Source organism: Meles meles, chromosome 3 (genome assembly GCF_922984935.1).
Source record: "Meles meles chromosome 3, mMelMel3.1 paternal haplotype, whole genome shotgun sequence".
Lineage (NCBI taxonomy): Eukaryota > Metazoa > Chordata > Mammalia > Carnivora > Mustelidae > Meles > Meles meles.
Genome location: NC_060068.1, coordinates 179605932 through 179677011, shown reverse-complemented (window position 1 = coordinate 179677011; position 71080 = coordinate 179605932). Strand labels below are relative to the sequence as shown.

Sequence of the window (71080 nt, the reverse complement as noted above, 5' to 3'; positions counted from 1 at the left end):
GGAGCGGCCTCCCCAGGGAGCAGCGCTGCCAGGAGTGTGTCGTTGGGTAGGGGAGCCATGGGGTAGTGGCCGTTGCCGGGTAGCGGGAGTCATCGGGTAGCGGGAGTTATGGGGGGAATCGTTGGGTAGGGGGAGTTGTCAGATACGGGAAGTAGTCGGGGTGGCCTCTTTGTAAGACACGGTGGGACTGGTCGGTTTGATTTCTGATGCTTGGCGCGAAATAAAGCTTTGCTTGACTTTCACTTTGTGTCCGTCTTGTTCCTTTGATCACAGACCCTAACAGTCCCACTGTGATACAGGCGATCTCAGAGCATGACCACATCAGCTCAATGTAATGATCAAAGCTTCTTGTGATAACAGATCTTTTTATGGATTTATTTCTGCCCACCACTCGTAGGAAGTAGCTGGATATTGACAAACTGTAAGAGAGCAATTTCCAGGCCTGAGAAAAGGATCTTTGAGAATAACAGGGTTTGGGAGTGGAGGTGGGGGTCCAAACCATCCAGATGTCATTCCTGAGGCCAGCAGAGGAATGCATCTCCCTGTACCAATGCTGACCCCATTGCCATGCCTTCTTCACCCTCATTAGTGGTGGCCTCTGTGAGTCACCTCCCCTCCTTTGGGCTTCGGGTCATGCACTCACGAAATGAGGCGTTGAGGGGAACCCTCCCAGGGATTGTTGCAGCCCAAACGTTCCATGTTTCTATGTCACAAATTAAAAAAAAAAAAAAAGTTTCTGGAATGTAGTTCAAGAACAAGCCATTTAAACTCTCTCTGGCTCTGGCTGCAGAGCATTTAAACAGAAGCCTACAAAATTCATTACCAACGTCACACGGAAGTTGAAAACCCAACACGTCTTGGTGAAGAGTGCCTTAGAGATCTTTTAAACACATTCACATCCACTGCAGTGTTTCTTCAGCCCAGGGTCATTTTTTATCTTGAGTTACGGTGTTGACATTGAATTATAAACACTGCAAGTGCAAATACGCAAGTTCAGTTGCATAATACAGTCGGACGATATTGTTTAAATAAGTAAGTTCAATTAAAAAAAAACCCTCATGCATGACCCTTAGACCTTGTTCTCAGCATTTGAAGCTGACCCGTGACTTTTGTTCGTGGCACAGGCCCCGAGAACGGTGAAGTAAACCCAATTCCTTGGCCATCTGCACAGTTGACCGTGACTGCTGACTTGCCCAGAGACTCAGACACACCTCCTGCCCAGCTCCCTGGGGGCTGGGGCCCGCCCCTGGAGGTCATATAGCTGTGGTTGCCTCGCTCCACCGCAGCAAGGACACTCCAAAGGAGGCAATCTGGTCCCAGCCTCCTGCCCCCCCATGGCTGCAGGAATGTCTGTTCTAAGCCAGAGCTTCCTTGGAAAAACACAGGTTCAGCCAAAGCAAGCTGCTGTTTGGGCAGTGACCTGGTTCCACGGGATGACAGGCAGCAAAGGCAGGCAGGAGCCATGTCACCAGAAGACGGCCTTTCTGCTTTCTCTGCCTCCTAGAACCCTCCCTGACCTTCTTTTCGACCTGTGTCCACAGGATTCTGTTTTAAAGAAGAACGTGGGTCTAGAAAGAAAAGAGTGTTTACTTTGATGTCAGTCCAGAAAACTCTGAGGAATGAGCTGGTGGTCACACAGAAGAAGGGCGTGAGTTTTCAGGTGGTGGAATGAGGAAAATCCAGGCCCCGGATCTCAGATGCCGCACGCCCAGCCCCGCACTCTCCCGCCCGAGTGACTGCGGCCTTTCTGCCCCCTCTCCCCAGACAAAGCGGGCAGGGCAGGGGGAAGGATTCAGGGAAGTCACTGGCTCCCAGTAAAACAGAAAAGACAGTAATGACATCCGCGAGATGAAACCGGTCAACCCCTCCAAGTCTGGACTCTGTAACTTGAGACATGTGGCAGACCTCATGGACAGCTGTGTCTCTTGTCTCCATCAGGGTCCCTTGGCGGACCACACAGCACCCTGCCTCAGAGGGATTCCTCCCAATACTCAAACTCCAGAGCCTGCTGATCTGGAGGACTAACAAGCCCAGAATGACAGGACTGATCAAGCAGGGGTGAACAGAGACACCTCGTAGGTTTCTTTACAGTTATGATACAAGGACAGACTGTCCAAATGTTGGGATGCTTGCAGGGCATGGTGAGTTGAATGTCCGACTCCTGGTTTCAGCTCAGGTCATGGATCTCGGGCTCCTGGGATGGAACCCCCCATCGGGCTCCACGGTCAGCATGGAGTCTGCTTGAGATTCTCTCTCTCCCTCTCCCTCTCTTCCACTCATGCTCTCTCTCTCTCTCTCTCTCTCTTTCAAATAAATAAATAAAATCTTAAAAATAATAATGTCCAAATTTTGCCAGCCCCTGAGTACCATCTAGCACAAACCCTGCCTCCTGCCCTCGAGGAATCACAATCTTGCAACAAAGAAGAACAAAAGCAGATTGCAGGTCAGTGCTGGGCCAACCCTCCCAAGTAAGTACTGACCTTACTTTCCTTCCCCCTTCAAGAGAGCATGGGGACACACATGTCTATGTGGACCCCATGGACGTAAAAAGTCCTGCATCAAGAGATCTTAACTCAGAGTAACAAAGTCCAGAGTAACAAAGGTTCCCTGGGAAGAGCTCAATTAACAAATTCCAGACCCCTGCCCAGGTTGTGATCGCACTGTGGATATTCCCATTTAAAATCCTAATAGGAAAAAAAATGCACTTGACAGTGCTCAGTTTCCTTGAGATTATTCCCAACACACATAACTAAAACAACTGATGAAGATGTCAAAGTGAATTTGAAGAGTCAACCCTACACACCCAGGACCTGGTCAGCCCTTTAAAGATGTAAGACTCTGTTGGGAAGAGCACTCAAGAGTTAAGACATAATAAATGATCTGTGCAAGCAGGCATTTGAAAGTGACAACCAAGACCTAGAGTTTAACAATGTGTTTGTGACAGATTAGTTTGAATATGTGGATTGGAAAGATAATGTTTCTCAGCTGCTTCTTTAATTACAGCTTTGAAAGAGAAGGTTGTCAGTTCCACCTTCAAGGAGGAAGCTGTCTGGCGATGTCTCCGTTAATTATGGCTGTCTGTATATCGTTGAAAAGATTCTCGATTCCCCAGCCTTGTGACAGGCCCTGGACTGGAGCACCTTACCCATGGTGGTCAGTGGAGTTCTCCAGAAAGGGGGGAGGTCAACAGGCCATCCACTTGGCTCACCCCTCTAGCCTGAACAAGAAGCCACATCAACCACAGTGACACGTCACCTCCACAGCACTGGCTCCCTGGGCGCCAACCCCAACACCCGTCATCGTCATTAACATTATTGATGGAGAGCTGCATGAGTCACCGATGTCTCTGTCATCTGTTCTTTGCAAAGGGGTAAGTTCAGGGAACAGTTGGACCCACCTGTTGGAAAAGCTCTGGCTAGGAAGAATTCCAAATGATATGCAAAAATACTTCCCCCTCCAGCTGGTGAGCCGAACACCATCTCTGTTCCCCTTGGATATGGTTTTGACCTTGTGACTCACTTCCAAAGGACAGAATATAGAAAGGAGAGAGTAACTTCATGTTGGAGAAACCTGGCAGAATCCACCCGAACCAGATGATCAAGATGATGGTGCATGATGTCACGTCCATATCATGTGCCCCAATATGATGCCATCCAAGGGAATCTCACCTTCCTGGTCCCTGAGTCCCAGGGTTAACATGAGAAAAACCTCAGAGAAGCCAAACTGAGGAGCATTCTATAAAACAGACCAACACTCCTCAAAACTGTCAAAAACAGCAAAGAAAGAATGAGAAGCCATCGCAGACCAGAGGAACCCGAGGAGACAGGATAAATAAATACCATGTGCTTCCCCCTGGTTGGGATCCTGGACCAAGAAAGGTCATGAGTGGGGAGACAAGAGAAACCCAAAGTCTGATGTCTGGTCAGTAGCAATGCGGTTGCACGAATCTCTTGGTCCTAACAGATGCACACGGTGATGCAGGACGGTGAGATCAGGGCAGACTGGGTAAGGAGGGCATGGGATCGGCTCGGACCGGGGACAGGAGAGAGAGGCCTCTGGATCCAGGTTCAGGGAGGACTCATCCTCAGGGTCTGGCTCATGCTGGCCCAGCATGACCCTGGGTAGGAACTCTCTGTGCTACATTTGCAATTTTTCTGTAAATCTAGAGTTATTCTAAAATAAAACCTTTATGAAAGAAAAAGGTTCTTGTTGGAAATCTTGTGATATCCTCTTTAGAATAGGGAACGGTGGTTTTCCTGGCAAAGGACGGGGAGAATCTGTCACAACAACCAGCCGGCACAACCACCAGGCGGGGTCAGAGGAGGGTAAGGGTCAGCCTGTTACACCTGCTGTCCAGGTGTGCATGGACCTGTAGCACAGACCATGGAAGTAGGCAGTCTTAGCAAGCCAACCTGGGTGTGATATTCAAGCAGGAGCAACCCAGGTAAGATACCCTTGTTGAACAAAACCCAAAGGGACTCCTCAACTTGGGGCCTTAGGAACCCAATCAAGGTACCTGTTGAGGATGTTGGCCCAGGTGTCATTGCAAGGGTATTGACGGAACACACTCATTGCTTACAGTCGAATGGGGAGGATACGGTACGGATTCTGATAAGAATCCCTGAAGAAGTGTCAAAAGCCCCAAATCAGGGTGAACAGCATCTCGTGGGCTCTTGACCCGGGTGAGACCCTTGTTACTCTGGCCACATCCACCCGGACCATTGAGAGGGCGCTCCTGCCTAGCAGCCCCATGCCTGTTGGCCACTGAGGCTCTCAGCCTTCACCAAGGGCTTCAGTGAGGAGCCACATAGCATCATAAGCCTCTCTCCCTCTCCAGGCATCTGTGTCTGCGTCTTCTTAGAAGATGAACGTTCTCACTGGCTGTGTCCTTGACAGACTGCAGCCAGGCACAGGGCAGGGTGGAGGGAGGGAGGGAGGGAGGGAGGGAGGGAGGAGATTTCATTCTTTGAAGGAGAAGAGTCACCTCCTACTTGAATTGAGAGCTAAAATAAGTTCTCCCATTCGTGCAGGGCTACGTCATTTCCGGTGTAATGGCACGGAACGCCCACGCGCAGAGCGCTCACACGCCGAGCGTTTACACGCCACACGCCGGCCAGCTCTTCCTCCTCCTCTGCCCAGCTCCCAGGAGCCGATCCGAGCCAGCTACCCAGGAAGCAGCCGGTGCTCATGACGGTGTGGACAGAACAACGAACAAACAAGAACTTTCTTTTTTTTAAATTGGCAGGTGAAAAAGTTCTAAGGTTGGGGAATCTTTCCTGAGGAGAGCTGAATGTCAATGATGGAAAAGAACACTGAGTAAACCCAAAATATGCTTTAAGGAAACCCCAAAATGCCTTCTGCATAAAATTATCTCCCTCTGCAAGAACTGCCAATTTTGAGTTTCTCACTATTTTTATTTGCTTGAGAAATAATCATTTTTATAAATAGCTTTTTAAATGTCAAACTAACCAGCTGAGTAATTTCTCTCTACTTATCCTGAGTAACTAATTAACCCTTGCTTAACTCTGGGGGGCATGTCTAAAGGGTCGAGGGAAGGCATCACCAACAACAAGCATGCAGAGGCAATCATTCTAGCTTCAAAGTCTTGACTTTGGGGGCACCTGGGTGGCTCAGTCAGAGGGGCCTCTGACTCTTGATTTTGGCTCAGATCATGCTCTCAGGGTGATGGGATGAGCCCTAAGTTGAAAATCCCAGCTGCATGGGGAGTTTGCTTGGGATTCTCTCCCTATCCCTCTGCCCCTCCCCCTGCATGCAAGCTCTCTCACTAAAATAAAATAAAATAAAATAAATCTTTAAAAAAAAGAAAGGAAGGAGGGAAGGAAGGAAGGGAAGGAGGAAGAGAGAAAGGAAGAAAGGAAGGCTTGACCTTCTCCCACCCTGGCAGTGCCAATTCCAATGTCTGGAAGGTCGTTGTCTCTTCCATATCCTGTTGGCTCTGGCCACTCATCCGTCACAGCCCACAACCAAGATCAGATAAGGCAGACTGAAACCACTGAAGAGCCACTAACTGGGGGCCCTGGGACAGTTTCCTCTGCAGCCACAGAAAGACCTTGACCCATTCCTTAAGTGGCAGGAGGCCACCGCCTGTACATCCCCCCAGTCTGGGCTAAGTGGACAACTGCCCACTTGGGTGGTTCTGGGCTTCTTTGTGGGGCCGGTCAGAACAAGCTTGCAGCTGGGCACCAGGGAGCAGGTGGTCAACCATGGCCCAGGACATAGTTCTCTAAGGGCAGGCTGCAGCATCAGGATTCCCTGAGACACACTAGAAATACACATTCTCACCCTTCCCCCAGACCCACACAACAGGAACTCATAGCTGGAGCAGGGACAGTGACCTGGGAGGGAACACGCCTTCTGGGTCACTCTGATGCATGATCATGTGCCAGAAACCCTGGTCTATAACCGTGGTCCTCAAATGGACTGTAGATTAAAACAAAACAAAAAACACATTTTAATCACCAGAGTTTATGATCTGTTAATATGGGCTATGGCGTGGACACTGAGGTTTTCAAAACTCCTCCAGGTGATTCTGATGGGCAGCAACGGCCCAGAAGCCCTGAGCCTCAGTCCTTCTTTGACTCCCTGCCCTGGGAGAATGCTGTGTCATCCAGCCCCCAAATATCCATTTGTCTCTGAAGGTCGGTCTAGAGCAGGGTTCCCTGTTCTGACTGGACATTAAGTCATTTAGTGAGGTCTCCAAGACTCTCGTTAAATCGCTTTATTATCATTATTATTATCATTATCATTATTATTATTATTATTATTATTATTATTATTATTATTTCTCAGGTAATTCGTGCATGCAGCCCGTGTTAAGAATCAAGGGATAAGAAGTCACACTCCATTCTCTAATGGGTAGAGCTGCTCTCCCAACCAGGCCTTGAATGATCTCACAGATGGGATTGGGGTGGTGTGATATTATAATTTATAACAGGAAATAAATATTTGGTCTTTCTCTCTTCCTGGCATAGAGCTCAGACAACCCTTGGAATTCCCTGAAATGCTGACAACAGTTAAGGTATCTTTTTTTATGTCAATGACATGACTTTTGGAAAGCACCTAAGGCCGGGGCTGGTTGTCCACAAAGTCAATCCTGGGAATCTAGGGTTGGTTCAGTCCCATCCCCCGACTTCTGGGAAGCGGAGAGGGGCTGGAGACTGAGTTCAATCACCAATGGCCAATGATTTAACCAATTGTGCCTACACAGTGAAGCATTCATAAAACCCCAAAAGGACAGGTTTCAGAGAGTTTCTGGTGGGTCAACACGTGGAGCTTTGGGGGGAGGGACGCACCCGGAGAGGACAGGGAAGATCCACACCTTCTCCTCGCACCTGGTCTTCTGCATCTCTTCAGCATACCTGACTTTTCTAGAGTCAGGTCTTTCCATAAAAAGCCAGGAATCTAGTAAATAAAATATTCTTTTGAGTTCTGGGAGCTGCGCTAACAAGGGAACTGGGGAAGCAGTCAGGGGACCCCCCCAAACCGCAGTGGGTTGGTCGGAAGCGCAGGCGATAACCTGCACTGTGATTGGAGTCTGCAGGCAGACAGTGTCCGAATGGACAGCGGGTGTCCCAGAGGGCTTGGTGGTGGGGAGCCCTTGCATGTTGGAACTGGTGACCACAACTTCCGGTGGGCACTCAGGCAGGGGTAGAGGTGAGTTCACTCTGCCAGTAGTTTGGGATGGCTGGGCCTTTGCTGTTCACGAACCACCCTCTTGAGTGACACTTAAGATGAGCCTTGGGTTCTCCCACCTGTCCTGGGACTGTGGGTCATAGCAAACCCATGACCCCTGGTGAGAAATGCCTTCCCAATGTCAGCCCCCTGGCCCGGCCTGTCTTCGGAGCTCATTCATTGGTGATATCCGCACTTCTACAGAAAGGAGGAGGAAGGTCGTCTTTTCCCTCTTGATGTTCCCTCTTTGTATTCAAGGGCATTCATAATTAGAGCAATTTTATTAAATCTTTAAAATAAATAATCCCAAATTACATTTTAACGTAGCCTGTTTCATTGTAATTAAAGTGCCCTGGTAAATGTGAATCACCCAGAGGAAATCAAGGCCTCCATTTACATTTCTAAAACAAGTGTGCAAATTCTTACTTAAAAGCACCTCGACTCAGCCGTCCCTTCTTCCAGGAAGCCCTCTGTGACCCCCCTCAAAGTAGATGAAACCCCTGGTTAAGGGCCTTCTGGCTCTGTAGATCTTTTCTCCCTGTCACTCAGGAGTCTGCAGCTCTTGATTCTTGGCTGATCTTCTGATTCCTCTCTGTCCAGGGAGGACTCGGCCAGCGAGGTGGCTCCCTCTCATATCCCCAGGGCATGGCCCAGCGGCTGAGACACGCGGTGGATGCGCGGTGCTGTTCCTCCTACTCCAGAGAGCAGAGCATGTGTGTCTGCATCCACTTTAGCAGCCTCCTCTGAAAAGGTGGGACACGCTGTCCTCGCACCCATGGGGCTATTTGATTTTGGCTTGTTCCATTTGGGATGGTTTTGGCTCAAGATGATCAAACCCAGAGCAGGGGACGTGCCACCGTTGAAGGGGTCAGAAAGCACCCCGCAAGATATGAATCAATGCTGCCATGGTGGGCAGGGGCTGGAAAGAGCAGGCCTTATTCACAGAGCGTGGGGCTCTTTTTCCTGATTCCCTATGACTGATTGTATCTTGGAAATTTCCGGACAGAATTACAATCTTAGCACTTGTTTTGGACTGAATTGTGTCCCTGAAATTCATAGACTGATGCCCTAATCCTCAACGTGACTATATTTGGGGACGGGGCTTTTAAGGAGCTCATTAAGGCTAAATGGGTACAGGAGTGGGTTCTCATCCGACAGGACTGGCGTCCTTAGAGGAAGAGAAAGAGACATCGGAGCTCTCTCTCCCCACACAGAGGAAAGGCCACTGCAGGACAGCGGCCATCAGCAAGCTGAAGAAGGAGGTCTCTGCAGAAACCTACCTGCCCTCAGACATCCAGCCTCCAGCCCCATGAGAACATAAACCTCTATTGTTTGCACTGCGCTGTCTGTGAAACGTGGTTCCTGCAGCCCGAGCAGACTAATTCAGCGCCCGTCTCTGCTTTTTCAATAACTGTGTGTTTGATTTTATCAAATAAACCTGGGAAAATAAGTGAGATGATTGACTTCTGAAAGTGGGACTGTTCGGACACAATGTGTGGAGTTGATGTCCCTTACGCTGTAGCCCCGGGTAGCGGGGGAGCAGCTAAGACTTCACTGACATTGGACTTCAGCTCCCCTGACCTCATGTGGTCCTTTGCACCCTCCCTAAAACTTAGGTGTTCTCAACGGGGAGCACTGTTGTCCCCTACAAAGCTAGGGTCATTTGGCAACATCTGGAGACACTTTTGGTTGTCACAGCTGAGGGCACATTACTGCTGGCTTCTGGCCGGTGGGGACAGGGATGCCACTAAATGCACAGGACCACCCTCCCACCCCACTTCCACACAGACTGACCTTGCTCCAAAGTGTGGGCTGAGAAACCTGTTTTAATTCCAAAGATTCAAGTTCTAAGTCGTTACCCTGTTTTCAAACCCCAGTTTCCTTCAGCTAAACCAATCATTTGCTGAGGTGTGTGAAAATTCTACTGTAGAGACCAGAAGAAAGTCACGGAAGAAAATAGGAAGGAAGTAATGGAGGGAGGGAGGGAGGGAGGAAGGAAGGAAGGAATCATTAGCGTTCAGTGGGGTTTATCAAAATCAAACAATTCGTCTTATCACATCATAGTGCGAATAAAACATCAGCTACCAAATAAGATGAAAGTTCTCTTTGACGCTGACTTTTTCACCTTGGCATGTTTTCGGACGGTCTCACACTACAACAACGGCGAGGGAGAGCCCGCACGCCATGCTCCCTGTAAATACAATGTCACCCAGCAGAGGGGCTGTGATTACAGCCGCAGGAGACCAAGCTTCCCAACACATGCTTCTCCTGCTCCACATTTTACAATTTAATAATATCTCGTATAATTATACACTGTTACAGGCTGTGATGTCAGAGGCGCGCTCTGAACTCTTCTTTGGGGGGGGGGGGTTCGGTGGCTGCGCTGCTCCCAAATGCTTTCCCGATTTTCAAGACGTGCTGGTCTTTTTATAGATCCAACTGATAGAAACAGAGAAAGCAACAGCAAGACAGCTGCTACCAAGGACCTCTTTGTGTTGAATGCCCGTGCCCTCCGTGGTGCTCGGGCACTGTGTCATTCAGGGAGGTGAGGCTCGGCTTCATAGCGTGAAGGGGGGCACCAGAGGGCTCCAACCATGCAAACAGCCTGAACCTGTGGAAGGCATGCCCGGCCAGGGCTCAGCTCCCGACCTTGTCTTCCTCCAGCCCCTGCGTCTGAGTTTCCCTGGGCTGTCGTAGCTGAGTCCCGACAACTGGGAGGCTGAGACGGCAGAGGTAGGCTGCTCTCAGGCTGCAGACCAGAAGTCTACGGTCAAGGTATGAGCAGGACCATGCTCCCTTTGGAGGTGCTGGGAGGAGTCTGGTCTGGGTTCCTCCCCAGCGCCCGTACATGGCCATCTTCTCCCTCCCTCCGTGCCCTCCCCTGAATCCAAATTTCCCCCTTTTATGCAGACAGCAGTCATATTGGATCAGAGCCCCTTAATGACCTCATGCTGTGGACTGAATGTTCTTGTCCACCCCCCAACTAAGGAGATTGAAGCCTAAACTTCCAGTGTGATGAAAAGGTGGGGGGTGGGCTTTTGGGGGTGCTGAAGTCATGAGCGAGGAGCAAAATTCTCCGTGCCAGCCTCAGAGGTAACCACTCCACAAGCAGGCACAGGTTGAATTTACTCCTGCTTGTAGGACGTACCGGGAAGGACGTCTAAACAATTTGTTTCGGGGGGGGGGGGGTGCCGGCGGTCTAACCAGTTCCAAAAGCCACATTCCTAGCCCAACCTGCCGCCGCCAGTCCCCTCTCTTTTTCTTGTAATTCTAGAAGACTGGCATTACCGCAGCTCTTCTCAGGACCCGAGAGCTCTTCACTACCCTAGAGAAACCAAAAAGCCCTGGTGTGTCACAAACCTGTCACTGGGAAACTTGCTTCTGCACAGCATTTTGTATTTTCAACGCAGGAGACAAGCCCAGCCCTTTGGCTTTGTATGACTTTGTCTGAGTGCTGCTGCTGTTGTGGTATTGGAGATCCTGGATTTGATTATTCGTGTTCTGTTTTCTCTCAATACGGAATTTCTCTTCTGTGAAGCAGACAGTGACCCTGCACAGCTCTCACGGGGATAGTCACTCTGTCATCTCGGTGAAGACAGCTTTGAGGGCAATGAGCCTCATCCCACAAACCTCAGATGAATGAGGACACACAGGACCTGTGTTCTGCCGGACCCTGACTCCCTGACTCGGAAGCATGTGCCTGGGTCAAAACCCCTGATGAAGTCATCACTCTCCCTCCTCGTTTCTCGGCATGCTCCCCTTGACCCGTGTCCACCTCCCAGTCCGGCCAAACTCCTCAAGCAAGACGGATGGCGTGCTCTGCCCTGCAAATCAAGGCATAACATATTCCGGTATTTAAATGATGTCCATGACTTTATGCCATATGGACAACTGGAAAAGCACTTTTACGGCAACGGGATGGCATTTCATGGAACAGCAGCAGCAGACAGAGGCTTGTGATCATCAGTGAATTCATACAATACAGGGTCTGCTCATGGTCCCCGGGACGGCCTTTACCATCGGCACCATCCCCTTCCTGCTTCCTACCGATGCCTTCTCTATGAGCATTCTAGCTAATTTTCTCTCAGCTGCTGTTACAGGTTGCATTGTGGCCCCGCCAAGAACTTGGATTGCCGCCCTTCCCCCGGTACTTGTGAACGTGACCTTATTTGTGGATAGGCTCTTTAGAGATGTGCTCGAGCTCTGGGAAGCCCCAAGGGAGGGTGCTAATCTGAAGAGTAGTTTCCCTAGAAGAAAGGGGAATGCCGTGTGAAGACAGACACTGGGGAGGCCACTGTGGGGTGTGGGAGGAGCTCGGAGCAGAGCAGCTGCAAACCTCGCCATGCCTGGACTGCGGGGGCCCTGCAGCCGGGGGAAGCAAGGAGGATGGAGCTTCGGAGCCCCACCAACACCTCGGTGCCACGTGTCTGCCCTCCGGAGACGGCCAACACCTCGGCCACGTGTCTGCCCTCCAGAACCAGGAGAGAACAGGAGCTGTAGCTTCCAGCCACCCAGATGACAGCACTTGGTTCCAGCAACGCCCGGGGCACGGCGCCCAAGCCGTCTCCTCCGCCAACCATCTTCCGAGCTGAGATTGGGCTGGGCTACAGCGGCGAGGCACAGCGCATTTACCTAAAACTCATCCTGGCAAAATTTTGCTGAATTCATTTTAGGCCAAAAATCAAAACAAACAACCAAAACTCCTCTGAAGTGGATGAACTCCTCAGTGTTCCAGGCGGGGCAGATGACAAGCTTACCGCTGCTTGCCCGCCTGTTTTGCCCGCGTGTGGGGACTTGGCCTGAGCAGCTGGAGTTCGAGGTGGAGGGGTCCCTGTGGGGGGCCAGACCACGGCGCAGGGTGGCCCGTGACTCCTGGCTGGCTCTGGGACCAGCGAGGGGCGCCAGGCGGGCAGGTCCAGCCAGGGGTGTTTGTGTCGCTACAGGCCGTCTGCCTCCTCTCTCCTTCAGCAGCCCCTGCACTCTGGCTGATCGGCCTGGCTCGGCTTCTTCCCTTACAAAGAGCCCTCACCGGGGAGAGGTTACACGCATGGGCCGTGAGACAATTAAGCACTCACACTTGGAAGGCCAAAGAGGGGCTAAGGGAAGACCACAGAGGAAAGAGACAAAGCCTTGGCACACAGCCATCAACCACCCACGTAGGACTACGTTGGATCCTCCTGGCTGCTAGAAAGGGTGAATTTTACGAAGCAGGTGCATCCCCCTCGATCTGCTGTAATGATGGCCGTTAATGGCCCAGCCTTTCAATCTAGAGGATTGAAACAAAACAGAGGCGGAAGAAGCTGTGATTAGCTTTGCGTCTAAGCAGGCTTCTCAAGGGTGACGGGGACCCACCACCCCACAGTCCTGGCTCTCAGTGGAGTTGCTGTTCGGAGTCTATGATCGGGGCAGCGGTGGTCAGCTTGCTGCCTGTCCCAGCCAGGTTCGTGAGTCCTGGAGAATTGCTTCTGACACCGTCCAGCGTGACTGTGGCTGTCTTACCACCAAGCCCGGAGTCTGGTCCAGGAGTGACTCTCGGTGACTCCGTCAGTACCCGCATTTCCCAGGATTATTCTGCCAAGTGACCCGGGTCGGCTCTCTCTCAGAACCTGCCTTGTGCCCAGCAAGGTACCCTTGGGGGGACAAGAGCCAGCATATGGGGTCCAAGAGCCGGGATACGGCCCTGGAGGAGAGCACCAGCATATGGGGTCCAAGAGCCGGGATACGGCCCTGGAGGAGAGCACCAGCATATGGGGTCCAAGAGCCGGGATACGGCCCTGGAGGAGAGCACCAGCATATGGGGTCCAAGAGCCGGGATATGGGGTCCAAGAGCCGGGATACGGCCCTGGAGGAGAGACTGTCCACACTGGGCCACGCTCTGCTGCAGCCACACAGTCAGCCACATGGGCCACCTTGGGCACTGTCCGTAGCACCACCGTGGATGGGCCACTGAACAGAAGGGCAAGCAGGCGTGCTGTGTGGAAAGGCTCCCCCTTAGGAGGGTGATGAGTTCATGCCTGCTGCCGGGAGGACCGGCTCTCTGAGCTCCCAGGCAGGGTCCGGGCTCCCTCGACCAGGCCAGCCTGCTCCACCTGAGCCAGGACACTCGGCACAGTGGTGGCTGTCTACCACTCGTCTGCTCGGGCCAGCAAGCCCAGGCTGGCTGCACAGTGACCTGGAGAGATTTACAACCACCCATGGCTGAGCGTTACACAAGAGGTTCTGTTTAATTTTCCCTCGGGAAGTGGACATCCGATTTCCCCAAGACAGACCGACACCCCCACCCGGATGAGTCTGTGTGTCGCCAGGTTGAAAAGAGACGAATGAGACTATAAACCTCTGTCGTCCTAGTATTACATCCTATTCTTTTCTTACTTTCGTTCAATTACAAATCCTAGCACAGTCTGCCCTACTGAACAAATGTCCCACGAATGAATGAATGAGTGACTGGAGGAGGGAGGGAACGAAACCTTTCTGTGGCTTCCTCAGGCTGAGAGGAAGACTTTTAAACGTGTCTGCTAATTCCAGGGATGTATGTGGTTACTTTCCGTTACATTTCCATTCACTGGGACTTGTCATTTGATAAGAAAGGGGAAACGCTGTATGAAAAGTGAACAAGGGGTTTTCGCACTTGCAAAACTGACAAACAGCAAACCTGTCTGACACAAACAAACCGAGAGTAATTGGACTTCGGAATTAGATTCTCCATGAGGGTGGCAGACACAAGCCATGGCTTGTGTAAACGGGAAGCAAGCAGAACCGGCGAGTGGAAGGGGGTCCAGCGAAACCGCCTGCCGGGGTAGCTGTGACCCCGGGTGTGCCTTCGTTAACTAAAAACCCCAGCATCTGGTCAAGCTCACCCCACTGGCCTCGAACCTTTACACAGTAGGGAAAACCCTTCAGACAAGCGGGAGGTTAAGAAATAATTTTGAAAATACAGAAGTAATGAAGGAAAGTAGGCACGAGTCATGTGAAACCGACCGGTGTAGGATTCTGCAAGGAACTGGACGTAGAGAAACCTCCAATCACAGAGATGAAAGCACTTCTAAGTGGGTAAACAGAACAGTGAAATCACTGACTGAAAGAACAGAGGGAAATAGGTTTTCATAAAGAAAATAACAGCCTTTTTATTACTAATCCATTTTTACTCCTCAAGAAAATATATTTAATAATGTTCTTACATTAAGCTTCTTTTTTTATTAAAAATGTGCTATGTTAATTCATATGCTGTGCTCCACTGAATTAAAATGTCCTTGAGAACAAGAATGATGCGTTCCTTCCTCCTACCATGTACCAGTGCAATGCCTAATGCCATTCTCCTGGGGAACATAAGCCTAGAGCATCTTAATCTAATTATGTCATCTATGACAACATATGCATGTAGATATATGGTATATAAATAATATTGCATGATATATATTATATATTGTATGCTATAACTGCACTAAACATAATTATTTTATTCTATTTATTATAAAATAATCATAATTTATTGTAATATTTCTGTACAGTGTAATTATATTTATAATTACCTAAATATAAGATAGTTAGAAGTATATAATATTGGAGACAAATAAGTCTCTCTGAACTTGATTAAGACATAATTAAGACAACACTATAGCTTGCACCTAAAGATCTTTGACGGATGGATGGATGGACAGATGGATGGATGGATGGATGGATGGATTTATTGATAGATAGACCTGTATCTTGAATCAAATGACATTTTATTATAGAAGAACTATAAAAGAGTTAACACACTTGATATAACTACAGTTTGTAAGATTCTTTCAACATTTCTCTGAAAAGACTTCTTTTAAGGCTTTAAGAACAGCCTCGTATGTTCACAAGTAAATATATAGAATTCAATACTCACCAAATTTATGCTCAAATGGTCAAAAGAATTAAGGATTTTGGTAAATTCCCAGCACCAATTAGCTTCCTTAGGGATAGTCACAACCTCTAAAGCACATGCTTTCACCTAAGTCTCTAAGAAAGTAGTTCTGGGCAGGGTCTCTCCTGTGCTAAGTGCCCATCCTTCTTAGGGCTGAGACAGGTGAACACAGAGACAAGGTGGGGAGTTGCAGTCCTGGCGTCTGGAGGGTTCTCTGGACTCACTATATGCTCAAAGGTCCCTAACTAGAAGCTCAATCTTTTTAGGTTAAAACAGGAGTCAAAACCAGAGTGATTTTGCCCCCAGGGAACATCTGGCAACATCCAGAGACATCTGTAGTCACAACTGGGGCAAGGGCTGCTCCCTGTGGCTGGTGGGCAGAGACCAAGGATGCTCCTCGGGGTCCCAGAATGCACATGCACCCCCACAGCAAAGAGGTATTTGGCCCAGAAAGTTAATAATATCAAAGTCAGAAAACCCTGGGTTGAATTAATGAAGCCTTAGACACCTGAAATGAAAATGGGGTGAAGACGAGTGTCATCCATGTCCTTCAGATCACTAAAGGAGTGGCCACGAATATTGCCCGAGTGCCTAATATGTGCCAGGAATTTGGGAGAATTTAGTATGTCGAATGCTCAATGCAATCATTGGGAGGCAAGCTGTTACCTTGTTTTTATTAATAAGGGAAGTTAAGTTTCCAGAAGTTAAATAATGTGCCCAAATTATGATGGTGTCCATAGAATCAACCCAATACACTACTCGCCAGAAGCCTCTACTTATCAAATCAAAAAGCCTTGCCAGAGCATGAAAGATGCGAGTTTAAGGCTAAGAAAAGTATGGACAGCCTCACATGGTCATGAGCAGATACACAGAATTCAATACTCACAGAAGCTAGTCGAAGCTAAGAATAAATACAGCTTCCCGAGATGCTTTACAAATGTACTAATAATATTATTAATGGCATTTGTACAGGAAAGTAGACTGGTGGCTGCATGTTTCTGAAATCGACATTAGAAAGGACTGTCGTATCTTTCTAGAAACTTCCTTAAGATTAGGCCAATTCTGGGTCTCTCACTCAACAGTCCATCAACAGTTGCTTGTCAATTAATCTGAAATTCTTGGTGCTCTGGTCAAAGACAAAATTCAACAGAATGGGCCACGGATATTTCCAGGCTTAATGATTTGTAAGTTAGATGTTCTTCGGTAAGAGAAAGAGAGAGATGAAGGAAGGAAGGAAGAAGCAAGGGAGGGACGGGGAGGGGAAGGATAGACGAAACAGAGAGTGGATGAAGCTGGCTCAGGAAATGACAGGATCGGGGGTAGTTTCATTTAAGAATACATAAACACATTTCAACCACCAATTCAGGGAAATCTCCTTGAAGACAGGGTAATATATTCAGGCAGAGTTTCCAGATTTCTCCACTTATGTATTTCTATTTTAACACAATTTTCAAATCTGGATATGTGAATACAAGTCCCAAATCTGAATATTTTTAAATTTTACTGTTTTATAAAACTCAGCAAGTCTGCAACCTTTAAATAAGGAGATTTCACCTGTCCTCGTGACCTCAGACTCTGTGACGTATGAATATCGACAGAGGCGGCTTGCAGTCTCGGCTCTGCGCGTGGACTCCGTCTATGTCCCAGGCACGGCTTTCGTGTATTACTTTTAAAAATAGCCCACTTGGGTTCCATACCAGAGCTGGCTCCTCGGTGGCTTCTGCATTTGCTTGGAGAGGTTCCCAGGCTGGAGGGTCGGCGGAGACGTGTGGGAGAACGCAGGTCCTCGCCAAAACTGATGCAGCTCTGGGCTCAGGAACAGCTACCAGAGGCCCACGGGACTGCTTTTGTTCCTGTCCCTGAAGCTTTCCAAGAGGCCCTGCCACTGGGGAGCCTGTCTCCGAAATCCATGGTTGGACCAGATGTGTCCTCGGGGCTCGCCCAGCTGGGGGCAGGGGGAGCAAAGAGTCCCACAGATGCCAGCCTCACCCCCCCACCCAACGGGGCCTGGGCTCAGCTCGGCTGGGCCACCTGGGGCCATGCTCCTCGGCCCCCTGCTTTCTCTTACAGAGCCCTGGGGGCCTAACTCTTCCACCCTTCAATAACAGTGTGAGGGGACAGGGGAGGAAAAACCCTTTTTATCTCACTGGGTGCATTGTCTGCGTTGGGGAAGGGAAGGCAGGAGAGGGCAGTGAGGAGGAGAGAAGCAGAGGGGAGGGGAGGGGTGGAACGGGGTGGGAGATTCCCCTCTGCCCCTCACACCCTCCACTAAGGACACGGCCCCCATCAGCACAATCCCTAGGCCCTTGGTGAGCATCTAGGGTACGAGGGGCTCTGCTGGGCGTTGAGAGGTCCAGAAGAGAACGTGAGGTCCCTGGTCACGGGCAGTTCGTAGCTCACTTGGGGAAAAGAAAGCCAAGCCATCCATTAAAGGGATGTGCTTTCCGACAGAGGCGTGAAGGCAGAGCGACAGGGCTCAGGTTGCTCCCCTGCCTCTTCTGTCCCAGGTCCCACTTGGTTCCACCGAGGGTCCCAGCACCCATCCCAGGATAAGCAAGGGGAAGCCCCAGGGGTACCAGCAAAACAAAAAGCAAGTGAGCCGCCTGTGAACAGAGGTTCAGTGTCTGTACCCGTCTGTCTAAGGGGTGGTGAGGACTGAGGGTAAGATGATGGTCCAGGAAATCGTTCCATACCCTAAAGTTTCCAAGGCCACTGGGCGCCTTTTCCCTGCACATGACGGCGTCCCAAGGACAACCACATTCCGTGCTCCAGACTTCAGAGTGAGCCTTGACAACGCAGTGCTTCCCAGACTAGCCGGAGCGGGGGTTGGAGAACGGAAGCCACAGCCGTCTAGAGCAGACATGGGTCCATACGCAGCCACATCTCCCCACGATCTGCACAAACGCAGAAGGGCAACTCCTTCAGCAGAGTGTGCCGGTTTACTGGGACTCCCACAGCAAAGCGCCATCTCCTCACAGTTCTGGAGGATAGAAATCCAAGATCAACCCTGGCACAGACAGGGCTGGTTTCTTCAGAGCTTCTCCCTCGGCCCCGAGATGGCCAGCTTCTCCCTGTGGCTCCCCATGCTCCCCACTCCGTGGGTGTGATCTGTGGCCTAATCTCCTCTGCTTGTGAGGACACCAGTTGTCCTGGCTCAGGGGCTCACGAATGACCTCATTTTGCCTTAATTCCTACCACAAAGGCCCCCGCTCCCCATACAGTCGCAGTCTGAAGTCCTGGAGGGCTGGGACTTCACGGTGTGTATTTGGAAGGTGGGGAGGACACGGTTCAGCCCACGACAGGAGAGATCTGTGCGTGTGTGTCTTGGGCTGAGCGGGGACACAGCACTCCCCTCGCCCCGACCCACACTCGTGGATGTGGGGCTGAATAACCCAAGTAACCGGTACTCCAGGGGCCACAGGTAAACTGAGGAAGGTGAGCTAAGGGTGTCTTACGGGGAGCGAGCCCCTCGGGGTGAAGGAGAGATCATTACCAGCAGAGAGAAGGGCAAGGGGGGAGGGGAGCGGGGGGGCAGAGATGGGGAAAGGTGGTGGGGGGAGCCCAGAGACAGCAGGTGAACAGGAGGGGCTAGAGGGCTGGAGCCCACACCCCCGGGGCTCGGACCAGGTGGGCAGTTCAACGCACACATGTCATGAGATGAAACGGCTGAGACCACCGGAGAGCGATCCACACCCCAGCACCGGTATTTCCTCTGACTCTCAAAAAATGTAAATACATGGACAAAACAATGCTCTGCCCTTCCGGACAACATTCGAAATTCTTCCTTCCAAAAACCAAAATGGTGTTTATCTAATGAGTTTGAAAACAAAAAGAAAATATTATAAGGCGTTGTTCATGAATTCTGATAAGGATATTACTCCGCTCAGAGGCGTCCTAATTATAAAGCTACACAATAAACCTAATTCCCACAGAGCCATTCTTCTCCATCAGGCAGATGGTAATTGCTTTTTAAAATGTGTGTGTGCACGCGCGTGTGTGTGGGTACAACTCGTGGCTTATCTGTTTAAGTTATCTGTTTGGAGGAAGCAATATCTATCTTTTAAAATTGCCTAATTTTTTATTCTGCAGAGGCTAACTCTGAATAAAATCTCTTTTCAGGGAACATCTTGCTGCCTAGATGAAAAAGCAGTGCTAGGAACATCGAATATATCCTCAGAAAAGATGAGGTTGCAGAGCGACGGTTCCAGGGGGAGGTGGTAGAAGCCTCTCCCATCCCCCACTCCCATCCCCCACTCCCATCCCCCACTCCTGAGTGCGAAGGGCAGCAGGAAAGCTTTGACCGTTCTGCAGGCGGCAGGCCAGGCACGTTGGGATGAAAGTGGCCTCCAGGTTGGGCCACATCCCAGTGGGAGATGGAGGAGGAGTTCCAGCCGTTTTTAGAACAGCCAAGAATTGGTTCCTTCCAAAGACTTAGAGGGTCATTCCCTTTCTTTAAAATTCCCTTCGCATCGAGCACCCCAGCCACAGCCCAGAATAATGCTTTCCTGCCTATAACATGTTTCCTGGAGACAAATATGTTGTGGCAGAGAGAAGGGGTTACCTTTCATTAGTGGAGGACGACGTAGGGCAGAATTTTAACACTAGGTCAAAGCTTATTAGACAGAAGTGAAGTCAAGTGAGCATTTTCTGAAAAATGAAAGACGCGGCTAGACTAGACCGAAGGAGGCCAGGACAATAATAAGCAAATAGCGCCCCGCCGGGCGTGGAGAAAGGATAGGCGCTATTTTGAAGGTCTTGGACACTTTCAGAGTTAAATGCCAGTTCGGCCTGGATGTCCGCTCACAATTCACCATCCTCAGGGCAGGGAGGGTGACTGCTGCCCCTGAGCCGTCCAGGCCCAAACGAAGGTGCTGGAAGGGGGAGGAAGGCCACCTACAGCAGCAAGGGCAGCACCAGGCGTCAGGGAGAAACGTGGGAAGCGGCGCCCATGCCCACAAGGGGAAGCCCCGCTCTCCTGCTCGCTCGCCCACACAAGGACAAGCAGCCCGGCCTTCTCTCATTTGCTGACTCAGAGAGCCGGTTTCAACAGAGAGATGCACGTCCCAGGCAAAGAGTAAAGGGTCCTCGCGGTATCATTGTGCACTAAAATACACCACCCTTGCAAACACGATAATGGGACATCGGAGACGTTTTTAAAAGGATCCACTTGCTTCTAATGAATTACTATAGATTCTTCCGTCATGGTGCCTGTGTGTGCAACAGCCCACCCACATAACCCATCTGGCCCAAACACATACATTTCTTGCAGAAATGTTTATAATTAAAATTTACATTTTTAACAAGCTAAAGGACAAAATGAAACCCAAACATGGGTTTAGCGGAATAGAGGCAATTCAGAGTCAGCAGCAGAGATCCAAAACTGCGGCTTGCTCCTGAAATCAATATCTGGCGTCTCGATATCTTGCTTTCGTCCAGTTAAACGTTCTTGCACTTTGGGATACTGTGGGATTCTAGAATCATGATGGGACAGCAACAGCCTCACAGAACGGCCTCTGCTTTCCATCAAAATCGTCATGATGTTGGACACTGACTTGTCCCATCCTTTTTCCCCTCGTTCACACTTACTCTCAGTTAAGCTAGACGTGAGTGTGTCGCCCTCCCCTTCCGGCCCTTTCCGTGTGTTTGAAAGACTTCCACGCCAGAGCTGCGTGCGACAGTCAGCGGATTTGTCCGTCTGTCTGTCGGGGGCTCTTGTCGCACTCCACAGACACAACCCTTCCCTAACCCCCCGCCACGGACTCCAGGAAAAGATCTGAGCTCAGCGACCCTGTGGCATGGCCTTGGTCTTGGCTGTTAAACAGCGGTCATGACTCATTCCGGTATGGGGTAACCAGTGGCGTGTGTCCCACATGGGGCCCTACCGTTTGTGGGGTCGTGTGGCTCCAGGCAATGTGGGAGCTCGCTGAGGCTGGCCGCCCCCCTGAGACCCACTGAGAATCAATCCCCAGCTTACCAAACAAATTCACAGGGTAGTGGGGGGCAGAAATCAGTGCTCCAACGACGACCACATAAATTGACGACTTAGGAGACCCTGTTGCTCCTCCCTGCCTGCAGCGCCTGGGTTTCGACACGAAGGGAAGCTGAGAAACATGTTTCTGGAGAGGCAGCATCACCCGTGCGGACTGCTGTGATCAGGACACCGGCTTTTCTACTTAAGTATGCTTTCCTGGATTAACGCATCTACACACATCCAATCCCTCCGCAAGAGCGCGTTCAGAGATGCTACCGATTGGAGGACCGCAGACCAAATTTTATCTCACATTGCTCTTGAGGATAATCGCTGGCTCTATTAAAATCTCTGGTTTTGCTCTTTTAGCACTGTTTCAGATGTCCGTTCTTTGCTTAGAGTCGCTTTTTCTCAAACGTTTGGTGGAGTTTTATTCCCTGTGAATCTGTGATTCCTCGGGAATTCCTGCCCGAATCCTGAGGGAGGCTGATTCTGAGTTTCTTGTCTCCCACTGTTGGGGGTGAGGGGTATCCTTCCAGAAGGAACCAACTGGTACTGGTCACCCAGGGGAGCAACCTCCCCCTCATCCTGGGGTCTCTAGCTCCACCCACACTTTCTCCAAAGTTTGGGGACGTCTTCCAGCACTGCCTGTTGCTGACACAGCCAGGAGCCCCTTGGTGACTCCCGGGAACCCCTCCTTGTTCTTGATCTCCACTCAGTCTAAAACGGCTCCAAGCTTCGTAGAAGAGCTTCTGTGCTGTGGATTTTCCATTCTCTGACAATCTGCTCCAATCTGCTGTTGTCTTCCAAGGGCTCCTCCAAATTTCTGGTCCAGAGATGAGCCTGTTGCTTGTTTCGTGGCAGTTACGCTGGTGGGAGTGTTAACTGGGACAGTCAACTTGGAAAAGCATTTAGAAGATTCTTATAAAGCTAAACACACGCCCAGCCTTTGACACAGTCCTGCCACGCCTCGTCACAGACCAGAGAGAAGTGAAGACACATGTCCCCAGAAGACCCGCCCGTAAGTGTGCATCGACGCTCTGTGCACCACCCTCAGAACTGCAAGAATCCAAATGTCCTTCCGAGGGAAGGCAGATGAACGATCGTGGGATGTTCACACAATGGATTCTGCTCATCGATAAAAACGAACTATCGACACACACACAACATGGGTGAACCACTTTATGGTGATCAAAGTCACAGCGAGCATGCTTCCGGTGGAGGGAGGGGGTGGGGGGGCGGCTGGACCAGAAGGGAACTTTCTGGAGTGACGGGACTAGTCCATATCTTGACTGGGGTGTAAGTTACCCTGGTGTGTACAGTTTTCAAAACCCACGGGGATGTGCAGTTAAGACCCATGCACTTCACGGTATGTAAATTAATCCTCTATTTAAAATACCTTTTAAAATAAGATGCTATTTCTGAGCATGAAATATGCACGGTTTATTTTTAATTGTGTTTTTCCAAGCTGACGTGAGGCAAGAAGGCACTTACTGTCTTACACTGCTGGGAAGATAAACAGCAACGAGGCTCAAGAGATCCCATTACATTCTAATGCTTCGAAAATGCATAAGATACGTAGAATACATGTTCTCAGTTGCAGCTAATTCTAATATTTCACTCACCACCCCTCAGCCGCGCCAGGAAGCAGAACTGACTTTCCTTTCTCAGAGTACTATATTCCGACCTATATTTAGACCGAATATTTAAGGTAACGTTGAATAGAGATGCCACCTTGACACACAATATCAACTGTCATTTCACACTTCCACACAACCAGAAAGCGGCTGCCTTGCCTCAAGCGAAGATGAAAAGGACAGGGAAAATGAGATGATTATCTCTGGAAATCTCTTTACCACCAAGCAGGTTTCTTCTTCAGAAAAGAATGCATGACTCATCTCATCACTCAAGCTTTCCTTCAACTGCCAGGCAGAGTCTGTATTCCATAATTACAAAAGCTGTCTCAGACCCTTCCTTCTCTGGCCCAGAAGCTCAGCATAGCCCAGGAGGAGCCATGCAGAGATCGCCACGGTGATGGTTCTCCCCGGCGCCTGCAGGGAAGCCACACACCCTGACCGCCGTGGCACCGAACCACCTGACTGTCAAGGTCCCAAATGAACAAAGGCGTTGTGACACGGGGCTGGATCCCAGCGTCACCAGTGACGGCAGAGACCAAGCGGCTGTGGACTCAGGGGCCCTGGGGCGGTGCACCTGCTGCCCTTCCATCTCCCACAGTGGCTTCACCTGTGGCCCCCGCGCTCCCACACCAGGAAGTGAGCGGTTAACACCTTAGGGCAACACCCCTCTTTCCTTTGGCTCCTTTGGCACCTCCTTTCTTCTTTTGTTTCTGAAGCATTTCGGCACCAGCTACCTGGGTTGACTCTCTTGCATGGAAACACAGCGTGTTTCTGTGTTCCTCATCAGACCCTGGTTAACACAGGGCTGAGGACCAGGAGCAGGTTCCAGCACTGGGCAGACTCCCAAACAGCACTGAGCTTGGACCTGGTGATGGGCTCCACGCCGAGGTCAGTACGTAAAGCAGCAGCATCTCCACTCTGTGGCCAGACCCTCTGTGGCCTGAGATGAAGGATGCACGGAGCAGGGAGCAAGTAGCTGTGCCCTTGGTGATCGACCGGGGCAAGAATGCAGACGCCACTGGGAGTGCTCGGGAGGGCTGTGTCTGACTGCCTGGGACAGCTCACAGGAGAAGATCCGCAAGGATTTTCCCTCAGGATGGGAACTCTGAGCTCAAGAAGAGTCAGAGCCGGCAGGATGCTCCATGGGCAGCGTAAAGGCCATCTTGACTCTTACAGCTGCAGGACTGGTACAGCCAAAAATCGATCCCCAAATGTGATTCTTGGAGTCGCAGAATTAAATAGCGCTTTGAATTCACAGCCTTGCCAACCCTCTTATGCAGAGTTAGGGCATCAGTTGGGAAAAGTAGCACCCTGACCACTGAAATGGGTCCATTGGGCTGACTTAGAAAGCTTTGAGAACCTACGACCCTAGCATCCTTTGAGTGTCCCTTGCCCAAGAAGTAATTTCTCCTCGCCTGGTTAAGGACACTGGCTAGCCTTCCTTTGCCTGAAGACACATAACAATCTTGCCCAAGGAAGTTGACTTGTGAGGGGAGGGCCTATTGTCCTCAACACTTACCCACCACTTTTCATTGCCACCAAAGCCGGCCTGGCTCACCCTGAGGGGACACGTGCCATGTTGGATCCAAGAGGAGAGATCTTATACTCCAAAGCAATTGCAGGATGGTGTTAAATTGTACTGGCAGAAACCTGTGTCCCAGTCCAAAGGGCAGAGTGGGGAATTGCTAGAGGAAATGCCAAATAAAGATTGCCTGCATGCCTGTTCCAGAACCCTTCATTCTACAGTCCCGCTCTCCTCAATTGACCTTTAAGAACTTTACTAGCAAAGTACACGTGGTGAGGATTCCTAAGTGACTCCCGGGGTCCAGACCTCCCTGTTTCCTTCTAGTGAGTGGGAACTGGCAAATGCTGCCCAGGATGAGCTCCTCCCAAGATCCCTTGGAGTCAGGTGCGGCATGTATGAGGAAAGGTGGTGTATCTAACCTCCAGGGCATTTAAGGACAGTCATTTCCAGAACCAGCAGAAGACAGCAACTGAAACCACCAAGAAAGCCGTGTGGCAACAGCCCTGTCTGTCCCGTTACATACAAAAGAAATTAACTTCTTATTTGAGCCTCCGGATTACTTCTTGTTAAAGCAATTTAACCAGTGTTCTAACTAATGCAAGACACTCTTTTAAATCATCAGTCCTTCTAGAGAACTACGCATTGCTTAAAATTTCATATGAATTCGTTTAACCAAGGCCTTTTCTTCCAGAATTCTTGAAGTTAAGTCAGACAGCCTGGTACTCAGAAGGCCGCCCGCTGGGCACTTGCGGCAGACAAGCGTAACTGATGGCCACTTTCTCCAAGCCCGACGCTAGCCCTCATCAGAGCACCGCAGCTTCTACGCATTGGTCCAAGTTGGTGAGGATGTAAAACCCACATACCATCCTGAGTTAGGTTTGGATAGAAAAATGGCAAGCCGAGTTGGTCCCTGAAGAAAAGTTTTGAAAACAGAGCAGTGCGAGGGCCCCGTGAGTTAAGAGTGAGGGAGAGCGAATCGTGAAGCACGCTCCCAGAACACGTGCTCTGTGGGGACACCGTTCCAAGCCTGGCCGTCACCTTCAGATCCGTTATAGAAGTCAAGAGTCCTCGCTTACCAACTGCAGAGTTTATCACCCAAAAAGGAATGTATAGATGTCACCTGAAGACGCTCCAGGATGATCAGGAATTTGTTTTGCAGGCTATGTGGCCTGAATGACACCTGAATTATACCCCTGAGCCATCCCAAGGGAGCTCCTCCTGCTCTAGCTGGGGTAGGAGCGTCTAGATGGAACCACCAGCCCTGGGCTTCAAAGCCCCCCTGCCCCGGCCCAGAGCAGTTGCGGCCTCTGAAGTGAGTCTGCCCACTCACCAGGAGGAACCCTCATTGGGCCCTTATCTTCTAACCCAATGTCCTGCTGTTACATCAGATTGATTGAGACCTCAGTGTCTCTCGATTTACTCACCATAAAGGGGAAATAAACACAGCACCTACTTAGTAGGTACCAATGGAATGAACATTAAGTAAATACATGTTAGCGGTCGGGGTGGCCCTTGCGATGTGGCGAGGGCATCTAAAGGCTAGCTTTCATGATCCGTAAGTGAGCGGCATCGATTTGTCGTGTGAGCTGCTGACATCAGAGACCCACCCTACGCCGCCTTGGAGTGAGTTCTTCTGGAAGGAAATGTTTTTGAGTTTTGATAGTAATCTTACCTTAATCTTATTTGTAATCTTATCTTGTTAAGATAGTATCTTACAAGATAGCATCTTGTTCATGTTAGAGCATGAACAGTGAGTATGTGTTGGGGGCAGGTGTCTTGAGGTGGTCTGGTTGATGCCTTTGTGATTACAGGACTGGAACTCAAGAAGAAATAGACAAACTGGGGTGTAGTCCTCTGAGACAAAGAATAAAGGGGGACACCCCACTTTGTCATTTCTTTAGAAAAACTGCGACTGGAGAAAGCGGACCCTTGGACTATTGATTCAGATGCTCATGGGAGAGTCATTGGCAGGGACAGTGCCTTTCCCAGAAGATCAGTGACCAAGACAACCAGCTTCCGTTCCTCCCTCTCTTCCTTCTATGGCGGATTGGCAAGGCTCTTTCTGCAGACATTCCCGAAGTATCCCCTTCCCCACCCATCACTACTTGAGAACAGAGAAGCAAGAGACTCACAACTGCCTTAGAGATTATTTTATTTAACTCAATGCTCCCAATTTGACTGTCTCAATGTAAACTTATCCCATAAGCTAATTTTTAAATTTGTTAACAATTTTTCATTATAATTGCAATATATTCCTTTTCAGAATATTTGAGAATCACATAAAAAAATAGCTATATCAACAAAAGGCAACCTCTACACATTCCTGGGCTGAGTATGTACCCATTCACCCATACATTTCTCTGGAGTGGTAGAACTTTCTGGAATCTTCTGAGATAAGAGAGTGAGGGAGGTTTACAAACCGTACGGGTTCTCCTCCAACCCCTGCACCTCCCTACCATGCTGTCACTGAAGCAAATGTTTGGACTGGTCATAATTGTTACCATAAATTTTTCTCCAACTCCTCTTTTGTCTTATGCATAGTTTTATGTTGTTGTAGCCACAGTGTGGATAAAATTTTGCTCTGCTTTCTCACTTGAAATTATTATGTAGATCATAAATATTTTCATTTTGCTATATAATCCTCCTAACTATAATGTGATTGCTGCATAATACACCCTCAAGTAGATTAGGTAAAATTTACTTGCTGCTTCCCCTCTTGTTATAAATCTCGGGTTTTTTCCATTTTTCACTAACGTTTGGTTTTAGTCCTTTCAAGAGTCGATGGAGATTCTATAAGCATGATGGATAGATGCGAAGTAAGATCGCTACCATCTTGGGCGTCGGGCGGTCCTGCTTTGGCCAGCATTTCACTCTCAAAAAGTATCTACAGTCAGGTAATAAACTATGTGACCACTCTAGTAATAATCCCATTCAGGCGTAGAGGTTTTATGATAACTATCTGGGATTTCAGCTACACCATTCCCAAATCACACCGGATGACCTCCCGGCTTCGGGCAGAAATGGCTGCTGTCGCGGCCACAAGTGTTTCTCTGAGGCCTCACTCACCCACATGCGGCTGACATTGGTGGTGACCGTCACAGCCATCCGGGTGGGGTTTTCTTACCCGCCACGGGCTGGCGCGGTGGTCTGCGTTGTGGCTGAGCATTGTGCGGTCAGGAACAGCTGGTCAACGCAGACTACAAAGCCGAGAGGCAGGGAACCAGGGTGTAGGTCGCAGCACAAGACTGAGCTGGGCCAGTCGCTGAGCACCCTTCGAACGGTTTCTTCATCAGCACAATGGCTGGGATAAAACCCAAGAGGGCTTCTGAGGCCATAAAATGAGAAAACCTGTGATGCCTGCCCCTACCTCCCAGTGTCACCATCCACCACATGCCCCTCTTCTTGCAGATTAGATGAATTCACTGTACGAGGCAGACAGACAGACATCATCATTTTCCTTTTCAACCTATCCTTACAAGACAGCGCTGGACAAAATGAGGTTACCAGAAAACCCCATGAGACCTAGACAAACAGACCTGCAGTCACTTGCAGCTGAAATTGGATCACCACCCCTGGTCCTGCCTGGACCCCCGCGCTGCTCGGAGGCCTGCCCACGAGAACACAGCCTCCAGCATAGGCACCTTTGTATACAGTCCTCTCTCCAGGGGACCGTGCCTCAAGGTGCAGGTGGCTGGATCCCAGCTCCACGCTGGAGAGGATTATGCTAACACCTCTTTTCCCCTGTAGGCAACCCCAGAAAACCTAGCTCCGACCCATTCGGTCTCTACTCGTCCTCGCAGGGACCTGAAGAGTTATTTTTCGCCATGAGAATATTTAATAACTTGGAAAAGGTGAAAATAATAAAGAGGCTTTAAAAAAATGATGGCGCCAGAAGGAACAGGCTCCGCTGATGAACTCAGAGGCTCCCCAAGTCGGAAACCAAGTCCCGGAGAGCAGTGAAATTTACAGTTCTTAGCTATTGAGGTTTAAGGGGTCATTTCTCCAGTATTTCAAGGAGATGGGCACACCTCTCACCATTGCGCGTTCCGGCCACACACCCCGGAACCTGAGCGGCAGCGCGGCAAACCTCTGAGCAAACCTGCAAACCTCCGAGCTTCGCCGGTCCTTGGGTCGTCCCAGCTTCTGGAGCACCGAACAAGCTTTTTGCTTGAAATTTCACCAGATAAAAATAAGTTTCAATGGGTTAAAGGCAGAAAGGGAGAAGAGGGGTGGAAGCCTCCAGGTTGGAGAAGGATCCCCTCCCCTTCCGCGGGCGACCTCATGTCAGCCGCGGGTACCCGGAACTCCCCTGGGGCTGGGGGCGGGGGGGGGGGGGGAGGACGCAGATGGGTCGGCCCTGCGCCTTGAGCACCCGCCTGCGCCGGCGCCGGATGAGCTTCCCCGGGCAGTTTTGGGAAAGACTCGGAAGGCGATGCTCCGCGTTCCCCTCCTCCCCTTTTCTGAACGCTGGGGCCCAGCGGCGTGCTGGGCAGGAGCGGAGCCAGGCTGGAGGGGGTGATTTCGCGCAACGTTCACCCCTTCAAGTCGTGACTCGAGGGGGCTATTCTTGAGGGGCTCTGCGGCCGGCACGCTGCCCGCACCCTCCCCGCCAGGCCCTGATTACTCCACAGTCTTTCTGAAAGCGTCCCCGCTGCTTGTCCCGGGTCTCGGGCCTCCGCCGGCCCGGGACTGCTGTGTGGGCTGCGGGCTCCATCCGGTCCCAGGGAATCAATAAACAGGTTGCTTCTACCGTTTCCCGACACCCGTTCCCCTCCCGACTGCTCTAAGGAGGTGAAGCCAGGTCGGAAGCTCTGGCCGGGGGCCGCGGCGAGCCGGGATCCGGGGCCGAAGGACCCTGAGCCTCCGCGACCCCCATGAGTGCGCGCGCGCCCCTTCTCCCGCGGCTCCCCGGCCTCGCCCGGCTTCTGCGGCCGCTCGGCCCCGCGCCGCCACTCCGCACCCCGCGCCCGCCGGCCCGCCGCGCGCCGCTGTCTCCCCCCAGCGGCCGTGGCGTGTCGCCGCGGGAGCCGGGCGGCGGGCGGGCGGCGGGGGCGGCACCGCGCAGGCAAGCCCGCGGCTCCGCCCCGCGCCCCCCCGCCCCCCTTCACGGCCGGCAGGGCCGCCCCCTCCGCGCCGCGCGCGGCTCAGACGGAGCAGCCGCCTCTGCAATGTCAGCAGCCGCAGCGGCGGCGACGCGAGCGGCAGCGGCTGGGGCCCCGCGGTAGCCGCCAGAGCGGCACGGCCCGGCGGGCGCGCACCGCGCGAGCCCGCGGCCACCTCGCTGCCTCCGGGGCGCTGCGGGCGGTTCTGCGCGCCCCGGCGCTGCGCTGGGACTCGAGGCCAGCCCGGCTGCGGCCGCGCACAAAGGACCGCGGACACCGGGCTCCGGGGGCTGCGCCCAGGGACCGGCCGGGAGACGGCCAGCCGCCCCGCGCCCGCCGCACGCCCGCCCTCGCCCGGCGGCCGGAGCCCGAGCCGGAGCGGGCCCCGTCATATGACAGCGGCGACACCGCGGCCGGCGAGCGCGCGTGCTGCCCACTCGGCTGCGCCACGGCCGCCGGCGCCGGGGGTGGCCCGCGCCGCGCCCCGCTGAGTGCTCGGCCGTCGCCGCCGCCGCCCCGCGTCCCCCGCGCCCCGGCTCTCGGGCACCGGGGGCAGGAGCTGAGGGGAGTCCCCCGCCGGCGCCGAGCCTAAAATGGCCACGCTGCTCCGCAAAATCGGGCTCATCCGCCTGCACAACCGGGACACCGAGGACCCCAAGCACCACCACAACCACCGCGGCGGCGGCGGCCAGCAGAGCGCGTCGCTGCGCGGCAAGGGCGGCGCCAAGAGCGGCGGCCACAAGCAGCAGCAGCCGCAGCAGCAGCAGCACCCCCCCGGGGGCGCGGGCGACGCGAGCCCCGGGCCCGGCAAGGGCAAGGGCAAGCGCGCGGCGGAGCTGGCCCCGCGCGACAAGCCGCCGCAGCCGGCCGCGGGGGCGGCGGGGGCGGCGGGCGCCGGGGGCCCCCGGGAGCGGGCGGCGGGCGCCAGGGCGGGGCCGGGCCCGGCGGCGGCGGCGGCGGCGGCGGTGGCTGCGGGCGGCAGCCTGGTCCCCGCGGCGCGCCAGCAGCACTGCACGCAGGTGCGCAGCCGGCGGCTCATGAAGGAGCTGCAGGACATCGCGCGCCTCAGCGACCGCTTCATCTCCGTGGAGCTGGTGGACGAGAGCCTCTTCGACTGGAACGTGAAGCTGCACCAGGTGGACAAGGACTCGGTGCTGTGGCAGGACATGAAGGAGACCAACACCGAGTTCATCCTGCTCAACCTCACCTTCCCCGACAACTTCCCCTTCTCGCCGCCCTTCATGCGGGTGCTCAGCCCGCGCCTGGAGAACGGCTACGTGCTGGACGGCGGCGCCATCTGCATGGAGCTGCTCACGCCGCGCGGCTGGTCCAGCGCCTACACCGTGGAGGCCGTCATGCGCCAGTTCGCCGCCAGCCTGGTCAAGGGCCAGGTAAGGCGCGCGGGCGCGCGGGGAGGGCAGGGGCGCGGGGCGCCGCGCGGCCGCGGCCGGAACCCGGGACCCGCCTCCGACGGGGCGACGGGCGCCGGGTGCCTCGGGCCCGCGCCCTGGAGCGCGGTCCTCCTGCCCCTACGGTCCCACCGGGTCCCGGGTCTCCGCTGCTCCTCGCCCGCGCTCCCTGCCTCGGCGACCGTGAGCTCACTGTCCGGCTTTTCCCCGGACCCTCCGCGGCCTTCCTCCCCTGTTCCTCCCGCGCCTGACCCCTCCCCGTGTTCCCTCGCGCCCCATCCCTCCACCATCTGTCCTTTATGGCTTTCTCCACTCCCCATTCACACCTCTCTCGCCCCCTTTGCCCTCCACCATATCCTCTAATTTCGCGCCCCCTCTCTCCCTTTCTTCCTTCCCAGCCCCCTTCCTCTCCCTCTCTGTTCCCGTCTCCCATCCCCCCTCCCCCTCTGCCTCTTCTCCCCACTTCGGAACCCCACCATCCCTTGAGGGTGGAACTTTGCATGTACTCAGGATCTGAATGCCCAAGCGAGTTTATCACTCACCCCCTCCCCGCGCCTGCACACACACACACACACACACACGAAGGCCTTCTCCCCAACATCTCAGGTGGGTGCTGTGCAGGTGGGGTGCTCTGTGGAGGCCTGGCCCTCTGCCTGCGGAATCTGCTCCCTTCCTCTCCTGGCTCATTCTGAGCGGCATCTAGGGCAAAGGTGAAAACTGTGCTCTTGAGAAATTTCACTGGGAGAAGCCGAGGTGAGGAGGTGTGGTTTGCATGGTTCCTTAAGTGACAAGGCCAGACTCTCAAGGAAACGCTTGGCATCTGCCCCCTTCCAGAACCATCACCTCTGGTCTTTCTCAGATCTGTTTCTTCCCTGGGTTTCCTCATGGCTCCAGGAGTTAAATCCTTTATCAGGGCTTAAGATTTCTAACTAAGTGGTGAGATCTGGCTGGGGAGTGGGGGAGCTGGATGCCAGAGTCTTCTGTGCCTGATGGCAGCTTTACCGGAAAGAAATCCAGGGAACCCGAGACCAAAGAATGAATGGGTCTTCCGAAATGTGTTCCCACCTGGCTGCAGACAGGGGCATGACGGTTTTGTCTTTCCACACTTGTGTGCCCTCGATCATGCTCGCGTTGCTTATATTTTCTCAAAATCAATAGCAAACAGTTAATAAAATCATACTTTCATATGGGCAACTGTAGATTTATGGAGAATCATTGTTTTATGTAGCAGACCCTGAATGACCTCTCGATTGGATCATTCTGCAGCCAGCATATCAGAAGCCATCAGTCCCGTCACCTGCCTCTGTCCCTTTTACTGCAGGGTCTTTCACACCGATCAAATCATGCTGGTTCTGCCAAGTTCACTGCAGGTGGAACCCCTGGGATTCCACTCAAAGAGCATCCTAACTGCAGTGCAGGGTGCCCAGGAACTATCCTGCCAGTCCACCTTTTCTGGGATTTACGTTCCACTTGTTTCTTGAGTTAGGAAAAGGATGGATATGACAGCCCTGGAAAGACATCTTTAACTGAGAGCGAGCTTTAATGCTTTATCGTGAGAACGTTTGTTCTGAATTCTTTCCATTCAGTGCAGGATCTGATGTAAGGTGCCTGAAATTTAATACGAGCCACAGGAATGGGGGGGGTCACTTTATTTTTGAACAGAATTTATACAAATGATGGGGAAGAATATTCTGAACAAAATGTCTTTGTTATCTGTTTCTTAAATCACTGCTGAACAGAATTCTCTGGAACAGTCTCTTACCTTCTTTCATCCTCCACAGTGGGATGACTTTGGGGACCAGGGAAAGAGGAATTTCGTTTTGCCTTATGGAGCCACAGAATCATGACATTTTAGGTTAGGAAGAGATCCTAGAGGTCCCTTGGGTCACAGCCTGCATTTTGAAAGATGTAGGAAAGTGAAGATTCCAAATGGGAAATGAGGAAGTTTCTCAAAAAGAGATACATCTTTGTAAATTACACGGTTTCCCTGTTTAAATTAGTGCTATGCGTGTCTGTGCACTTCTCTTAGAATAAGCAGGTCTCGGGTCGGTAGTCCTCTCCCACACAACTGACATTGAGAGTCTTGCACGCCATTCGCAAGTTATAGACTTCAGTGTTGAAAATAATTACCTATATTTTTATTTATTATTTTCACAATCTCACTTAATTGAACTCAGGGCCCTCCACCAGACATGTTGTATTATCAGCTGTTCTCAGTTCTAGTCTGTAAAAGATCTAACTGAAGGCAGGAACGCAGCAACTTATGAAAGCACCAGCTCAATTTGTTTGCATTTTCTGCGCTGACTTCAACCCCCCGAAGATGCTGGTGTGGGACACACATAACCTCTTCAGAATGCAGTGTGAGAATAAGAGAAATGTAGTCATGACGCTTCAAGGCTCTGTGCTCAAAAGGATTCTAAGAGTGTTTCAGGGACCTGAGCGGTTCCTTTTACGAAGTCCCTGCCTGCAGACTGCGCGTGCACATTCTGTAGTTACCAAATGATTTCCGTAGTTAAAGGTAATAGGCTTTGGGAAAGGAATCAAAGTACCTGATTAGGTATTCAAAGAGAACCGGGACTGCTACCAAACCAATAATTAGTTTAAGAGAAAGAGTCATTCTCCTGTGGCTCAGTTCCTCCATCTGTTGGCTTTTCTTTTTTAGGATTCGTTTCTCTGAAGCGACAAAGTTAAAGGCTTGTTTTCCTCTTGCATAACTGCTCAGCTTGACTCTCTGAATTGAGGATATACTAAGTTTGTTTTGCTTCTATGCCTTCAGAGAAATCGTCAAATACTTTTAAAGGTTCCATTGGTAATATTGACAAAAGATTTGCTTAGCAGTTTTGTGCACAAAATAAAAATTTTGGGTTATCATGTGATGTGCTAAGTTCAGTCATTTCAAAGACCTTCCCCTGCCCGTTTGGCTGTGCTGCTGTATGGATTGTGGTTGTTTTAAATGAAATTCCATTCGTTGCTTGTATGACGTATTCTATGTGCAGAAAGTGGCGCACCTGCCTTGCCTATTACTGTCTATTACTAGTTCTTCTTTTGACTAAATGGAGACATTTTAGGTAATTCTTTTGGTTTTCTGCAATTGAGTGAACAATTCCCATACTTTTAAAATGAACTGGTGAAAATGCTAAAACTTTAGACCATTATTTACATCCTTTATCGTTTACCAAACCAAAAGAAGAAGTTCTATAGCTCTAGGGGAGGATTTCCGACATTTGGAAGCTGTAAAATGTTGGTCTGGAAAGTCAGGTCAGTTGCAGGGTGAGCCCAGGGCACCTAGTAGGCAGCCCCACGTGTGGACTCCATTTGCAGAGATTTCTGAGAACAGGGTCCGGAAGCCTGGGTTCAGGAGCATCGACGTTGGAGGGGCCCAGCCCCTAGGAGGTGCGGGAGAGTTCACTGGCAAATACACCGGGTTCAGAGCCTGGGATCATGGAATGACTGCACAGGGACCCTCTACTTGCGGTTGTTCAAGCAGACCCCGAACGCCGTTCGAAGGGGCTCTAACTCAGAGCTCTGTTTTTGCATCACTGTACCTCCTGAGTGTCCCCTTTTCAATTAGTTAGACGTTGCCAGGGCAGCGAACCAGATGGCACTTGAAAGACTGCTCCTCACTCCGCCTCTGCTTTCTCAGAGCCAAGCACACGACGCAGGCCAGCGTGCAGACGCTCTGCTGCTAGCGGCGCCCCACTCCGAGCCCAGTCCCCCGCCAGCTAAGCGAGCCCTGAGGCTGCTTCGCCTTACTCGGTGCTCGTCTCTCGATGCTCTCCGAACAGGTGAGGGAACTGTAGCTCCATGGTCAGGTGAAATCGATCCGTCTCGTTCTAATTGTAGCAGTGAGTGGCAAGGCTCTGGAACCTGAGCCACCGTCGTGAAGCCAGCCAGGCAGGGCAGGGTCAACCCAGGGGGACCACCTCAGCCGCTGGCTGTGCCCGGGCAGTGCAGTGGTCCGCTCACTGTGACCCGCGTGAGAACCGTGCGTGTCTGCAGAGCGCTGATACCCAGCCCGGGCGTCCGCACAACGGTGAGGGCAGCGGACCTGAAGCATCTCAGATCTTAGCTTTTGAGCTCCAGACTGGTCAGCGGTTCCAGGACTGTCTGTTTGCCTCCCGGAGCCAGTCTCTGGGATCTCTGAATAAAGGACGCTGGCAGGCTCAGAATGTGCTAGAAAAGGAACGGGCTCTGCATGTCAGCCGTTTGATGATACGCTGCGTCTCCTGAGCTCGGCCTTAGGACTTAAAACGCTCGGCATCATGCGCGCCTCTGAGAACTGTGCTCACACACACGTGTGCACACACAACTGCCGCCTTCTTCAGAACTTCTTCCACAGGTCGAGGCCTAGGAACAGCGTTTTACTTCCAACTGTAACATCTCCAGGTCTCATCAGACAAGGTGATGAAGGTCACCAGCCCTCTGGGTCCCAAAGTGTGTTGGCTTCCAAGCTGTTACACCTGACACACGTTTTGAAGCCGTGTGTGAGACCTCTAGGGCTGCTGGGGGTGCTTAAATAGCAGAAATGCGCCGTCTCACGGTTCTGGAAGGCAGACGTCGGAGATCAGGTGTCAGCAAGGTGGCCCCCGGTGAGGCCGTGTGGGAGAATCTGTCCCCAGGCGGCGCTCGGTGGCTGAGAGAAGGCTGTCTTCTTCCCATAGCTTCACGGGCTGGTCCATCCGTGAGTGTCTGCGTCCTCATTTCATGAGTACACCCGTCGTATTGGATTAGGGCCTACCCTAACGATGTCAGCTTAACATGACTACCTCTGTAGAGACCCTGCCTCCCAATATCATCACGTTCCGAGGCGCGGGGGACGAGGGCTTCCGATGCAGGGATTGTGGGGGGTCACAGTGCAGCCCAGAACAAGCCCAAACAGGAATTCTGTAACTAATTCAACCTCGTGTCTCTAGAGGCTTTTGCTGGTTCGCAAAGCGATGTGAGCGCAGGACCACACTGAGGGAGGGGCCCGGAGGACCAGCTTGGAACGGAGTTGGCGGCGCCTGGGGAGGGGAGCGGTTTGGGGGCAGGTGGGGCGTCAACACTGATAACCTGGCTGGGAGAGCGGAGGGTAAAGCCATGGGTTCACGGAGAACGCCCTGGCGGGGGGATCTTGTGAGTCACTCTGTCATCTTGTCCTGTACCAAGTGTAGGTGACAGAGATAATTGTTGGCCCAGGATGACTCTGCAGCCTGAACTGTTTGAAGAAAAAACAGCTTGTTCTGATGTCAAGTAGGACGGGCAGGAGGACACCGGCAGGCCTCGGTATCCTAAAAATAGTCCCATGCCAAGCTGGCGGGCTCCCACAGCTCGCTCCCTGGCGAGTGCTCACGGCCCGCGGCTGACGGCACCGTTAATAATAGTAGCGACTTACTTTCCCCTGAGTCGTGGACTTCGAGAATCTGAATTTTGCGAGACGAGAATGTCAATGTGTTTCTGTTTATTTTTCTGATTTAGATGAAGGGATGTGAGAGGTTTGTTTTTCTTATTAAGGGCCAGCATAGTTTGGGGGACTTCTGTTAGTGGAAAATGCCAATAACTAACAATAATTCAAAGTTTGCTTTAAAGCATGAGGCCTATAGCCAAGAGTTCTGCCCGTTTTCTTCCCTAGGAACAGGTGGGTATGAATCCACGGTTAGAAGTAAGGTAGTGCCATTTGGGGGACAGCTCAGGAACCAGCAAAATAGCTTTCGTGTGTGTTTTGTTTTATTTTGTTCTGTTTTAAAGCAGCTACTAATAGTGGGTTCTTGGGGCCACATTTCAGACCTGGGGAAGTGAGATCTTTGCTGGGTTGATAAGGCAATGGGGAGAGACAGGGCAGGGGCAGCAGGTGTAAGTCCTTCCCTCCCTGCCAGTGGTCCTCAGCCCCGAGTCAGTCAGACGCCCTGGGAGGGCCGAAATCGTTCCAGTGCCTGGCCTGACCCTCATGAAGTCAGACTTCCTGGGTTTAGGATCAGGCCTAGGTAGAGACTTGGAAAAACTCCTGTGTGAGTCTAACATGCGGCGGGGATAGAACAAGCCGCCGTGGACCAGGACATGTCCCCTTTCCACGTCCATCTCCCCACCAGCAGCCACAATAGGACCTTCAGGTGGCGAGGATGTGATCGGCCTCTCACCTTCCCTCCTCCTGCCTTGGCGGACTCACTGTCCTGGGTGAACCCCGGCGGAGCCCCCTAGAAGCCCTATTTTCATAGACAAACCATCACAAAACCAAGTCCTTCCTCCCTGGACCGAGGGGGAGCGTGGCCTCAGAAGGACGTGTGCCCCAGAGAGGTCAGTGACCCTGAGACACAGCGGGGAGGGCTCAGGAGCTCAGCCTACCCGGAGATAACTGGCAGAACTCACCGGTTCCCGCGGTGCAGGTATTGAGTGCCTACTGACTACTCTGCACTAGACATTTACCGGACACACGGGGGCACCTAAGACTCACATGGGGTGCCAGCCGCAGAGAAGTAACCAGCGGGGACGACGAGAAACCCATTCATGTTTGTCTTCGGCATCCCAGGCCGCTCGCAGTCAGACCTGGCGTGGACAGTGCCCGTTCGTGGAGTGTCCGTGGGCCTGACCACTGGCAGTGGCTCCTGTGTGCCCTGGGGACTTGGGAGGCGTGTGGTCCTGGGGTTAGCAGGGTGTTCAGACCTGCGTAATGTTTGCAGAGGGAGGGATCTCCTTACAGGTGGTGGGACCCCAGCCTTCAGGGCTGGCCTGTGTTTCTGAATGTTACTGCATTGCCAGGAAATGGGAAGATCAGGCATCCCCAAAACACACAAAGGAGTCGCTGTAATGGCACAAACGTTTCCGGTAACCTCCAGGCTTTCCCACCTGCTGAGTCAGCAAGCTACAGCAAGGGTGAGATGTTCGCTAATTCTGCCTCATCACACGTCACTCATTCCTTTGTTCGTTCGTTCCTTCCTTCCTTCGGCACCCATTTACCAAGGGTCTGGCATGCCGTGGCCCCCGCAGCCACGCTGCCCGTGGCATCCCCGTGACATCCTTTTGCCATCCCGAGTGTCCTCCCCGGCCCTCCTCCCGGCTGGCTTCTTGCCCGGCCACTTGGGTGAGGCCGGGGCAGTGAGTGCTATAGGAGGACCCAGGACCCCAGATCGAGAACGCAGAGGAGGAGGAAGCCAATTTGGGAACCACCAGGTGGCAAAGGATTGGAAGTAGAGGGCAGGCCATGGCTGTGGGAGCTGAGGGAAGTCCCCCGATGTGCCCCGTCCCCACGCGGCCGGCCCGGCATGGCCAGGGAGCAGGATGAATGAAGACTCTTCCTCTTGTGGTTTCCCCCCTGCCTTCTCTTCTCCACCCGCCCTCCTGCCTCGTTAGAAGCTTGTCATCTCCTGCTTGGACTCGGGCAGTGGCCCGTCCAGTTTCTCTGTCTCCTTCCACCGTCCCTGCTGCCGTCTTCCTAACTCCTCCAAGACATAGACATGGCCCTTTCACACCCTGTATCATGACCCTTATGGAAAACCCCTGAAGCCCCCGAGTGCTACCCACGCACAACGGCCCTCCCCCACCCGCCGTGGCCCCCGTGGAGGTCTGTCCTCCTCCAGCCCCGCCCAGCCCTTTCTGTCCTTGCTCAGTTCACAAGCCAGCCCCCCTCCCTAACATTCACGCGGTGAGGCCCAGCCATCCTTGAAGCCCCATGTCCTCTACAAAAGACCTCTTCTGAACGACCTCGCATTTTCCAGAAGACACGCCTGCCCTTATCCTGCTAGACGTCATTGACCTACACCAACTATATTGCCCCCCGCCCAATCGCACAATGCCCCACACACTGTGTGCGCCAAGTGAATTGTTGGTCGTGCAACTTGCTGATCTGAGCAGACACCCCATTCCCTTCACTTTGTCCCTGGTGGCAATAGAAGACTGCCTCTGGGGCAGGTACTGAATGCAGACGGGCTGCATGCAAAATGTTTTATGTTGGCCGTTGGAGTCAGTCCTTGCAGTCGCCTGTGAGTCGAGTGCTGTTGTTATTCCCAGTTCACAGAGGAGAAAACAGGCTCACTGAGGTTGAATCTGGGCCCCAGGCAGATGGCTTAGTGAAAAGCAAAGTTCAGTCCTCATCAGGCCGTCCAGAGCTCGGGCCACCATGTTTCCATGAGCTGTTGAGTTGGCAAGGGGGAAGCCACCCAGCAGAGGAGCCTTCGGCTTGCTCCTCGTAGGTCCCCATGCTCCCCATGCTCCTTAGAGACGCCTTTGCTGTGATGCTTTGCTAGGTTTTGATCCACAAGGAGAGGGATAACATACCCACTGAACCTACTGAATTATCCATGGGTTAAATAAGCTCATTGTACACATTGTGTGAACCAAAAGGATGTTTTACATCTTTCAGAACCATAAGAGAAAGATAATTATTGTTGCTTTATTTCTTGTCTCCACGAAAGGGAGAGGCATTTTAAATTTTCTGAAAAACTCAAGAAAGAAATGCTTTTTGAATAGAATGGTTACAGTGGTGAACCTTCTCAGACTGAGAAATTACTATTGTGAAAATCATTTCTGTAAGATAAATACTAATTCTCCATCACAATATTTGGCAGGCAGTCCGGAGATTTTTTTTTTTTTTAATTAAAAGTTCTTTGATGAGAGAAGTGAGGAAACACTATTTTAGAATGGATTGGGCTACACTTTGAGTTGAAATGTACCCAACTCACTTGGGAATCAGAGGAAGAATTTAGAGAAAAATATGAAGGCAGTGCTTTCTGGCTTTTTTATCTTGAAAAGCAGACATTTCCAAAAATCAGAATATGGAGTTACAGAATTGACTCTATATTGGTTCTGATAAAAAGCAGCCATTCTTATTTTATAAATTTGGGCATGTTGTGCACTTAATTATTAAAACAATCATTTTTCCCTTGCTGACACATATGAGTTAGCGTGAATTCTGAGTGTCAGGCTGGATGCCCAGTTTTGCTTCCCAGGAGACACCAGTCAGAAATTGGATGTAAGGGTACAAAATAAATGTTAATTGCTGCAAGGATTAATCTGTGTTGAGGTCTTTCAGGATAATGACATACCCTACTTCCCTCTGCTTCCCAGCCAGGGAAAAGTAGAAATAACATGGAGGAGACTTGGAATTGAATTTATTACAAGCTTAAATTCATCGTAACTAGTTGAATATTATAAGCCTTTAAGATGTAACTTTCGAAAGTCATCTAAGTACTAAAATCATATTGCTTTCATCTCCTTCTGTGGACGGGGGCTGTTTCTCAGGGAGGCTGGCCCTTCAGCAGCTCGCTCACACGCAGAGAGCACTCCCCCCGGGGCTGGGAGCCCCCAAAGTCCCACCTGGGGAGAGCAGAGCGCACTGGGTTAGGGTCCTGGGGAAGTGCCCTCCGCCAGCCCGAAACCAGCACAGAGGAGCCCCCCAGAATGGACCCAGCGGCCTCACCCCTCCCAGAATGGCTGGTTTCTTCTTTGATCAGTCGTATACAACGTATACTGTGAAACTTCAACGTCTCAGCTCACGGGAGACCGTTTCTCTCAAGGTAGGATCCAGCCATGAAGTTCTATGAAGCTTAAAGAAAATCATCATAAATAAAACGGATCTAATAAAAAGTGAGTTTGAAGTCTGCTGGATGGAATTAGGGTGATTTTTTTAAAGTAATTTTCTTGAAAGGGGGATCCTGGCCTCGGTGTTCTCATGGTCAGGAGAGATAAAGGTCATCGTTTGTTGTTCCCCCACACGCTTCAGAGAGGATCTGGAGAGCTCAGAACCCCTGCTTGCCACCTGGAGGACTGCGTGCCCCCTCGGCATCCGGGGAAGCCCGTGGACCCCTCCTCGGAATAATTTCATTTTAAATGCACAGAATAAAATTCACAGAATTTCAAAGGAAATCAATGATGTTGAAACTCATGTATCACATTTTTAAAAGTGTTGGACTAAAATAGGGAATTAAGAAGTACATCTTTATTAACGTACTAAGTGTTGAGATCCGAAGACGCGTCTGAGAGCTCCTCCAGTTGGACATAGTAATGGCCTTTCAAGTTGTCTGCACCAACGAGAATGTGATTTCTTTTTAAATCTGTTTTTCTGTTGGTGACAAAGTCAAGGCATCGTTCACAAGGCTGTGGTTTGTTACCTTCAGTCATAATTCAGCGGAGTGCTGGCTTGTAGTTAGGAGGTAGTGAAAACAAAGTCATTTTTTCCATCCAAGTTTACGTGGCCCCAGGTTAAGAACTCCAGAGAGCAAGTGGCTCTCAGTGTCCGCGGTTGTCTTGGGAAAGCTCTGAAAGGTTATACAGCTTCCGGCCAGCACCCTGGGATTGGGGTTGAAGGGTCCAGCATATACGCCATTTCCACCATCACCCTGCTGGGTGGACTGGGGATAAAGCCTTGGACAGCAAGCCAGCATAGGGCTCCCACCATCCCTCCTCTCCAGCCTGCTTTGCTGCTGGGCAGCTAGCCACCTCCTCAAGCCTCAGGCATCTCAGCTGCAGACGAGACGTGTAACCCCATTTCCCAGGTTAATCGTGATGCCCCAAGGACGTGATGTATGCAAGCGTCACGGGGAGGAGACGATCAGCAGCCGGTCCTTTCTCAGAAGGAGAATATGTAGTGAAATGAACACACAAGAGACATTTATCGAAGACCCAGAACTCGACTCACATTCGAATCCCTTACACGCAGGGATCTGCTTTCGTAACTGTTAGCATTTGCGGGCAAACTCGACATCCGGTTGGCTCAAACTGTTTCACGCTCGCCCGCGATCTTACAAACAATCACAAAAATCTCAGGACAGCCTGCCACTGCTGTCCACTGCGGGCTCTTGTCCTGGCGTCTGCTGGTTTCCATCCTCGAGTCATCGTGCTCCGCCAGGAGCCGATTCCCGATCATAACTGTGACCGTGTGTGGTCCCACCACACATCCGAGGGCTGCCGTTCGCCTCTTTGACTTTGCTCTCTTAAGAATCCTATGTGTCTGCAGTGTCTTTGAATTAGCTTAATTTTCTTGGCTGTTGCTAAGTCACAAAGTTACACATGAGAACGTTATTTAATCCCTTTCTTTCCCCGTATCTCAGTGCACACCACGTTTTTGTTAGCCGTTAAAATATTGAGATGCTATCTTCATTATGGAACATGATAGCCGCTGGAACACTTGGGTTACCATTTTGTTTCAAGAGGAAGACCTGGCCCAGAAGTGAAATTTGAAATTGTGTAAAATGCTCCGGACGCCAGCAGTGGCCGCAGGTCAGCCGGATCGCGTCTGATCAGTGCACAGAGAAATTCACTCTGGTCAGGCTTCCTTTGCCTTTCTGAAACACCTTCAGGAATGGCCTTTCCCTTAGTGGAATTCGAGGGAAATCTGCTTGAAGTGTTCAGCCCACAGGATCTGCATTTGCTCAGAAACATCCGGGAGCAGATATGTGACATTGTGACGGTCGGAGGCAAATCAGCCGCAAACACTGGTGTCTGCCTCACCATCTTGTTGCTCAGTTAGGGCCCTGAGTGTTGGCCCCCAAACCAGGGTAATCTTCCTGCCTTGGATGGGAGAGCATCCAGATGTCACCAGCATCCTTGCGACCCCTCGGACTCCGGAGCGTAGGAGAGGGGAAGGCGCATAGCGCACGGGTCCCCCAGGATCTATGCCCTGTTTCTGTTGTGCTCTTGATGGTTTTCCCGTAGTTGAGCCACACTGAAATCTGAAACCCAACCTCTGAGGTCCTTAGGGGAGTGAGTGTTCTCCGCCCTGGGTTTCTCAGCTGCCGCCCACATCGGTCTAAGAGGGGGTGTTCTCTTGCACGTGACTGTAGTATGGACGTCGATGGATGGGCTTCGGCGAGTGTGAGCCATCTTCAGCACCACAGCTAGCAGAGACGGTTCTACCCTGGCTCAGACCGATTTGTCACATTTCTATAGATTTCTTTTTCTCTCCCATTATCACCTCTTTTGGTTGAGATCATGTCAGTGGCCCAATCCTAAGAAAACTAGGAAAGGACCTCAGTCTGCACTTGGTGCTGACCACACACCCCTGTGTCTTGGTGGCTTTCTGGTCTCCTGATCAGAGAAGCCACAGAACTCCCCCGACTCTGCTGGAAGGTCGAGCCCAGCAGGCTGTGTGCCCGTGTTACTCAGCATTTGAGGGTTTTGCCCTTGACAGGGCCGTAAGCTGCATGAGGGCAGGAGATATATTTATCCTCTAAGCCCTGTGGGAAAAGGGACAGAGGGCACCACTTCGAAACTGGGTCTCGCTCAGCACCCAGCCAGGAAAGACAGTCACACTTGGGTGTGGGAAGAGGTGTATCAAGGATGCAGACATCCCTAAGAGGCAGGAGTGCAGGGGGAAGTTGTGAGGGTTCTGCCAGCAGGTGCTGGCCGGGGGGCAGTGTCTGGCGTGGGCCTGCAGGAGCAACAGACCCCCGTCCCAGAGTGTTGTGGGCACTCGGCTCTCCCATATCCAGAGCATTTCCGCGGGCATGGCTTTCTGGAGGTCCAAGACAAGGACGGATTCAGCATGAGGAAGATGACAGGTGGGCAGGCAGGAGGGGCCAGGCAAGGGCCTGTTTTCTTGAGCTCTCGCTGGTAACGTGCTTGAACCCGACCACCACTTCTCAAGCAAGAACTGGGGACTTAGAATTCCAAGGTGCATCTTCTCCCCTCTCTGCGGAGGAACTTGGTCTCATTCCCATGGCACTGTTAAGTGGGAGCTGTCAGAGGCCCAAGTCCGAGAGACCTCTCATTCGCGAGAAGGTGGTCCTCCATGAAGGTCTGGGCAGGAGCAGCTGGCCACGGGCCCCAGGAATAAAGCGCCACCTTCACCCCGCGCCAGGACAGAAGGGGCCTCACCCGAAATCCCCGCGGGGCCGCCCCCACAGGTTCATGCAAGCTTCCACTCTGTGCTGTGGAATTCAGTTGCCCCAGAGGGTTCGGGAAATGGGAAGATCTCTGCAGGACTGAAAGGCTGCTGACATTTCCAGCTCCTAACTCTACCGGGGAGGGCTATTATGTTAGAGTGTGTTTGGCCTCACGAAGACGGGGGCAGTGACGCTCACTGGTCTGCGGGGTCAGGCAGGGTTTGAGAGAAAGACAAGGAGGGAGACCTTCTGCAGTCGTCTTTCCTCTCAGAAGCATGACTCTCTCTGTCACCCATTTATTGGCCGGTGCACGTCGTCCCATCCTTCGCATGTGGTCTTGTCTGCGCGGCCCCAGTGAGTCCCGCCACCACGTCCCCACCCGCTTGTTCTTCGTCTCCTGCCAGTCGCCTTGATTTCACTACTTTCTGCCCTTCTTCAGATCCAGTAATCACAACATTTATGGGCAGGTCGCATTATAGAAAATATTTCAGAATATTCTAGAAGGTATTGCTCAGGTTGGATAAACGAAACCTTTAAAAATCTATTCCTTGCGAACCTTACACATGCACCGTATGTTAAACGTCTCCGCGGCAACCTGAGGGAAGCCCGGACAAGAATGCGGCTTGGGAACGTCTCACACGGCGACCTGAAGAAAGCCTGGGCAAGAATGCGGCTTGGGAACGTCTGAAGAGATGGGAAAGGACCCCTGGATGAAGAGGAGGGTGGTGTTTGCCGGGCAGGGTGTCTGGGGCAGGACACCCTTCCGTGTCTCCACCAGAGTTGGTTGCCTGGTGGTGTGACCACGACCCCCTCCCACACTCCATGGGCTTCAGGGCCCAGTCGAGCCACAAGAGACCAGGAGCTGAGCTTTGAGCCAAAGAGTTCCCAAAGCCCGAGCTTAAGCTTAGCATTTGTGCTGACTTTAAACGGAAGTTTTTTTCCAGAATATTCTAAGGGGGGTGTGTGTGTATAATTTGTAGAATCACATCATGAAACAGGGCTGGGAAGCGTAAGCGAAGCGAGAACACTCACCTGTAAATGAAGATTTCACTGATGTTGATTTGCTGTGATAACATTGGCATTTCTTTACCATTTGCATATAATTCTGCAAGAGGTTTAAAATCTTGCACCAGAGAAAATTCCTAAATCCCAAGGTCAGAGCGGTGAGTCGTTATCCCATCCATGGCAAAGAAAAGAGAATAGCCCCCGTCCGTTGGGGTCTTCCAGCACACGTGCGTTCTGTCTGCCTGTCTGTCTGCCTGCACGGCCGCCGTCGTCAGAAGCAGCTGATGGCACGTAACGCCTGCGTCCTTGCTCAGACTCTGTCCACACGGTTGTACTGGAATTCCAGACAAGGAGAAATAGTGGCAATACCGAGATTATGGCTAAAGAAAAGTGAATATTTTAAGTTCATAACAGAAAACCAGGAAATCGGCAACATGGAACTTAGCAAATTGCTGTCCCAGGACCCAGTGCTCTCAGCCTTGACCTCCACCGCCCTGAAAGAGGAGAGATGCTGCGGAACCTGAGTGGGGCGGGGTGGGGGGCGTCCCGCCCTCCCCCTGCCAGCAGCATTCTGGAGGGCGCCCTGAGGTGCTTCTCCGAGCCCCCCCGCACTGCTCCCCCAGGCCCTAGGCCCCAGCAGCTCCAACTCCGGGTGCACAGGGAGGCCACCGCTGGAGGACAGGGTCCAGCTCCCATCCTGCTTGGGCATCAGCGGGGGAGCCCAAGACCCGTTCTCCCCAGCAGCTCCCCTTGTACCGCGTGACGCCCGCTCAGACTTTCCAAGTTAACCCCCACCGGGCCTCAGTGAAAATGGAAATTTGACTCATCATTTCCCCAGCTTCAGACTCTGATTTTCCTCCTGTGCAGACAAGTGTCTAACGCCATCCCTGAACTGCTCACCATCCCACTCACTACCCGCTGTTGCCCTCTGCCGTTCAGGCCCTGGGGCAGCCTCCCCTCTGCTGCCCCATCCTCCCCTCTGCCTCCCCCATCCTCCCCTCTGCCTCCCCCATCCACCCCTCTGCCTCCCCCATCCTCCCCTCTACTCCCCCATCCTCCCCTCTGCCTCCCCCATCCTCCCCTCACTCCCCCATCCTCTCCCGGGCTCCTGGTCCCTGGGCAGCAGGGAGGCAGGAAAGTGGCGAGCACTCTGAAGAGGGACTGAGATGAGGGAGACCCAGCTCTGTGTCCCAGCAGTGGGTCTGCCTTCCCTTCAGCTCCACACTTCCTCCTCCCCCTCTGGAACAGAGTCCACGGGGCACGCATGGGAGGGCTCAGTGAGCTGCCCCGAGGAGGAATCTGGCTTCCCCCTTAGCACCCCGAGGCCAAGTGTCCTGTTGGAATCCCAGCATCCACCAGGCCCATCCCGGCCTCACAGCCTCCCTGCTGCCTCTGCCCGGGCTCCAGCTGAGCGCTCCCGCCCCTGCGCAAACCCCAGAGCCTTCTGCGCCCTGCCTGCTGGCCACTTGCGTCCTCCAGCAAGCCCCGGAGTGTCTCCCAGCCTGCAGAACGGGATGCCCCCCCAGGGGAGTACGTCCCCCTGTGGGGAGCACTACACAGAGCCCAGGGAGACGGCCCAGCCCTGCAGCTGGTGGTTCCTCTACAGCAACCGTAGAGAAACTGAGGTCATGGCCTTCAGGTACTGCAGGATCGTGACTCATCAGAGGAGGGTTACTGGTGGTGAGCGGCTGTAATTGCAGTGTTGGGAAAGTGGACATTTTTAGCAACGAAATGATACTCGACCCAAAGACGTTCGCTCGTTGACACCAAGTACCAAAAAACCCTGCCCCCAGCACCGTGTGCGTCCCACGTGGCCTGAGTTTTCTCTTCATCTCTCAGCACCGAGTTTACTGGTCATGGTGTTTCCAGAAACGAGAGTTGGCTTTCGAGTTTTTGTTTTGAATCACGTGCCCTTGAAATGTTTTCATGCTGCTCTCCAGAAAACACCGGAGGCAGACGCCTGGCGGAGGGCAGGGTCCGGGCTGGGGAGAGAGTGAGGGACGATGCTCCCCAGCCTGGCCCGTCTGTCCTGTTGCCGCGGCTGTTCCTTTCCTCCAGCAGTTTCAGCGTGAAGGTGGGATTTGAAGAACTTGTCCGCAAATGTCTGTTCCTTCATTTCTTCCTGACCTCGTCCTGACCAGAGGCTTCCGTGCCACTGGGTACATTCATTCATTCATTCATTCTGTCCCTCTCTCTGCCTCCCTCCTTCCCGCCACCTCTCTCTCTCCCTGTTTCCCAGGGCCCAGCCTCCTCTCCTGTACTCGGTCTCTGTCCCTTTCTCTTTCTCCCTTCCCCCTCCGCTCCCTCCTTCCTGCTTCCCCTGTGCCCCTCCCTCCCTGTCTCCCCCTCCTCTTTCTCCTTCCTTTTCTCTCCTTCCTTCCCTCTCACCCTCTGCATTCCCTCTCTCCTCTCCCCCTCCCTTCCTCCCTGTCCCTCCCTCCCTCTCTGTCCCTTTCTCCTCCCTCCCTCCCTCCCTTCAGCTATGACCTTTCTGGTTGGAGCCTGTATTAGCCTGTATGATTATTGAAGGCCACTGGAGTCACAAGGTACCACAGACAGGTGGCTTAAACAACAGACATTTATTTTCACACAAATCTGGAGGCTGGAAGTCGGAGGTGGAGGTGTGGGCAAGTTTAGTTCCCCCTGACACCTCTCTCCTTGACTGCCTATGCCCTCTTCTCCCCTTGTCCTCAACTGCGCGTCCCTCTTTGCAGGTCTTTGTCCTGATCTCCTCTAAAAGGACACCTGTCAGATTGGCCTGGGACCCCTGCCCACCATGGCTTCCTTTTACCTTAATCACCTCTGGGAAGATTCTGTCTCCAAATGCAGTTAGATTCCCAGCCCCAGAGGGTTAGGACACCAACATATAAATGTTGAGGACACAACTGAACCCAAGACAGAGGCTTTCTTTCAAAGCACGGGGGAGTGCCCACCAGAGCTGTGAGCTTGGAGGCTCACCTCCCTGGTTGCCAGGGGCCCCGGTACTGAGGCCACTCTGCCTCGGGATCTCCCGTGTGACAACTGGGCTCCGCTGGGCTCCTGTGACCGCACATTCCTTGTCATGAGCTCCAGCTTTTCCAGAGCGCTTTAATTCTCTGGACTTTCCCAGAATGTCCTCCCTTTCTACTTTTTCCTGATAATCGTGATTGCCTTTATTATTTTTTTTTTAACCTAAGCAGGCTCCACGCCCAGCATGGAACCCAACACAGGGCTTGAACTCATGACCCGGAGATCAAGATCCGAGCTGAGATCAAGCGTCGGTCACTTCACTGACTGCACCACCAGCAGCCCCTTCCTTGTCTTTCTTTTTCCAGACTTTCCTTCTCCTTCCCACCTGTAGGGCTTCTTCTCCCTGTGCTTTTATGGGGGGAAGGGACCCCATCCATCATCTGGGGCACTCCCCAAGCCCCCATTCCTGCGGCCTCCTTTGACTGTTCCTCAGTCCCCGTAGTCACCGCACCCCTGCTCCTGTGTGTCCCATGTTCTCGCCTCTCTCACTGTCTCAACAAGCCTGTCATCGCTGGACGGTCCCCTGTCCTGTGGCTCCTCTCTGGCTCGTGTCTCTGTGTTCCACTTAACCCCAGGGTCTGTGTCTGCCTCAGGGAAGCCTGGTCTGCTCCGTCCTGGGGGCAGGTGGCCGGGAGAGGGGCCTCCCCAGCACACATGTCCGTCTGGGACTGCAGTGAAGGAGGATGTTGGGCAAGTAAGAGGGTGTGGAGCGGGGCAGGGTGTGCAGGTAATTCAGAAGGACCGGAAGGTCGATGGTTATTTCAAACACCAGCGAGAGTCGGGGATCCAGGAATTCCACAGTAGTGGACAGCGGAAGGTCAGACGTAGAGAGATGTTTTAAGCCAATTGGTTTTTCTGGTGAAACCTCCACGTGGCTGCATTTTTTAATCAAAACTTGCTTTTATCATTTCAGAGGTCCCCATCCAACCCCAACCTAGGATGCTTTCTGAAAACCCTCAATCCCATTTTTACAGTAATTTTACTCATTCAAATTCCAGTTGCATCAGAAAATGATTCTTAGTTGTTACTTTCATCGATTGGCTGGTTTCGGTGACCACCGTCTCCAACGCAGAGGTTTGGGGCTGGCACTTTGCTCATTGCATGCTTCCCTACTTTATTCAAGCTGAAATATGCCCAAATCTCTCCACCGGCCTGCTGCCGAGACCCCCAGACAGGCAGGAATCCCCCTCCCGGAGGACGAACCGGCAGAGCTAACAGAACTGATATGCAGAGACATGGGTCCCTCCCCCAGCTTCCTTGGCCTGCTGTGGACCTACAACCCACCCTTAACACCCCTCCTGGCTTGTCTTCCCAGAGCTTTGGACTCCGGAGCAAGCGGACTGGCTCCATCCCAGCACTGAGGGAGGGCAACAGCGTGGTCAGAGCCTTCCCTGCTGCTCCTCAGTCCCGAGCACCTGATTTCCTTGTCCAGACTCACATCTGGCACAAGACACTCGGCGTCACCCCCACGCCCGGCCGTGGGTCCCATGAGCAGAGAGCTTTTCCACAAATGTCGCAAACATCGGAGAACCCAGCAAAATATCAAAAGCCTGGGTCCCTAGTGTATATAATCCAAGGTTCTCATAAAATACACAGGCCGATTCAAGTGTGTCGTCTCTTATTCCAACAGTATACACTTAGATGTTCACACCTGAATTTCAGGGTGACACCCTGACTTTCACAATATCCTGATGAAAATGGTCTGTAGGCTTTGTTTCTCCCACCACACGCATTTCACCGAACAAAGCGATTAAGTGAAAAAGAAACTGATTTTCTCTGTTTCTGTTGACTTTGATCTGCCTTCTCGGTGATCATGGTTTCTTAGGGAAGTGGACGGCCCCAGTGCAGTCCAGTTTCCCAGCTTTACTGACCTGGGTCAGCTGCCCTCCTGCAATGGACGTGAAAACAAGAGACGTCGTAGGTAGAGAGGCCAGGCCCCGCGTGGGTCAGTGGCCGTCAGGGGCCATGAGCGCCGGTGACAAGCCACCAGCTGTCCCGGGCGGGGGCTGAGTTGCAGGCCGGTTGCTGTGTCCCAGCTTCGAGCCCAGTTACCCGAAGGTCCTTCTGAGAAGGGGGATGGGCTTGAGACAGGATGACACCTGGATGGGCCCCTTGGAACATGGGCCCTTCCCTGAGGGCTTTCTGGAAACAGGCCTTCTCCATCTCCACATGCTCCCCTCGACTCAGGGCCAGCGATGAGCTGCGTCTGGAATATTATAGCCTCCACCATCATCATCACCATCCTCACCATCATCATCGTCTTCATCATGGTTTGGGATGCTTGCTGTGAGTCACTCCCAGTTCCATGAAGGGGTCAGAAGCACAGACTGAGGGATAGCGCACAACGTTTTATGTCCGTTCTAGCTTCTGGAGGTCTTCGGAGTTTTTCTGATTATAGACGTGGCTACGTTACAAAACGCGCACAGTACCAGAAGTTACAAAGTAGGGACGGAAAGCTCTGCGATTCTGTCAGCCAGAAGTAAGCCTGAGGACGGTCATCGACCCCATTTCCTCATCCGCTCTCTGGGGAGGACCCCGGCCGCCCTCCGGCTAGTGTTATCGCAGAACGGCTGCAGCCGCCTCCTTGCCCGGCCTTCCTCGGAACACACGTGCAGACTTTCCTGGGAGCGGTGCCCGGGCGCGACTCGGTGGCATCAGGCCTGTGCGTGCTGACCTTCTCGAGGGATGGCCAGCATCTTCCAGAATGGCTTCCCTGGCCAGTCCATGCTTTTCCTCAGAAAGCCTCGGTATTACCTTCCATCCTGAGTCTTGCCCTTGACTGTGAACAAGTGGTATGTTATCTCTGTTCTAAAGTTCTCTAATCTCCGGTCGGTTCGGACACTAAACCCCTTTCTTATCAGCTGTTCTCGTTCTTTTCTCTGAATGGCCTGTTCATATTTTCTCCCCAGTTTTCTTTGGGTTTTCTGGTTATCTGGCTTTTTCTTCGAATTCTCTGTTTGCCAGATAGAGGTTCTTGTTTGGGTTTTACATGTTGTAAGTATTTCCTTCCAACATATGCATTTTCTCTCTGTTGTTCTGTCTCATCTTTTATTGAAAACAAAACAAAAACAAAAACCCTCTGCTTCTGAGGTTGCTCCTTTCTCCATCTTTTCATGGTAAAAGCTGTACGCGAAGACCACTACATCACAAGACTTGCCCTTCTGTTTTCTTCCACTGGCTTTGTAAACTTGCCTCTGCACCTAAATTTAACCCATTGTCTTCCCGCAGGCTGTGAGGCGGAGTCCCACTTCCTTCCCCTATGTGTAGTGAGCATGGTTCCTCGGAGCGTGGCTCCTCAGCCTTGTCTTCTGGCCCACCGGGCCCTTTTCCACTGCCTTTTATTTTATTGATTTTATTGTATTCTTTTGCCATTTTTATCCTGTGACAAGTCCCCATGTAAATGTGACTCCTTTAACTGAATGCTCCTGGACAAAGACTGTCCTGCCCTTAGGAACAGCCTCCCGGTCTAACATCAAGTAGACAAGACCTCTTCTTTGCTCCTCTTTGCCTTTTGTGACTCACCAAAGTCCCATGTAAGTTTTTCTCAATGACGGGTTTTGCATGTAGTGGTGATTTACTTGCTGCCACCGAGCACCCCCTGAAGTCCAGCAGGACCCAATGAACACATACTTTCTGCGCGTGGTCTGCCGTGGCTCGGTGCCCCCTTTCCATCTTGTGGCTTCTCCACCTGGAGCACGTGGCCCCGGAGCTCACAGCGACAGGGCGTGAGAACGGGCCAGCGCCTCCACGCCCCACGGCCCCGACCCAGAAGGACGTGCATCACTTCCGCATTCGCCCACTGGCCAGCACTGGCCACACGCTGGGCTCTCACTGGCGGGCGCTGGGAAGCACATGACACTTTGTAAAGCATTAACCTGCCCTCCACGTCCCGTTCATCAAAAACGGCCACATGTCTCAGACTCAGCAAGTTCTGTCCTTTAGATACGTGCAGCTTCCTGTATGTCAGTCATACCTCAGTAGGTGGTTTAAAAAAATAGCGAAGCCTTGAGGATTTTCGGTGTAGACAGCTGTACCATAGACCAGCAACGAGGTGGGCAAAGTGCTCCATCCCGGTGCCACTAAAAACTCTCGATGTCGTGACAAGCAGACAGACAAAACCAGAGCAACACCGTTGTTTTGCCAGTTCGAATATGAAGGCAGAAGAAGTTTGATTTTTGTGTCTTTGGGTCTTAACACAAGCCAACATAAGTATGCGATAACAAAGCCGGGAAGATTGGTTGGAGAAACTGTCCTTCCGCCATTTGAGACATCACTGCAGAACTGCCTGGGCCACCTGCCTGGGCGTCTCGAGGAACAGGTGTTTGGGTGATTTGCTCCCAACTCCCCTGGCATCTCGTTAGCCTGCCCCCGACCGGCCCCCACAGACGTTTTGACGGCAAACACAACCACATTGAGGGAGATGTTTTCAGTAAACAGGAGAGACTGACTTTGAAATTCCAGCTTGCTGAACATGTTCACTTATTAATGACACTCACTGGAAAGCTGGGCTGGACGTTGATTGCGGGCAGAAGTTTCCAGCCTGCTAGCGCCAGTGGACACGGGGTCCTAACGGGCACCGCCCACCGCCACCGTCTGTGGGGGGCACCTGTCCAGCGTGGAGCACTGGTTCTTAGGCTCTTCAGAACGACGAGGGCAGGCCGGGAGCGGCGTGGTGGGAACGGGGCAGTCCGTGTGAGGCTGGGAGGCCCGGAGAGGCTGCGATATCCGGGCTTACACAGAGCTATTGACAATTCTTAGAGCCAAAGGGATGCTGGTGTGTCTGGGCGACTGTCTGATCACAGTTTGTAGAATGCTCCATTTCCCAGAATTTTGCATCGTGGGGTTCCAGCCTCTTCCAGACCCAGGCTGGGGGTGTGGAGGGACGCTGCCATTTACCGTTTCTACGCCACCGTGAAGTCACTTGCCTCTTCTCCACCCGATCGTTCACACAACCGTGAGAAGCGTACCCGCGGGTGAAGCGTAGATGAGCTAACGTGGGGAGACACCACACAGGACACCTGCCGGGAAGTGGGTGCTGCCCTTGCTCTGGGATTCTAGCCTGGAGGTCAACGTCGATAATTCCTCAGGGTTCATCATCTGGCTCTGAGGAAGCATGTGTGCGCACCCACGAGTCCGATATAATAAAGTGACCTCTGTTTTTCCACAAGGGACTGGCACAATCGGATAGATTTAGTGTTTAAATACAATCAGGAGATGCTCAGTTAAAAACGGCACCGGTATCGTGCAAACGTACTCATGGTCTAGGCAATGCGGGGTGTGGGCCGCAGGGGCATCGCACATTTACATTCCCATCACCTGCTGTTGCGGGCTCGAGCGTGGACACTGGGGCCCGACGTCGTGAGTTCAAGGTCCAGTTTCACCGGCTGCCTGCTCTGTGACCTTGGCCATTGAACTTGGCCTCAGTGTCCCCATCATGAGGGAAGTCATAGCAGTTCCTCCCTGGTGAGGACTGAGCGAGTCCATACACAGCAAGCTCTCAGGACAGTGACGGGCACGAGCTTTACCTACACTGTTATAAAGTGTGCACTGTTTGAAGGTCCCCAGCGATGTAGATAAGAATCAGTGGTTGAATTCTTCACTTATTATAATTTCTACTTCACCGGAAAGAAAAGGTCCTGTGGCAACACCATTAGACCCATAAGAGTAGAAATCAGAACATCCCCAAAGTAATGACCTAAAAGTAATAATAGCCATCCCAGTTGCTTATAGAAAATCACTTTTTAATTTTTATTAGGTCAGCCAAAATCAGTCCCTCGATTTTCTAAGCTGTTCAGCCAAAGCCCAGAAATTTAGTTTAGAACCATCTTCTGTTCTTGACTGCAGTCTTAAGACTGTTTTATAACGGAACACTGTGTCTTCCAGAAAGATCCCTACTCTTGGCTTTCTCGACAGTTAGCTCTTTTGTGCCCTATCTTTGCCCTGTGTTTTCTTGCAAATGGAAAATGCGCATGTTGGGACTGTCCCCTGCACAACGCCGGCAGGTATGGGAAGGTGGGATGATGGTGCATTCCCTGAAATGGTTCAACTCCTTTACTTTCACCCCCTTACGCGGAGCACAGTGCCAGTGGAGGCTAAGCGCTCAGAGCTCTTGACTTGAGAGACCAGTGTTCGGCGGAGGGTGGGGGGTAGGAAGGGCAGGGTCAGGGATCATGGAGGGTTGGGAGCTGGGGGAGGGCAAAAGCGGGGGGTAGGGACTACAGTGCAGGGAGGAGTAGAGTCCAGCCTCGGGAGCAAAATGCTGAATTCTGGTGGCTTCGTGCCCACGGTGCCAAAATGCAGCTTTCCGGAATGTGCCTCTGTCACGGGTGCTGGATTTCACCTCCGGCCCCGCCGGAATGTGTGACGCATGACGATGCTCTTGCGTGTTTAAGTCCGTGCATTCGGCCTGCGGGGCCTGGGGGAAAGTTCCTCACCCAGCAGTGACTGACGGGACTGGGAATGCTAGCGGTCCTCCGTCTGGGGACCACAGGGGAGCTGGTGTCCCTCCCCTTCTCTTCTCTGCTAACGGCTGGTGGGGGAGGGGGGACACCTCCACCCAGCACGCTGCCCCTCATCCGTGCCTCCTTAGCGACCAGCGCAGGAAGGATCAGAACTGTCTTCTCGGGGCTCCACTCCCTGACTCTGCGGCGGACAGACTCCACCATCGGCTTTGCTGCGAGGACTCGGTACCAACGGTCCCCTGCGACGGGAGGGACCGCGTTCCCCACGTGCACAGAGCCCGCTCCGAGATCACGCCGAGTGTGCTACAGAGAGCGCACTCCCGAGTGCTACAGAGAGGGACTCCCGAGTGTGCTACAGAGAGCGCACGTGCTCTGGGATGTCCTGGGGCCCCTTTTCTGTCCCTTTCATGACTCGGAGTGACCGTCAGCTGTATCGGGAGGCCCATCCACTCACTACGTCCTTGGCAGGAAAATGGACTTTGGATTCGTAAAGGCCGATCACAGCTGTCTTCACAGGATGCGAGCTGCCAGCAACGGGGACATGCCGTGCCCACGGCGGGAGTGGCCCCCTCCTGACCTAGAGACGGGTAGAAAAGGCCCTTCCCCCGGAGTCCAGGGATGCCAGGGTCTCGGGGACCCAGAAAGGCCCTCTCTGCCCTTCCTCACGAGGTGCTAAGAGAGTTTGAGCCCAAATCATAGCATTTTCACATCCACATTTTTCGGGAAAATATTCTCAATATTCCCATGATTTTTTCTATTTAATGTTGCAGAATTTCCTGTAGGATTTGGAAGGTCCCAATGCCAGCCGCGTCACGCGGCCAGGCCTTTCTCTGTCCTCACAAGTCGCAGGGCTCAGGAGGGGACGGAGCGACGAAGGGCTACCGTACACCGCGAAGTCCCATGTGCCCCCTGAAACCGGACACCATCTCGAGAGGAAAACCATGTTACCCTGGTTGCCTGAGAAAACCTCGTGTTATTCTTGATGTAATTTTCCCAGAACAACGCAGTTTGGGATTATTTTGTCAGACTCAGGAAGCTCCTGCCAGCAGGACCAGAAAGCAGAACCCAGCTGCTCCCTGTTCTGACAGACACGTCCCCAGTGATGGTTCCTGTCTCATTTGCCAGTGACATTCTTGGTCTCCGTCCTCTCTGGAGTTCCCGGCAGTGGCATGCGGCCGTCACTGTTGTCTGCACGAGAGAATGCTCTTCCACGCGACCAGGAATGACAGGAGTGGGTCGGGGGTGTAGCTGGTGACGGGGCACAGGACTCGTAACATCACGCAGAACCTGGCTGGAGGCGGGTCGCCCCTTGCTGTCGTGGGGTGAGGCGGCAGGAGGGAGTGACCCATGCCAGCCAACCTGGCTTCTGTGGGACAGAAGCACAAGGGGAGCAGAGTGGCCTCTCACCTGGTTGGCAGCCGTCAGCGTGGCTAATTCCCAGCTGCCCACGTGTCCTGCCCTCCCTGGAGGAGAGGACGACCCGGGCTTCTCCCACCAAGCTCCCTGCGCCCCCAGGTGCCTCCCCCGCTTATCCGGTTGTGCAGCAGCCGAGAAGCTCCGGGTCCCCAGTGCCCGCTCCTCACATCAAGGCCACACGGAAGATGGAGGCAGCTTTGGGCATCAGAGCAGGTGGGTGGCCGCAAGTCAGCGTGAGCGGGGTCCCGGCGCCCAGAAAGGAGGGTGCAGTGGGGACTGAGCCACCAGGAACGAACGAGTGGACTGAAACACCAGTGGGCACCGGGGAAGAACTTGATCCTCATCCTTTTCAAACTGTGTTCCAGAAGGAAGGGGAAATAGGTGCGTGAGGAAGGTCCAGGGTGTGGGGATGAGGGGTGGCCTGGGTCCAGACCTGGGAGGTCAGGCTGGCAGGGAAATGCCATGTTTCCTGCCAGTCGCTCACTCGGGGTAGAACGACGCGGAGCGATCATCCCCAGGAGGGCGGGGGTCGTCGAGGCCCAGGCAGCTGACGTGCACCTGCTCATCCCAGGGGAGCCGGGTCCACTGGGAGAGAGATTTACGGGAATGGAGATGTGCCTGCATCCCAGGCAGCGTCCAGGGAGTCCGCCATGACAGCAGGGACAGAAGTGTGCTCCCAGGACCTCGCTAGAAGCCCACACGTGGGCAGCGGGATTTGGTTCCTAAGTCGAAGACGCTGAAGGAGCAGTTGTTTTGGGCTGAACTGATCCTTCGGTCTCAAAAATGGAACACAGCGTCCATGGCTTGGCCCGTCAATGAGCTCCCTTCGCGTTCTCTGTCTAGCAAAAATAGAAACTACGCGGCCAGCCGTCTTGAGGGACCGGGACCAGGTGTGAACATGTGTCTCACCGAGGAAGGCGCACCTGCTCGGAACACGTAGGATCCAGGGTCGAGGAAGGGACCAAAGTCCACACTGTGGCGGGAAGAATGGGCAGGTCCGGGGCACTGATCCACTCGGGGTTTGAACAAACTGTGGTTACTATGGGATGGCCAGCTCGGAGCTCCATGTTACAAAGCGGGTGCAGAGGGACATGGGAGTTCAGTGACCTCAGCGCATCCCGTGTCCAATGGGAGAAGGGCAGCTGGGCAGATTCTACGGAGTCGACGGCCAGTACCTTGTTTTCCTCCTGTCGCGTCCAGAACCGTTCTCCTTGTTTCCGAGAGCCGGCCTGGCCGTGGGCTCGAGCACTGCTCTGAAATCCTGTGTGATTGAGCACAGTGCTTGCCGCCTCTGTGTCTGCTTACGCAGCTGGAGGTCAGGGGTGACTACAGCGAAGCCTCCTGGTGGGCTTCCAGGGCGGGTTCACAGGTGTGTTCAAACCCATCCCGAGAATGATGCCTGGTGCACAGCCGCCACGGCTGCCTTTAATAAGGACGTCTAGCTGTCACTTCCTGCGTTCCAGTGCTGCTGATGAAACCCACAGGGGCCCAGCTGCTTAGGCAGAAGTATAAGTCTTAGTGGAATCTCAAAAAAAATTTTTTTGAAACGATTATCTGAAATAATTTAAATTTTAGTGAAAAGTTTCTTTTTCTCTGCTTACTTCTTCCAGGGCAAAGACCATCTGTCTCAAAAAAAGATTCAGTAATTGCTAGAACTTTCTGTAAAGTGTAGAGGAAAGACATGCTCATGTTTTGCAAGCATCAGAAATACTCAGGAACCCTGCCGTGGTGCTGCCGCTGGCTTGAGGGTGATTCACGATCATAGTAAATAGGTTAGCTGCAGTTTAATCCCTACTGAACGTTATCGGAGTTTGTATGAAACTGACGCTGGCTTTCACATCCCGAGATGCTCACAAATTTAAGAGAAGATTGAGTACATTTATTACCTAGTCATTGGGAAATATTAGAGACTCTGGAAGAAAGTCGGTTACCTAAGATTTCTCAATGGAAAATTCTAGAATGCTCTAGTGTAAACAGTCCTTCTTGAGTGAAGTGCTTTGCATCCTGGGTGATATTCTGGACCTTTGCTCTGGTGAGAGTCAATGCCATGGGAAAGCTGGTCAGTTGTCCTACTGGGATAGGGAGCTTGACTCTGGTCAAAAGTGCTCATTCATTCATTCACCCCTGTCTCCGTCCACCAGGCTCCTGGGTTAAGCCCTGTGTGTCCCCCTCGCCCCGTCTCACCTGATCCTCCAACAACCTGCGTGAGGTCTGTTGGGGGTAGGTACTTACTAAAGCTTTGGGAAATATAGGTCACTCTCTTGGGACTTTTTTATAGCCAGGCTGTGCTTGAGAACCAGACTTGTTTGGTATCGATGTGCAGAGATTGCTAAAGTTTAAGGCCAAGGAGAGTTTTTAAAGTTTCAATTTCATTCAAATCAAGGAAGCGTCACACACAGGCCGTGGGCGGTTTTCCAGCGCTCACTAGGCACCTGTGTGCCGACGGCCGGCCGTGGCATTCCCGGCATCCCTCGCTTGCCCCTGCCGCTCTACCCTCAGCTCCTTGCTTCTCCTCTCCCCTGGCCCCCCACCCACTCCCCTGTCCCTCTCCTGGGCGTGTGTGACGAGTGTCTCCCATCACGCCCCCATCGCTGTGCCCCACCTGTCCCTGGGCGTCTCATCACTGCACACAGGCCGGTTCCTGGTTCTCCTTCTCCAAAGGCTCACGCCGAGGCAGGTGTCATTGTGTGCAGGACTCAGGGTGGAGACAGACACAGGGAAGGAAAGTCACTCAAGAGCCAGTGGCCATGTCCCCTCCTTCCTCTCTCTCCCTGGGGACCCTCCCACGTCTGTCATTTGGACCTTGTGGTGAGAGAGCCCTACGTCCAGCAGCTTCCTCCTGCCCTTGGCGCTGCATTTCTAACATGCACCCCAAACCCAGCCCCCTGAAAGGGACACGGGGTCTGATTCTGGAACCCTGTTTCCTCCCGGCTCAGAAACCCAGAGTGCCCCAGGCCTCTCTAGCCACAGAACAGATTCTTCTCTAAGTGGCCAACATCTCACATCTGACCAGCCATCCATCTCCCAAGTGACACATCCCTAAAGAAAGCCCGACCCCGATTTGCCCCCCACGGGAGAGGGCCAGACACTGCAGGGTTGTGGCTGAGGAGGTATCTCGACTGCCTCTGGAGTGAGAAGCGTTGTGTCCCCCACACATATGCAGAAGGACCGAGCACCCCAGCCGCCACCTACGGATGTGTCCTCCTCTGGACAAAGGATCTTAGCAGACGTGAAGTTCAGATGACGTCATGCTGGGTTAGGCCGGGCCCTAATGCAGTGGTCAGTGTCCTGGTAAGAGGAGGGAAGTTTGGAAACAGACCCACAGGGAGAAAGCCACATGAACATGAAGGCAGAGATTGGGGTAATGCATCTGCAAGGCAGGGGTTCCTCACGAGGGAAGACGAGCCACGGGAAGCTAGGGGAGGCAGGGCACAATTCTTCTCTAAAAGCCCCAGAAATAGGAAATGTGATCCTGGGCTTCTGGCCTCCAGAACTTTGAGAAAATAAATTTTTGTTGCTTTAAGCCCCCTGGCCTGGCCTTCTGTTCCAGGAGCCCCAGGAACGAATGTCCTGTCCCTGCCACCTCTCTCTCTGTCCTCCTAGGAACACCAGGACCCACACTCCCCAACTTGTCCTTCGTGTCCACCCCCGAGCACCTCCTCCAGGCAGTCTTCCCCGCCTGTCTAGCCCCCAGACTACGGGACGGGCACCCATGTGCACTCGCCCAGCCCATTCCCTGTTCAGCCCAGAGCAGGAGATACCAGAGGACTCTTGGCCGTTGTGGACACATCGTGGTTGTCACAGCTGGCATGGAGCTGCTCTGGCCTCTGGTGGGCTGGGGCCAGGGACGCTGCTGAGCACCCGACAGCACGTGGTTCAGCCCCCACAGCCAAGAACGCTCCAGCCCCAGATGTTGGTAGGATCGCATCTTTCCGCCCCTCCCCCTTCTACCCTTCCAGCCCCTCGGCACTCCCCCTCCCTGCCTTGGCTAGTGCTGGGCAGACTCCCCGGCAGGCAGTGGTGGGGGTCTCCCACTGTAAACTGACCGCCCTGCACGTGGGCTCGCGAGGCCCAGGGTTTCCCTGACTCAGCCGGAGTGGGGGGCTTCCCTCAGGGCTACTGTTGGCCTCTGTCAGTGGCCATTTCACCACAGGGACACTCATAGCCCTGCTTGCTGTTCAGATATCACCAGCACAGCCACAGGCACGCACACACATGCACACAGGAGTCACTACACACACTCGTGCACATACAAACACACTGTGCTCATGCAAAAGTCTGTCCTTGGGATGGAAAAGGTATGTCCTTGGCCGTGCACACACACTCTCAGATACCCACGTGTGCTCACAGGTGTGCATGCATGCTAACACGTGCATGCACACTCTCGGGACCCATGTGTGCACACACGTGTGCACAGGCACGCATGCATGCTAACACACGTGTGAGCACACACTCAGATACCCACGTGTGCTCACACGCACGCACAGGCATGCATGCCAACATGCACAAGCATGTGCACACACGTTCTCAGACCCGTGGTAAGCGCCGCAGGATCATATCAGCGCGTTCCGCACTCAGCTTCTGTTCGGTGCCTCACTGGACAGGATTCAGCTCAAGTCCTTCCCTCGCTGGCCAGCAGCTCCGTGGAACTATCTGGATTTGGAAACATTTCTCTGAAGCTGCCTCATCTGTTATAGGGTCTTATCTGTGCTCTAGAATTGTGTAATTGATCGGCTTTGCACATCGGGCCTTGAAGAGAGGCAAAATCACGGCTGCCTTTCCAGGCAGAGCCCCTTTCACAGATCCCCAGAGGGCACCTTCCCCACGTCCAGCACCTCCTTTGCTCCGAGTTTCTCCCACAGACAGCCGCGGTAGGGAGCGAGGCTGACCCAACACAGCACACGTTAGAAACCCGTGTTGGAGGGGTGAGGGATTGTGAGGGCTCTTAGACTGACAATTACATGCTCAAAGTCTTTGAAAACGAGTAGCCGCTCTGTAATTCAGCCCTGGAAATGAGTGAAAGAACCCAAAACTTCTCATGAGGAGTCTGGAAAGAACAGAAGCCTATAATTCACGGGCAAATGAAATATAGAAATGCCACGAAAGTAGGTTTGCAAGGAAAAATAAAGTAGTAAAAGAAAAAGAAAAATCTAAAAAAGCCTGAAAATAAAAGTAAAAGAAAATCTAAAAGTAAAAGAAAAATCTAATCAAGGGAGAAACACAGAATGAGTGTATTTATCTCCTCCTGTTAAAATAGACACTATTGAAAAAGCTGGGGAATGAGCCCTATAAATGCCAAATACTGGACTTGCCTGAAGACACTCCATGACAGGATAAACCAGGTCATACCGGCCACGTAAAGGACAGAAACTGTGTGTGTGTTTTCAAGAGGCCAGAATGAAGCCAGCTTTGTCAAAGGGCAAGATGGTCTGTGAAAGTTCCAAAAACAAAAAGCTCCGTTTATTGTGTCCACCCCATGACTGGCACTGTGCCAAGCATCTTACGTGTTTTAACATGTTAAGTCCCTATAAAAATCCAGGGTCATATCACACTATTCTTGGGTTCATTTTACAGATGAGGATATTGGGATTCAGAGAGGTTAAGTTACTCACCCAAGGTCACACAGCCAGGAAGGGTTGGAGCAGGGATTTGAAGCCAGCTCTGCTGAATTCTGCACTCTCATCCCAACACACACACACACACACACACACACACACACACACACACACAGGCTCCATGCCTCAAATCCGCCAAGTGTCTGTCCCATTGTTCTCTGAATATAGCCAACTGTTTCAGCTTCTGCACTGGGACCCCTTCTGCTTGCCACCATGGCCTGGTAAGCACCTGCCGCCCATATGTGAAGGCTCAGCTCAAGTATCATGAAACACAGACGTCTTTCTCGATGCACAGACAACCAGGGCTGCCGCCCCAACCCCCCAACCGCACAGTGGAACCCATCCTCCCGGCTAAGCTGGGTGAGGACCAGAATCGTTCCCACCGGAGAAAGCCCTGCTGCCAGCCATTCTCAAAAGGGCTGGTTTTGCCTCTGAGGGGACATTTGGCAGTGTCTGGAGACAATGCAGTTGTCACAACTCCAGGAGGACCAGTGCCTCTAGTGGGTGAAGGCCAGCAATGCGGCTTAACGTCCTACTGTTCACAGGACCGTCCCCAGCAGAGAAGGACCTGGCCCATGATGCCGACAGGACTGAGGCTGGGAAGCCCTGATGTCCGTCTTCTGTCTCAGCGACCCGTGCGGTGATGGGCTCGAAGTCCCCACAGGCAGGGGTCACTATCACTTTGTCTTTCAAACCCTGCACCCGACTGAATGAATGAATGAATGAATGAAACTCAGTGTGCACACTGGACTCATGGAAACCACATAAGACCAGGGGATTGAACTGAGGACCTGAGTTTGGAGTTGCTTCTAGCTGTATAGAGAAGTGTAGAAATGTGCAGCTGTATGAATTTTTCATGTTGGATTATGGTGATTGGCCCCAAAAAGCTATGGGGCAAAAAAAAAAAAAAAAAGAGAGAAGCCGAAGTACCAGCTAATGGTTTTGTTTAACAAACACAGCCCTGGAGAACTGTATTCTCATTAGCCTGTTCTGTATCAGTGTTATGGTGAGATTTTTCAGGTCGTTAGGGAAAAATCCTCAGGTTGTTCATGACCACATGTTTACTGTCGGGGGCTCAGGAGAGGGAGGGCGTTTAGTCATCTAAAGTCTTGGCGACCCCACAAAGCTCTCACGGTGGGTTGTGCAAATTCTCACATCCAGGTCATTTCACATTAAGTACAAGTAGAGGTATTTTAGGAGAAACAACAGTTATTCCAAGAAACTCTCCAGAAGAGACTTTTTGGTTATTAGTTAAATGGAAACAGACAAGGAGGAAATATGAATGTCACGACAGTGAGAAAAATAGTTCTCAATTAACAGTAACAATTTAGTTTTCAAAGTGCTTCTTAATCAGTATCTTATGGTGTTCGTAATTCTGCTGGGCAGCGAACACGGCCCCTGCTTTATAGAGGAAAATACAGAGGGTCAGAGCCCTTGGGCCAGAGGTTCCCCCACAGTCCATGTGACAGGAGATTGCCCTGGAGGGCAGGACGGGAGCCAGCTCAACGTCGGAATGGGCTTGAACGTCAGGGCCCCGGGCAGATGGAGCATCCCCTTCTTGGTGCACTGGGCATCTCTGAGCACCTCAGCAAAGGCAGCTCGGCCACCCTGGCGGGGCTGACCCATGGGAGTGCTGCTCCCCAAGCTCAGGGTTTCCCTGCGTGATAACTTAAGCAGCCAATCAGAAGAGGATAGGCACTCTATGAAAGGGATCTGTTAACTAGAAACTGAAACGCCAGAGACCACAGAGGAGGGGAAAGGTCTTTGCGGGCAGCTGAGGGCCGCGAAGGCCCAGATCTCCAGTGGGCTTACAGCGGGCTCTGTCTCCTGGTCGCTGAATGGACCGAGTGCTGGGGCTTTATGAAGTTCGTAATATTTCCTGCAAAGAAAGGGAAACAAAGAGTGCTCTTTTCATTTGGGGTTTTCTGCTGTGTTTTGTAATCGTTGAGACTTTCATAAAAAAACAGGCAAAATATGTGTTCACGCCAAACTCGACAGAATATTCCAAGATTATCGTAAGCTTGTATCTGTCTGGCTGTTTTCAGTTCAGAATTATCAAGCCATACCACGAACTTCTGGTGTTCTAGACAAGGATGGTAGAGATGGCTAGAATTTGCATTTTACACAGAAGAATATAGTCTGATATTTGCTTCCGCTTGGTGCGGAGATCACTCCTGGCATCCCTGCAAAGACACATGTGCTTGTATTTAACGAAACGACCCCAGACTTCAATCTCAACCCATCAGGATGATAATTGTAAATGTATTAGCTTTCATGGCCGCTTTCTGTCCAGTGTTACTATACCACATAAGCAAAGTAGTAAGCTCTAAAACTAAAACTAGGAGTCAGATCCTGGAGAGGCATGGGGAAGTTTCTGGAAGGCAGTAAATGTCCATCTCCTGCCCTCTTCTCTTCCGTCTTCCTTTGTCCCTTTAGCAGCTCCTTTGACGGGAACCGAGCAGCAGATTAGATGAGGTGGCATTGATGGGCCTTCATGGGCAGATGGACAAGTTCAGCCAGAAAGATGTCCAGAGGGGGCAGGACACAACTGTAATCTGGACTTCCAGCTCCTTCCCTGGGCATGAGTCTCCATTTCCAGTGTCGAAAAGACAGATGTTGAACCATATGTCCTGAACTTAAGAACACAAAACAGTCCTCCATTCCTGGTTTCCGTGCTGTTTTCCCCGTGAGTGGTCGGTATGGCTGTTTTCCCACCAGCACTGTCCGTGGTTTTCCGGAGACGGCTGCGATGGGAAGGACCTTGCCTGTCTGTCATCACACAGGCCCAGGTGGCCCCCACCCTGGAAGCCTGTCCAAGGGAGCACCAGCCCGGCCGCTGGTGGCGAGGCCTGGTTCCGGTTCAGGCCCACAGGTGTGCCGTAACCGAAACGCCAGGTGCTGGGAGTGCAGGGGGCCACTCGGAGAGACTTGTCGGTGCAGGTCTAGAAGCAGGAGACTGCTGGAGAGCGTGCACGCGTGTTCGCTGGTGAATACCCAGCCACGTCTTTTGGGGTCTTTCTGGGGTCGCCTCTCCATCCCAGCTGCAAGACGCATGCTTGAGGTGCTCGGGAAGACAGCGGGTCTCCCAGGAGAGGCAGGGGAAGTCAGCATGGGGAAGCACACCCAGAGGCGACAGGCATGCCTGGCGATCAGGAGGCCTCAGTTGGGATGGCAAGGCCGGGTAGTGGGAGCCCCAAAACCCTCGCTGGTCGCCTTCGGTGGGCTCTCTCCCTCCGTTGCCCAATAAACCTCATTCCCACAGCTTTCTGGAAAGGAGGGCCTGGCCTAAGACGGTCACGTCAGTGACTTCTTCAGGTTGCCTCTCCTCCTGGTCTAGAGCCTTCTGTGTCCATTCCAGGATGGGTGAGACATTCTTGTCCACTGCCGACGCACATGTCCCATCTTTTGGGTAAGAAACATCTGCTCCGGGTGAGGGGGACAGGCCTAGCCCCCCCTTCCCGGGATTGTCTAGGGAGTGTCGGACCCTCACCTTTCCTCCCTCTTGGGACTCACGGACAGCCTCGCTCCTCCCCGGCAATGGCTCCCCCCACCCCCGTCTTCTCAGGAAGTGGCTCCCACGTGACATGAATTACAAGAAATTCACCCATTGTTCCTGGGCTTGACTTTTAAGAGATTGGAAGTGTGCGTGTGAACATAGAAATGTGCACATCTAACTGAATTTCTGTCTCAGCATCCTGTGAGGGCAGGGACGGCCATGGGAGCCCCACTGTGCCCCAGGGACACCCCGCTGTCTCTGCGGGTGGTGATGCTCCCCTGGGGCATCTGGCCTTCTGTCCCAAGCCGCAGGGACCCGGGGTGGTGGGGCGGGGGGTGTCGAGTGGAGCGGGTGCTTCCCAGGCCCAGGAATGAGGCGTCAGAGGAAGCCGGGCTGCACCCCTCCCCCACAGCAGCCAGCGCCCTGCTCTGCCTGGTGCGGTCTAGGGGGCTTCTAACCCGGCTTTTCTCTCCCTCTCCTGCAGGGGCGGATCTGTAGAAAGGCCGGCAAGTCAAAAAAGTCCTTCAGCCGCAAGGAAGCCGAAGCTACCTTCAAGAGTTTGGTGAAGACGCATGAAAAGTACGGCTGGGTGACCCCACCCGTGTCCGACGGCTGACGAGCCGGCCGTGCGGGAGACGCTCCAGCCGCCTGTCCACACACACGAGTTCCCAACATCTCCTCCTCAACGCCGAGCATCCTCACCCTTTGCTACTCCAGCCGGAACTGAACCCCGAATGCCAAGGAGACGTTTAAGTTATTGATGAACCAATGTGTTTACAGGGAGAGCGAGGGAGCCAGCGCTGTTCGGGATTAGGTTCGACGGTAAATGAGCGGCCATCTCGACGTCACTTTAGAACCGATGCTGAGATGGTGACATTCCCCAGCCCGCCTGCCCCCCCGACCCCGCCCACCCCTCACACTGCCCTTGGCTTCTTCCCAGACAGCAGCTCCGAAGAGCAGGCAGGAGCCCCAGTGCCCGCTGCTCGACCCACTTACTGTACACGGCACGTTCCCATGTACCAGGAACGCCCCGCCTCGCTGTGCTCTGTGTCTCTGTTTCTCTCCCTGGCAGGTCGACCTAACCTGGAGACGTGTCTCTCTGTGGCCCCATGTGACAACATGTAAACCTCCTTCGTGCTATGACCTTTGGCTCCTGAAAACACAAATTTCATATCGCCAGGTTCTCGTGATTTGAAACAGCGACTGCCCCGTTGGCAAAATGGGGTCCCAGTGCGACACCACGGTGAGCGGCTGTGCACCGGCGAGGCTGGGCCCGGGGACGGAAGGCAGGGCCGCAGCAGCCGCCGTGGGCTCCCTGGGGCTCCGCAGAGGGACAGCCCCTCGGTACTCCGAAACGCTCCTACGACACTGCATTTGTGTTTCCGTCTCCTCCCGGTGGGTCAACCCACCCCCACAAGTGAGAGACACTTCCCTGTTCCCCGAATCATCGGACTCACGTTACTCTCCGTGCTAGTGACAGGGAATGACAGAACTGCCAAAGGACACCAAGTGATGGTCCGAGGGCTTGCATGACTGGGTCTGTCCCCTCACCCTCCTGTCACTTGTGTCCCCGGGGGCTGGGCTGTGTGACGCGTGAACACCCTCGCTGTCATAGCAAATCCCCGTTATCCCATCGCCCGCGTTCATTTTTCTCTTCTGTTAAGTTACTTAGAACTTTCTAAGAAACTCCATGAAGTGAGGAAACATGGTTTAGAACAATACGTGGGAAGAGGTAAAAATGTTCATCCCAGGTGGAAAACCTTATTGGACACATTTTAAATAAAATCACGCATATCTGACACCTGCCTCCGGAATCCAATCACTGGGGGCTTAGCCTTCCCTTTAAAGCATTTCATCTGTCTTGAAAACTCAATATTCCAAACAGCACGAGGACATTCTCCAGCAAGGGACAAAAAGTGAGCCTTAGGAACCCACAGTCTCCGCAAAAAACCCAGTGCGTTAACATGGTCCCCGGAAGCACCCAGGGAGGCCCCCCAAAGCTAAGGGGAAGTGTGGAGGGTTGAGTTGGCCAAACTCGGATGTTGCCGATGCCATTTCCCCACCAGGAGGGAGAAGACGTCTTTGCCGGTCACATACAATGCTTCAGGAGGCCTCGGTAACTCGGGGACCTGTCCGCTCGCCCAGGATTGTCAGAGGTCCGTGAGACCTGGCCTCAGAGGACAGGGGTCAACTCCCGGCACGACCGGTCGTTCACCAAATCTACCCTTTCCTGCTGCTTTCATTTATACTTTAACCCCTTTCTCATATGCCCCTGCCTCACACATAGCTCTGGCCAGACAAGACGGCCGTGCATGCAGGATGCCTGCCTGCTCTCATTCCCCTGAGTAGTAATAGTCACGAAATTCCATGCCCAAGAACTGAAACCATTCCTTTCTCTGATCCCCCAAGCGGAATTCTTCATCCTGGAACGCTGATATTTAGTGCCTGCTCTTGGGCCCTCGGGCTACTCGTTGTCATGGGTTTATGCTCTGGGTCCCAAGCAGATAGGACAGAAGCCGCTTGCTGGGGAAAGCACCTGACCTTACCTCTTCCCGATGTTTCCCTCTCCTGATGCAAAATGTAAAGCAACTTTCTGTTAAGAACCATTTGGCTGCATCTGGGTATACAGACGGTACGTGGTGTGTACACACACATGACCAGGTGCTTCCAGGCTGGCTGCTGGCCGACCGAAGACCGTTTCCACAGCTGTTTCTGGGTATCTCCCCCGCCCCCCTGTGAGGGGCAGCCGGGACGTTTTCTACCCCCTGTGGCTGAGCTCAGTCGCTGCCAACAGCGACAGGGGGAGACGCGTGGCCCAAGCTCTCTGCACACCCTGCATTTGATTTCTTGTGCATGTGATTTCCTTTCGGGTTGTCAGGCACTGGAAGTTGTCAAGAAAATGTTCTTCAGTGGAAGAGATTCCCTTTTCACTTAAATGAGTAAGACTCATTTTCAAAGCAGTGGAGAACAGTTGAAAATGCGACCACTGCTTTGACTCTGAGTTGGAAGAACTTTTTCAGCAGCTGGAGGCATCATTGTAAGCAAACAGGGCCATGCTGGCCAGACGGGGGAGCCTGGCCATGGCCGTGTCCCACTGAGCCCACAGGAGGGACCTGCCTGCCTCGGCGCCCAGGGAGGGAGGGAGGCTGACTGCAGACCCAGCAAGCGGCTGGCAGGGCTCTCCTTTCCACACAGGCCGAGAACGCCATTCCTCCTCAGACAGACAGCAGGGGGACGACTGGACAGGGGTGCGGACGTTCATGTGGGCGGGAGATTAGAGAGCTAGAGGAAGGACAAGTTCAGCCTCGTGCATGCTTCTCCTCCTGCCCGCCCAGAGGCTTTCCTGGGCACATGCCACGGTCCTCGGGTCTGCAGTCCTCCACCACAGGCCCCGGGCTGTTGAAGTTCTACGTGAGCTGCAAGATGATGGGCCCGGCCCCGCACACATCTGCAACACACACGTACCACACACACACATCTGCAACACACACGCACATCTGCAACACACACTAACACACACGCACCCATCTGCAACACACACGTACCACACACACATCTGCAAAACACATGCACATCTGCAACACACACGTACCACACACGCACATCTGCAACACACATTAACACACACGCACATCTGCAACACACACTAACACACACGCACATCTGCAACACACACTAACACACACGCACATCTGCAACACACATGCACATCTGCAACACACGCGTACCACACACGCACATCTGCAACACACACGTACCACACACGCACATCTGCAACACACACTAACACGCACGCACCCATCTGCAACACACACTAACACACACGCACATCTGCAACACACACTAACACACACGCACCCATCTGCAACACACACATACCACACACACACATCTGCAACACACATGCACATCTGCAACACACACAGACACATACCTGCAAGACACGTAACACACGCACACACCTACAACACACGTGGCACACACGCACATCTGCAACACACAGTGACACACATGCACATCTGCCACACACACGTAACACACACGCACACACAGACACACACGTATGCCCTAGAAGACTCCCAGACTCCAAAATCCATTACTCAGGGGAAAAAAACAGGGCTTAGGCCCCAATGTTTTAGCTCTCAAGCTCACTCTGTCTATCGAAATTCAACCTTATCTTTGAGAGGGAAATCTGCGGACCACGACAAAGACCCGCCAGAAGGACAGGCGCCCGCTGTGTCCATGGGGGTCGGCAGGAATGCCACCTGCTTGAGCCTCAGCTTCTTGGGCTGTTAACTCCCATGAGATTCATCTGAGAACTGACCGAAACCCTGAGGGAAAATGCTTGGGAAATGCAGAATTTGTCACGTGAACTTTGCGCGTTGCTTTTCCAGTACGGGGAGTTCTGTGTTCAACAACCAGTCTTCATCAAAACACATAGTATAAAAGGTTCCAGTTGAATAATTGCAATGATTCAAGTAGAAATAACCTGTGATGATACTGTTCTGTCCCCGGACCCCTACTGTAAGTCAGCCAAGCAGACTTACTGGCCATCTCTCCACTAACTCGGACATGGGGCAGCCGCAGGTTCTAGACATGCCTCCTTCCCTAGAGGAACTGAAAAGGCAAGAATGACACACAAGAGGGACGCCTGGGTGGCTAGTTGGTGAAGCGTCTGCCTTCAGCTCAGATCATGATCCCAGGACCCTGGGATCGAGTCCCGCGTCAGGGTCCCTGCTCAGCAGAGGCTGCTTCTCCCTCTCCCTCTGCCTGCTGCTCCTCCGGCTTGTGTTCTCTCACCCTCTGTCAAATAAATAAATTAAATCTTAAAAAACAAACAAACGAGTGACACTCAGGAGCCACCAACACGTGTGGGGACCAGAGGCAGCTAGCCGCTACACTGCCCTGCCGACCTGGTAGACTTGGTCCGCGCGCAGAGGGGCCCAGACTCCACAGAGAAGTCAGGGCTGAGTGACGGCTGAGCCAGAGGGAAGAAGGGCAGGTGTAGACGTGGGGGAGGGCCGGGGACACCCTTGTAGAGGACATAATGTTCGTCCACGCTGGCCCTGGAGGGGACGCCTGGGCAGCTCCTTGCCACTCTCACCTGTGGGGCCCATCTCTATAGACCTGATCTCAGGAGGCGAGACGAGTCTAACCTAAAGCTTAACCTGGCGTGTAGGGCTGGCCCCTTCTCTAGGATTATATTTCAATGTTTCATCTGAACCTTCTAACAGCGTGAAACATTTTAATGGAATGTGATTTCTAGGGGGCAGAACTTGCTTTCCAACCACATGAGGGTTGAACCACGGACTCTGAGAGGTCCCTTAGTCGACCTTCAGACACTCTGCAGGGGAGGAAACCAGCCCAGACAGGTTGAGTGGCATTTCCAAAGTCAACTGGAGGGGTGAAGCCAAGGGCACCGTGTTGGTGATGCTTCCCATGGACCATGAGGCAATATCCACATGGCTTGCGCTCACTCTGAGCCCTCCGTTGGCTTGCCCTTGAGCCACAGGCCTTCCCAGCTGCTTGGGAACCACCCAGAGTGATCCATTACACAACAAGAGCAAACTGGTGAGAAGTGGTCTGGGGAGCTACAGCTTGGAGCTCAGCACGTGTGATCATCATCAATGCCCTTTCCCTCCAAAGACATTAGTATGATGTACAGCTTTCCTGGCTTCAGGTTAGGCTCTACCTTATCTTTTGGACTTTTTCAACCTCCAGTGTATATAGCACCAAGCATGCTGGCGAAGAGACGTGATCAAGGCAGCGTACTTGAATAGAGTGTAGACACAAAGGAAAGCGAGGTTTAATTGCAAGGTCATAACAAGGCTAGACAAATAGCAGAGTGCCTGGGGCAACAGTCAGTTTCCAAGGTCATCCTCTTGGGTCCGTGAGGCAGTGTGTCAAGTTAAGCAAAGAAGCATCTGCACTGCTTCCCACGGCAGACTGACCCTGTTTCTCCCACAGAGGGTGCTTCCTCCTTTCTTCTACAGGAGGTGAAACAAGCGGCTGTCCGCTAGGTAGTCATGCAATCTCTTTATATGGCCGGATCTTGGCGAT

At 52.7% G+C, this 71080-nt stretch overlaps 1 protein-coding gene across 1 annotated transcript; it reads left to right on the top strand.

The window, feature by feature from the left end:
- Positions 1–29958: 29958 nt before the first annotated feature.
- Positions 29959–66819, top strand: UBE2QL1 (ubiquitin conjugating enzyme E2 Q family like 1). The gene is made up of 2 exons (XM_046001214.1): positions 29959–31206; positions 65505–66819. The coding sequence occupies exons 1-2, from the start codon at positions 30409–30411 to the stop codon at positions 65634–65636; spliced, it is 930 nt and encodes a 309-aa protein (XP_045857170.1). The 5' UTR covers positions 29959–30408; the 3' UTR covers positions 65637–66819.
- The last annotated feature ends 4261 nt before the right edge of the window (positions 66820–71080 follow it).

Bases quoted from the DNA above. Each gene is read 5' to 3' on its own strand.
- UBE2QL1 (XM_046001214.1), top strand. From the start codon at position 30,409: ATGGCCACGCTGCTCCGCAAAATCGGGCTCATCCGCCTGCACAACCGG. The intron at 31,207-65,504 runs GTAAGGCGCGCG...CCTCTCCTGCAG, and splicing joins CCAGCCTGGTCAAGGGCCAG to GGGCGGATCTGTAGAAAGGC.